Consider the following 72,089-nt stretch of genomic DNA (forward strand, 5'->3'; position numbering starts at 1 on the left):
CCCTGGCAGTCCAGTGGTTAAGACTTCATCTTCCAATGCAGGGAGTGCGGATTCGATCCCTGGTCGGGGAGCTAAGATCCCATGTGCTTTTTGGCCAAAATACCAACACATGAAACAGAAACAATACTGTAACAAATTCAATAAAGACTTTAAAAATGGTCCACATCCAAAAAAAAAAATAAAATATCTTTAAAAAAAAAAAAAAGCAGTTTAAGTTCTACTGTTTAGTGAAACTTTTCTGAATCATGCTGGGTTCTCATGTGAAAGTATAAAAAGTACTTTCTTACAACTCCTATGCCAGTCAATAGATTGTCTTGTGACCTCAACTCTGCGTGGTTATTTGCTCCTATATGGTTATTTAACCCCACACCTAGATTTTTTTTTTTTTTTTTTTTTTTTGCGGTACGCGGGCCTCTCACTGTTGTGGCCTCTCCCGTTGCGGAGCACAGGCTCCGGACGCGCAGGCTCAGTGGCCATGGCTCACGGGCCCAGCCACACTGCGCCACCAGGGAAGCCCCACACCTAGATTTTTAAGCTCCTTGAGGTCAGGGACCAGGAATACTTTTCAATTTGCTGGACTCTGGTCCAGTGATTTACACAAATATGCTTAACAAATTTTGGCTGATTGTGTGTAATAGGAACCAAAAGGAGATATGCAGAAGGTGAAAAGCTTTTCACACTTTATATAAAAAATATGATTTACTTATATTAAACATGAAAAATATGGACTCAAAGGAAAATTTGAGAACCTTTAAATATATGTCAGCCCTGACATGTTTTAATCACAGTAGACACAAAATTTCTCCGGCACACAGTTATCCATTATGAAGTTATTGGATGAAAGTGAAAAACCAGAAGATTTTCTGAAACATGTAAAAAAACCAACAAACAAAAAAAACTGGTGTCTCTGAGGACACCAGTTTCACTAGCCAAAATTTCTCTATTCAGTTTCTCCAAAACAGGAGTAACTTTATTTTCTTCCTAATTAAAGCAGAAGTAAATCTAATTTAAGTTTTTGCTTTCAATCATCACCAATAAAAAGACATAATTAGCTTTTCGCTATCTTGGCCTTGACTGAGAGATGAAAACTAACTGGAAAAGAATTATCTCAGAAAGAGTAATATAGAAATTATTTATTTCGGGGTGGGGGCAAGGGGAGGTACATAACTATAACACGTGGAAATGTATGAAAGATAAAATAACAGTTCAATGTTTCTACCTTCTGAGACAAATATATAAATAAAAGTATATTTTCCATTCAAAAGAGAGAGAGATCTGAAAATAATGAATAGGTATATCTACACTTATAATACATTATGCATCTGTTATAGAAATGTATTTGTTAACATGGAAAAATATTCATCATATATTGCTAATGTTTTTAAAAGCAATTAAAATAATGCATACTATGTAATTTTACTATGTAGGTAAAATAATACATATTCGTTTAAGTCTAGAAGGAGAGGGTAGTGGATGCTGTAGGTGCCTCTTCTATATCTGTCACTTTTACTGGGTCAATGCATCCACACCGAGCTGCTATGAGCATAGCCTGCTGACAGCTCACCACTGCCTCCTTCCTCTGAAGAGGTGTCCTTCACCAAATAGGAACTGCCTTGCTTGAGCCTCTGGGGGCATCCCACTATCAATGACTGAATTATACAGAATACAACTTCCCGGGCCCGTTGTCTCAAGTGGTAACCAACAGTGGGGTGCAGTCCATGCTCTGAGTTCCACCTGAGATTGCAACCTGAGGCTTGAGCTGACTCCACAGACTTCCTTGGCTCCTCCCCCCACCTTATCCCACTCCTTCCCTTGCCCTGCGAGCCCTCTCTCTATTAAACCTGTGCACATGACTCCCTTGTGCACATGATTGCAGGCTTGGCTTCTAGGGAAACTCAGAAGGACATGAAATGTTAAAAATAATTCTACAGGTGCTGAGATTAAATATCATTTTTAGTTCATTTGTCCTGCTTTTCTCTAATTAAAATATATTGTTTGTATATATAGTTTAAAAAAGTATAGAGAGTTTCAAAATACTAAGGTTTCTAAATTGTTATTTATATGCTCTTGTTTGGTAGAACCAGGGAAGTTAATTTTTTAAATATAGACAAAAGAAAATTTAAAGGAAACATTTAACATATTTTGTTTTAATAAAATGTGTTTATTTAAATAACACTAAAGTTATTTTGAATCCTTCAGGAAAAGAATTTTGAATACTTGTGAATTTCTAAATTATTAATAATAAATTATTTTCTGACACTAATTTAGGTCTTTTATTAGAACCAATCTTAGGATTTTATACTAGATGAAATATAAATATTAACTAGATTATTATTGACCCTTTTCACCTTCCTTTCTATAATTGCTTAAATAAGTATATATTAACGTCTAGATAGACTTGAAAGGCATACTATAACATAAAGCAGGAAGGACTTCATTTTCTTTGGCATTTTTCTGTTTAGTCATATCTAAATCACACAAGTTTCAGTAAAGATAGGTTTGAAAATTTGTGGAAGGTTTTGGCATTATCTATGTCCTACTTGAAATCATTCATATTTAACATGATACGTTTTCAATTATATGTCTATCTCTGTATAGATCTAGACATAGATCTTAGTTGTATAGTATTTATCCCAGACACTGTGCTAGGCATGTTACACTAGTTTTTCACTTAATCGTTGTAGTACCCCTTCAGCATTACTATTATTATTCATAATTGAGCTCAGAGATATTAACTACCTTATGGAAGGTCTCATACTACAGAGTTCTAACTTTGTACCATCCCTTTCTTACTTTATAGTGTTTAGGGATCAGATTTGCTACTTTCTCCTGCAGTATATTTTATACCTTTCTCCACTATGGCTAATAAATGACCACAAAGTTTCCCTAAATAAAATGGCAAGTTATTATCTAAAATAACCAAAATTCAAATAATTTGTAGGGGAAAGCTTAATAAAGGATAACTTATTATTTTAAGGGCATCCCTCAGAGCTATAATGATAAATGAAATTATATTACATTTCTCAATAAAGAGGAAACTATGTTCTCCAAAGCACATAAAATTAGTTGCAAAATTAAAAATTCAGAAGTTAGACTTAAATGAATGCTATCAATTAATTTTTATGAAAGAACTAGAACCATTTTGAAAAAGTTCAATTGTCTTCTAAATGAAAATTAGATAAATAACTTCATTTTATTGAGAAAAATTATTATGATCTGAGAGATAGAACTAGCAGGCTTTTTCACCTTCAATTAAAAATATCAATCCTCCAGTGGAGTCCCCCGAATCATTCATCTACAGATGAGCAGAACTCAAAGAGGATTTCATCTAGAGAGCAAAGGAGCAGTAGTTGACAGAAATGCTTCTTTTTATTTGTGATTCCATTGTCTTCAGTGAAAATGAGATTTTTTTAAAAATGACATTTTTTAAAAATACCCTAACAATGTTTGAATAAATATATAAGTTGTTAAAAGTTCCAGGTACTGTCTTGTACCCTACAAGCTGAGGGGACCCTAAAACAATGAACATATTCTCCATGTACTTTAGGTTTTCCTAATTTCAGTGCAATCTTACAGCTGCTTGAAAAGTCACTGCCTGCTCAGTTCTTCATAAAGCAAATAAAGAATAAAAAGAAATCTCCCTTTATTATTGTGTTGTTGGAAAGAAATCTATAAAGATACAGTGCAGGTTCTTAATTACTCAGTATGTGAGAATCTGACCAGTAATATAGAAAGACACAAAATGGTGACCAATTTACAGTGTTCCACATTTTTTTTTTAACATCTTTATTGGAGCATAATTGCTTTACAGTGGTGGGTTAGTTTTTGCTTTATAACTGTTCCACATTTTTATTGTTACTATTTTTCTTTGAAGCAACTGTAAGGAAGGAAACAATATGGTATTTCTGTGTCCCTGGTCATCCTTTTCATTGACCCTGTTTTTTCACTACTAGAGAAGTATTTGTCCTTGTGTGTTGAACTAATTTAAGGAACTAGAAACATCTATGAATTCTATAGAAAATTTTATGATAGAGCAAAAAGTGACTAACCCATTTGTTACCATCTTCTCAATGGCACAAATGGCCCAAATCATAAATATCGTAATCTAACTGAGACAAGATGAAATGGACCATTTTCTGTGCAGTATCACTTTTCCTTTTTTTTTTTTAAGCATGGAAGCATTTGCTGAAATGTGATATCTGTAATGACAAGCCACAGGGGAAAAAAAAGCAAAGCATCCTTGCACAGTGATGGTAGACTATTACATTTAGCCTACCCACACAAATTGGTCCCAGCAGTTTTCTCTTTAATTCAGGATTTATGGAAACATCTGAGATTATAAAATTAACCAAACAAAAACAGATGCTATAATTGTGAGGGGCCCAATTCTTGGATGAATACCAGATCTAAACATTAGTATATGGAGTGGAAACATTTTAACTTAAATTCTCATATATCCGTTTACAAGCCGATGTGAATATTCCACATGAAATAACTATTTTAAACAGCTTGGAGAAATGAAATTATGTTCACATAAGTGGCCCATTTTTCTCCCTTTCAAAAGGAAGACAAGAGCTATTAAAATGATCATTTCCTCAAGTTTCTTAATTAATAATATAAAGTCTCCCACCTATTATCAATTCCTAGGAAAGATAGGGGGAGAGGTATATCTTAGATATAGCTTCCAAATTGTGCTTTTATAGTACCCTGGGGTGATACATAATAACGCCACTGTCATTTAGTTTGCATATTTATTGTGGAAGATCAATTTTGAGCAGTATTTAGCATTTTGGTCAGTGGTAGCATCAGCTAAAAAGAAAAAAGAACACCTTTATATTTAAATAAGAGTAACTATTTAAAGGTAGTAGAAAATACTCTTCTAGTCTAGGCTACACTTAGATATTGTAAAGGACGTGGAAATTACTCTTTGGAAAAGAGATATAAAAAATGATGTTTGATAGTCTTATTTCCACTAAGGGCTGGGTGTAGTTGTAGCAACTGACTCCTTGTGGCTATGCCTTTGCTGAGACTGGTTTGAAGGTAAAAATACAAAGGAAATTAGAGACTTGAAATCAATCAAAAATGTGTCCTTTTTAGGAATGAAGGAACTTTAAGTGATCTAAGATGTTTTTTCTGTAAAGTAGTAGGTTTCTCTGAATCAAAGAACACATGGCAGAGGCTATGGTTCTAAGACTGGGTAAAAAAAGCTTTGTAAACACACTCAGATAAATGTCAGGATAATACCTCCAAGGGACCCTGGCCAAGATTTGTTTATTGAATTTACACAATTGAACCAATCATGATTAGACTGCCTCAGGGCCAAAGTTCAAAGGGATAACAATCAGAATGCATAAAAAGTAGAGCAACGACTGGCATATATTAAAATAAATGTCAATGTAAAGAGATGTGTCTTTCAGTTCTTTACAGTTCTGCTTGTAGAAGGTAACTAGACAAGGATTGGACCAAACCATGATGAACAAAGAATCCCACACACAAGGTCCTTCCACAGAAATCTAATTTCTTCTTGAGTTCTTTATGGATGAAATGGGATGACTGTTAGCTGGAGCTCTCCAGCTGATTCATATTTCTATGAAGTTGAGTAAGCAGTGTTTTCCACAGTGCATTCCAGAGAACACAAAACCCATGGAATGTTACTAAACATTAGCCAACCGCTCTCCTTTCCTACCAAGGTGAATCATTGAGTAAACATGGATTTAAATCTGGTTTAACAAATTGTCCGTTTTTCTAGAATCCATGTTTCCCAAACTTATTTCCCTTCATAGTCCCTTTTTCTGAGGCAAATCTTGCAGGAACAGTATTCTTTTGGAATACACTTTGGGGAACCCAAATCTAAGTTAATTAATGTACAAGATCTGTGCATAGTCTTAGGCCCAAAGGTGAAGAAAATTGGTTGCTTGGTCCATACTAACTTCTTAATTCCAGTCAGCCCCATTTTTCTTCCATAATAGACAGTCTTCCTTCCCACTTAAGAGCTTAGTCCCTTCACGCTCCTCTCTATCAAATGTTAATCTGACTCTCCTTAAAATAAGGTAAAAATGCTTGATAATTGCTGGAGTGTGTTTTCTCACAAACATATTTGCATGCAACAGAATAGACCTTTGATACGAAAGAATGTAATTCTTACTCAGATATTTTAGGCAAGCAAGTAAGAACAATATTTGAAGGAATAATAAAGCTATTTATAGGCATCTTGTGCCCATATGCCATAAATTGATAGTCATACCTGAAAGTAACCCAGACCAAGATACTGAGGGCTCAGGAACTCAAAATTAGGACTTTGAACTGGACCTGGAGGTCTCTGAAGCACTTGTTTCTCAATTTCCCTGCATCTGAGCGATTCCATGAGTCATCTGATAACAGAGTCACCATGAGGTAATGGCATCAATGTCATTTAATTGCTAACCCTGGACTAGTTGTTCCCTACTAGAAAGGCACCCAGAACAAGAGCTGCTCAGTTAGCTGAGGCTAAGCTGACTTGTCTTGGCATTTATGGGTACTAAACTCTCCAGGCAATGTTCACACAAGCTGTTAGCACCACAAGTCCATGAAGTCCAGTTCCCCAAGGTACCCAGAAAGTCAAAACTCAAAAGTCCAGGCAGAAGGACAGGGAGCATCTTGACTATTTTCCTATTACATGGTTTATTCAGTCACTAAACAGTTCCTGAGCCATGTTGTTCTAGGAACTGGTGACAGGAGAAAAAGCAAGACAAATAAGGCCCAAAGATTCATGATACTTACATGTTAGTTGGGGGGAAGACAGGCAAGAAACAAATAAACAAGGAATTATCAAGAAATGCATGAGTACAAGAAAGAAACTATAAACAAGTGACATAAAGTATAGTGATGGGGCTCTGGAGTCAATGTACAAAGAGAGGACTCCAGCATCCAGAGATAAGAATGACAAATGCTAGGCCAGGTCCTAGAAGGAAGCTAAGACATCTGGTAAGAGATTGGGACAAAGATAAGAATATGGATAGGATCTTAGATATATGACACCAAGTGGGTGAGTAACTCGGGAAGCCAGGTACAAGAAGAACGTTTAACAGAATGAGGGTGAGGAGGGGTACAACATGGCTGCTACTCTTTGATCACCACTGAGCATGTTATGAGTCTAATTGCAGTTGAAAAATATAAAAGGCAACACTGGGGCAGCAAATGCTACTTAGAGAGCAGGCAAAGTAAGCCAACAAAAGTTCCTACTCCAAAGAGCTGCCATTTGATTTTCTGCTCCAGTTAACATAGATCTGGGATCTGGGGTAAACACATCTCTACCACTTAAGGAGATGAGTAAAGAGCAGGAGCCTGGCATTTTATAACTATTGGATCAAGAGATTATATCCTGAGGATTCAGATATGAAAGAGGCATGCCTCATTTGCTTATGGTGATGGCAGCTAGCACTCGGCTGGAATTTCTAACTGCAAGTTCAACCCTAGCTCCACACATTTGATTCATTTCTTGGGCTGGTGTGATAGCTAATTTTGTGTGTCAACTCAACTGAGCTAAGGGAGCTCAGATAGCTTATAAAACAATATTTCTGGGTGTGTTTGGGAGGGTGTTTCTGAAAGATTAACATTTGAATAAGTAGACTGAGCAAAGATCCCCTCTCACCAACTTGGGTTGGCATCATCCAATCTATTTAGGGCCCAAATAGAACAAAAAGGTGGAGGGAGGGTGAAGTTGCTCTCTCTGCTTAAGCTGGGACTGCCACTTTCTACCCTCAGATATCATCACTCCTGGTTTCCAGGCCTTTGAACTCAGACTGGGACTTACACCATTGGCTCCCCTGGTTCTCAGACTTTTGGCCTTGAACTAGAACCACACCACCCACCAGCTTTCCTGGGCCTCCAGCCTGCAGATGGCAGATTGTAGGACTTCTCCACCCCCATAGTCATGTGAGCCAATCCCTCATTATAAGTCTCTTTTTATGTATCTCTATATGTCTTACTGGTTCTCTTTCTCTGGAGAATCTTAATATAGCTGGTGTAATAAGTGGCAATTCCCTGCATCAGCAGCAGAGAGACTACCATGTATGACAAATAGACTGGGCAGGTATTTGATAGGATATGCATTTTCTTTTCATGTAAAAACCCATATCTTCTAACCTGGTTAAGTCAGCAGTTGTTCATAATATTTGTATATAGGCTCTAGACTTTATATCTCCTATGCAAACAGATGGTCAAAGATTAATTTTCTACATATAAAGCTTTCAGAAAATTGTAAATTTCCTAACTGGTGAGAGTTCATCTCTACAGACATTGTATTTTAATGAATAGTTAAATGAAAATATATAATATTAAATATTGACTTGAGGGTATTATTGGAATCCCCAAACTCAGACTAGAGATTAAGGCAGAAAGATAAATTAACTTTGGAGGGATTCAACATTACAACTGCTTGGGCTCATCTGTAAAGAGCTCAAGAAAACAATAGCAAAATTAAATGAAACAAATGATTAAACATGATTTAAAATATGTTTGTATGTCTCTACCTATCTTTAATTTGGCATGAATTACAATGGAAAAAAATTTTACAATCCATTTGTTTCTTTTTCTGTCCATGTAATCAAATATGGTCCTAAACATTTAGGGAGTTATGCTTAATTGTTTTAGGGGTCAGTTTTTATCAAAGTGCTAAAATGAAAGGGGGGGAAGCTATTTTCGCTTAAATTACAGGATAAAATAGAAAACAGATCTAAAATTCACTTGACCAAAAACTTAATTGAACTTAATGCCTTACACTCAGCATTAATATTTCAGAACATCAGTGCTTTCAGTATTTGCTCAAATTTTATTTTCTATTTTCAACAAACACTTCCTAAAATAAAAGATATTACATACATTCTGTTACATGCTCTGAAGGCTAAAAAGATAAAACTCATCCTAATTCTGAAAAGGCCCTTTATATATGTTTTATAGGTACAAACCCTAGAGTATAAAAACATAATTGGTTTTGTCAAAGGGCGCCATGGGGAAGCTTTAACCTCTACATAATCTCTACCAATCCCAAAACCTGTCTTGAAAACTCACAATGTCACTAAGAGAAAAATGCTTGCCATGTCAATACAGTTTTAATACATTCCCTTGCCCTCTCTTCCAGTTTCCTAAGTTTAAGCCCCTCCCTGTAGAAAGGCTAGACCCTCCAGTGGATCCTTTGCTGTGTAACAGAGGAAGGAAGGTCAGTCCAATTTTAGAAGAAAGGGCGTGGATAGGATGTGAGAAAACCTCAGAGAGGAGATACGACTTGAGTGAAACTTTGTGGCTCCATTAGATTTTCACGAGCAGGAATGAGGGCAGGCTGAAGAGCCTGCAAGAGCAAAGATCTAGACGAACTTTGACAAGTACCAAGAATAATCAAGAAGGATTAGGAAAACCAGCCTGACTCCAAGTTTAGCGTAACCCCAGGGGCACCACTCACATCCCACCTGGTATGGAGCTACGCTCCAGGGGACCCCCCTGAAGGTTAGGGCACCTGCTTGGATAATAATATTGACTGCTCACTCTTTGGTTTACACTTGAGAAAAATAAAAAGCTTTCTGAGTAGAAAGTACTCCGTAAAGGCTAAATAATGATAATGTCCTCTCCAGTGTGTATAGATTGGTGAATACGTTTTGACTTTGCTATCTTTCTTGGGGGACTGTGCACAGAGACTTGGATATATGTGTCCTTTTCTGTTGCTTCATTTGTCTTTCTCTTTCTACTGTAATAGGTCTGTCTCCAGTTCTCACTTTCCACTGAGATCAGAAAATTGTCTCCCTGTCACTGGGGCTGCAGCTTCCTTTCGGCAGATCTTTCCATCTCCGTTAGTCCATCTTATCGAATTTCATGCTCTCCACAGACCTTCCCTTATTCTGTCATAGATCTTACTTTGAAAAATCTATTGTGCTTTTTAGGTTCTCTCCGCAGCCCTGACTTGTCCACCTCTCTGACATCTCATTTTCTTTCACGGCTCTCCCATGTACCTCACTAGGCCTTTATTGAACACTCCAGAAAGGGTAAAATGGGAAAGGGTGAGCTTGTAAATTATAGAGAGAACCAATCTCTTGACTACTAAAATGGCGTTCTACTGATGTAATTTGTCAATATGTTGTTTAGTACCTCACAAAATCAGACACGCACGGTTGGTAGTAAAAATTGACCAAATCGGGAGACGTAAATTCCCTCTGATTGCAGGTCCGAGAAGCGGAAATCCATACGCAGGAGTAGAGAAATATTGATGGAGCTGCATTGGCTTAAGGGCTTAAAATCACATTCCTGACCCTCCATGAAAGTGTTGGGTCCTAACACCCAAGGTACGTTTTGGAGGACCTAGCAGTGTGACTGGAAGAAGAAATGAAACCTTTAAATACACCTCCATATGTGCTTGGCCTCCTGAGTGTCTCCTCTCTATTAGGTGAGTGTGGGAGAGGCACACAGATATTCACAAGGACAATATAACCCAAATTTATCACAATTTAACATGTTACAGTACTTCCTACTGAAAATGAGTATTTCTCAAAAAGACAGGTGTTTACCACAAGAGTTACTGAGAATCGCATTGCTATGGGTATGCTGGGTTTCCCTTATTTATGCCACGTTCTCCTCAAGATGCAAATATGGGTCACTCACAAGGAACATATTTTAGCTAGCTTTTTGAGGCAGTGAAAGCCTTTACCATAAAAAAGATATCAAGGAGGAGTTCTGAAATGTTATGATCACGAAAATTACCACAGCTGTAACTTTAAAATAGCTTGAATGCTCTATTTTTAGGCTTTGATCCCTCACATAAAACAGTTTCTCCTTTTAAATGACTTTGTCAGCTACAGATTATTCCAAATATACACAATGACAACAAGTAAACTATTTTACAATGGCTTCTGAGTACAGATCTAACCTGTATCTTTTTTCCAGTGTTTACTTTTCTCCTTATGGCTTCTTTCTTCTTTCCTTTCCTCTTTCCACTATCTTACACCGGGTTTCTTGATAAACTTTAACTACATTGTCTCAATGTATTTGTGATCTAACTTTATAATTCTTAAAAACCTTTCCTGGAAGATATTTCAGGGAATTGTGTAAAACAACTGCTTGTTTCTCCTATAAAACATGTCAATAGTGTCTTCTAACTCTGTATTTATACTAGTTTCCCTTCCATCCATTACAACTAATCAATGACTTAGATGCAGCATGCTTGTAGCATGAGCTTGCCTATTTCCACTAAATACTAAAATACGCTCTTTAGAATGATGTCATTTGGTCAGTCTGGAGACAATCAAATTGCTGAAAACCAGAGAAGAACTCACTGTTTAAAAAAAAAAAAAAAAACATAGATAAGGAAAATAAAGGAGCACTTCTTAGGAAAATGAAGAGAGGCAAAAATATGATATAATACATTATTCTTCCAAGTGCTCGTCTTATTTTGCGTAACTTCCCTGAGCTTCTATGTTCTTGAAGACTGAGAATTTAATAGAAGAAAAAAACAGACTGCGGTAAAGAAAAGATTAAGTGAGGGTACTGTATATAATAAAAGCATTTTCTGGGCAAAATGAGGACCATTATCAGATAGAGATGCACATGTACAGATATGGGATATATATATATATATATATATATATATATATATAATATATATATATTTCTCACGGGGTGATTTTTAGGCACCATGACTTTTCTATTACTTGATTAAAAGACTAGACATTTCCCCTTGAGATTTGTCCCTCTGCCTAATGTGCTGTAATTGCAACAGAGTGCTTGGTACAGCAGCAATGAGCAATCTTCTGTAATAAATTTGGGTCACTGCAAGAGTTCATCGTGCAGTCCTCGGCAACGGGAGATAAAGTACTGGTTACTTCATCTCTAGCTTTCAGCTGCAGTGTCACTGGTTCTCCTGCCTAATGATATTAATAGAGCTAAATGTACGCAAATTATCCATGTCCTGGCTCTTTCCCCTCCCCGTTTCTATGTATATTTCATCTCTAGAAAACATTTCTCACAACGGAAATGTGAATCAGAAATGCGGAAGTGTCAGGTGCCGACAAAAAGACGACTCCCCTTTCCTTTGGCTCATTCTTTTTCTTATCCTATATTTCTTCAGATCAACATTTTAAAAATCTTTTAGTTCGTATAAATTCTCTCATCTATTTCTCTGGTGGAAAAACAAACAGAGCTTGGTGTAGGGCTCTCCAAAGTGCTGACTGCAACGGCTAAGCGGTCGAATGAGCTTAGTGAGTGCTTTTCTTTAGAGAAATGATTTTTCACTTGCTTCATTACCCTTACTCTTCAGAGTTTCTTATTTACAGATTGTCGGTCACAGGAATTCATTTCTGCCACCTGTAAACACATTTTACAGGGCTACCGGCGAGATTTAACCCTCTACTTGAAAGTCTGGACAACTTTCCAGCCATCCCTTTCCAGATTCTTCTATGACCGCACCCACATCACACACTCTCCTTCTGCCCCACCCCTTGCCGTGCACCGAAAAATCCAGCAGCCGTTCATTCTCAAATTGTGCTCTGTAAAACTTTTAAAACTCTTTTTTAACAGAACTGGGGGGATTCAATAAAAGGAATTAAAACAATAGAGCAGAAATCAGAACTAGAAAAATTAGAGAGAGCGAATGGTTTCCTTTTAACTCCAACACACATACTTAAATCAGTGAACTCTGTGCAGCTGGCTTCAGGCAGAGGGCTGAGACATGCGTTTTGCTTTTGAAGATCTTTGCCTGAAAATGCTTTTGAAGCATTTAATAAGTGAGTTAGGACTGTGTAAATCTTGTTAAAGCAAGTGAACATGAAGTGCATCGCCGAAAAGGCAGCCTGTTAACGCTTGGAGGGAAATCACTGTCCTTGTTCTGCTCTTACATCAATATCAGGGGTGAAGCTAGAATGTGCACTTGACCTCGCTTCATATTGATGAAAATTCTCAACCTTTTAAAAAGAGAAAAGATTTCATCATAAATAGACACCCCTGCTTGCTATTTATTTTTTATTTTTATAAGAACTTTTTTTCTTCTTCTAGGGCATTACAAGACTTCTTCTGTCCTACATAAATGTAGAGTACTAGAACCTGCCTCAGTCGTGTCAGCTACTCAGACTCCTCCCATAACAGTAAACCCCTCAAAATGAAGGGAGAGGCTCAAAACAGCAAAGGCCCACCCCCAGTGCTTTGTCACCAGGAGTAAGCACAGGAATATCCCAACAATGTGGCTAGCCCTGGAAACTAAGGGCTAAATGCCTGAGGCAAACGGAAGTCTTTCATGGTACCAGAGAACCAAGTTCCCCAAATCACATGTCATATATGTCATACGTGTCATATGTGTCACATATGTGTCTCCAGATCTAAAACAGTCACTGGGTCTTAATTCCAGTTGGCACCAAATATTCTGAAAGGAGCACAAATAAGTAAAATTTTCTATAAGCATACAACCACAACTTTTGCTAACTAACCACAGGTTTTTGCATACAACAACCTTCTTACTTTCTCGTGACCTTGAACAGGTCATTAAACCTCTGGATCACACTTTCTTCCTCTGGATTATGAGACAATATTTATTCTTGCATGTTGCTAAGAGAATTGAATGAGCTGATATAACCACAGCACACAGCACACGGTACCCACTTAAAAAATTTCAAGTCCCTGCTATCCGCACTCTGAAATGCAACAACCGTGTCTCATGATACAGGGAAAATGTATTTTAATAATATCAGCGATGGACTTAGAATTTTATCAAAACATAGTCCACATTCAACCCATTGTAGACTCTTAGAGAGCTTACTGCAAGTGAGTGTTTTCTTTCTTTTTTTCTACCAAAAAGAATGCTGGAGTCATTTATTTCCTTGCAAGAACACTGTGGAGGTCTTTGTAAGTCTGATAGCATTATCTGACAAATAATCAATGTTTGGCTGTAACCTGAGGGCCTCCAAAGCTGGAGGACATTACTCAGCATGGTATCATGGGGAAGGAGGCAAAGCCAGCATCAATTGTTTTCTACATAGAAATTATCATGTGATTTTTGCCCAGGACTCTCCATCATAACACTTCCTATAGGATTAGATTTGAAGCTCAGAATTATTTTGATTATTCATCATGTCATCCTTTGTATCGAGACAGATTTTCTTTCACAAACTACCAAGAGCACAAGCCCAGCTGCATGTTTACTGACGTGTATCGGTAAAGTGACAGAAAAGCTATACATCTTTAGGCTCTTCATTTCTCAGAGAGGTTAAAGTGACCTTTTAACAGACCCACAATAAAATTGGAATCTGAAAAGAGTGTAGGGCCCAAGTATAAAACACTTTCCAACCTAGCTGACATAAATACTAATAGGATGGAATAATTTGAGTGGACACAGGAAAAATAAATCAAATTCACTCACACTTAAAGATATAAAACTATTGTAGAGACACAGACCATGACTAAAGGTGTGATTTATTTCTGACAAAGCGCAGTAAAATTGTAATACCTAATACCATATTCCAAACCACCTTCAGAAAAGCACACGTTTATAAATTTTTTCTTGCGTCCAAAATATGTTCTTTCTCTGTTACCTGCTAATGGGGAAGCATAAAGCCTGTGGACTGATATAAAAAATTCCCTAGTATATTCTTTTGAACTATAAAAACAGTGAGCATATAATTTACGTATAATATAAGGTCTTATATTATAAATACATGATCCTCTCTTGTCTTAACTACCTGACTCTACCTAATATACTGCAAATAGAGATCTGGAGTTAGGCAGAAAAGTCTAAACTTGAGTGGGAAGCGGGTATCAAGAAACACTGCATTATGAATTTTTTTTTTACCTTATATACATAAACAGATAATTGTGGAAACCTGGGCTATTTTGGTGACTGCAGCTAGTTTTGTTATTATTTTGAGGTATCTGTAAAATCAGAGCCATTGTCGACGTAGAATTGAAAAATGCAGTAGGATATCCTTGCTGAGATACAATAGTTAGGGAACAGCAGAAGAGTCGGGAAAGAAAAGTTCAGGGCAGTACTGAGGTAACTAGAGACCCCTGAGAGGTTGGTAATCATTAAGAATAACCACTACAGGGGCTTTCCTGGTGGTGCAGTGGTTAAGAATCCACCTGCCAATGCAGGGGACACGGGTTCGAGCCCTGGTCTGGGAAGACCCCACATGCTGCGGAGCAACTAAGCCTGTGCGCCACAACTACTGAGCCTGTGCTCTAGAGTCTGTGAGCCACAACTACTGAGACCACGTGCCACAACTACTAAAGTCGGTGTGCCTAGAGCCCGTGCTCCGCAACAAGAGAAGCCACTGCAAAGAGAAGCCCACGCACTGCAACGAAGAGTAACCCCCGCTCACCGCAACTAGAGAAAACCCGTGTGCAGCAACAAAAGACCCAATGCAGCCTAAATAAATAATAAAATAAATAAATCTATTAAAAAAAAAAAAGAATAACCACATGAGGAATGATGTTTGCACTTACAAGGGTCTCTTAGACAACAGGCTTAAGAATTTAAGACCTTGACCTACGAGACAGAGGTCTTTAAAGTGAGCTACTCTTGGAATGTTAACTTGATAAATTCGGTTCTGAATTCCTACTCTCCTTGGACTAAGTCCAAAGGACCCTGGATGCAAACTCCAAACTACAGACTCTCACGATGGGGCCTACATTCACAATTCGAAACAAAGAGTGTTCTCAGCACAGTCAGCTTTCAGCAAATAATCTTGGCATTTTTTACATGATGTTGAAAATGTTTCATACCATTAAAACTCTTTTACAGTTTGAACCTAAACGAGCGTTCTTAAGAGTATGGCAAGGATGAACCCAGGCTGTGCAGCAAATTCAAGGTACTAAAAGAGGTTCTTTGAAATGCCTTAAATTCAAAAATTCCAACATGGGGTATCTGGAAGAAACTGCAGAAGGGGAAAATTTTAATTTTTCATTTCCATTTTGAAAATGATGAATGTGAAGTTTGTAAAAGAAGTTTTATAATCTCTCTTAACTTTGGGAGCAAATTTAAAAAGGTCATTATTTAACAAAGATGTAACTGTAGATGACTTACCTCAAGGAGCCCATCTACGATGATTCAAGCAAAAAGCATTTATTAAGCACCTACTATAAACGTTTATTGAGCATCTAACATCACACCTGAAACAAAGTTGTATAACATTGCTCTTTTGAGAAACGGCTCAATCACAAATCAATGACTGCATTAAAGAGTTTCTCCCACCTGGCTTTTGATTTCAGGCTCATCTGTGAATTCAGTTTCGATCTTCTCTGTCCACAGCATCTTAATACGTATTCCATGTCCTACCTAAGGCAGTCACACAGGTCTCTCATTATGCACCTTGGTTCAGCCCCTCTGAAAATGTGCTGATCTATTTGAGGTGCTCCCAGAGGCTCCCAAAATTGTGCCCAGCCACATAGCCACCACATAGCCTATACTTTCATCAACCATCCCAAATATAGCTTTTAAATTCAGTAAAAATCCACGCCATGGCCCCAAGTGTTACCTAACATGCAGCAAAGAGACAGAAGATATTTTACTATATGGATATCTCCCATAAGGGTGATCATATTTGACATCTATTCAATACAATGTTTTTCATCCAAATGCAGAACAAAGAAAGGTCAGGAATGCTATAAAATTGATTCCTGCATCAGTTGACCAGTTGGAAGAGTGTGTAGGTTATCAATCCAAATATTATTAGCATTACCTGGGTGAGGTTACAGTGTGTGCTATGATTGCCACAAACTGAATCACCTCTGAGGAAATATGATTCTGATTTGAACTTTTCGAACACTTTAGGTTCTTATGGAAAAGACTGAGGGCTCTGGAAGCTTCTCTGAGCTGAACATCCTCTTTATTTAGTTGTTAGCTGCAGCCTGGGCCACGTGTCTTCTGTATCATATAACACATATGCTCAGAGCAAATGAGTCCATCTTTCTGTGACAAAACTGAGGTCCAGAAGCATTTGTTCCCCACCAGCACACATCAACTTGATGGCAAGGTTGGCAACGGGCCACTGACATCCCGTCTACATGCACCATGACCCAGGGCCAACCTCTCCACTAAGCACAGGGGGCACAGTTCTGGGCCTGCAGAAGTTTTAGGACCCATGGAAATGTTTTCATTTCTTTCAAAATAAGAAAAGAAAAAGAAATTTTAGGTCAAAGAAAATGCTAATAATTCATCTTTATAGCAATGCAGTTGTGAAATATGATTTTTATGAGGGAAGGGACCCATACAGGCAAAAGAGCCTAGGACCTGTGAAGTCACAGGTGGACTTGGTTATCCTGGACTGTGGGTGGCCAGCTATATAATTCCCAGGGCCCTTAAGAAAATGAAAAATGCAGGGTCTCTTGTACAAAATATTAAGGATTTCAAGGTGGTACCATCAGAACATTAAACCAAGCATAGGGCCCTCAGAGCATGGGGTCCCATGCCATGACCCTCGTTAGCTGATGGAGGGCACTGTTAGGAACTAGTATTGCATAAGTGAAGACTGGGGTCTTCATCTCGGTTTTTACCTTGTCTAATCCTTTTTCTTCCTCCATGCAACTCCTTCAACCAGAGCTAGCCAATGAGAGGACAAGAGCACTAAAGAAGGATGTGGCTCTTCGGGGCATCTGGTTGAGAAATTTCATTCCCTTCATGACTATCATTACTTTGACAACGCTTTAAGTTCCACCCTGTCATTGGGCAGAGGATCTTTTATTTCCTGTTCACCGCCCACAAATACAATGTTAAGTGACCTTGAAATTTGAGCACTGAAAACACATACCTTATCTTAGCACATGTCACTGTCACCAGGTAAGGCCCCCAACCCCCCTTACTATTGCTTTGAAACATACTATGGCTGGTACAGAAACTTCTGCTGTTAAACCTGCCTCAACACAAAGTCGGTGTTATTTATTTATGATGTTACATGAATCATCTGTACTTTCCCTGATAAGCCCTGGGCTGAGTGTCTTTCATTGCAGCTGACATCTTGCTGCCATTTGCCAAGCTAAGTAACTACTGTGCAATCACTCCAAGCTGATGCATGGTCATTGTTTTGCACAAAATGGATTTTTAAGTCCATTGAAAGGCTTTCTGAAGAATATAATTTGACAAAGTAAATTTTTGCCCATGTAACAGAAATCAGCCAGGGCTGCACCAAATGTATTTTTTAAGATAGCTGAAAGGATTTCTGCAGAGAGTTTGACAAAGTATTTTACTTTTGTGCACAAAGCAAAAATTGATTAGTTTTGAACAAAAAGGATTTCTCAGGGCGCTGAAAGGCTTTTCTCTGGAATTATATTCTTCAGCTTGTGGGATAAGATATTTGAAAGGAGTGTCTTTGAGAAGACAAATAGTTGTCAGTGACATTTTTTTTTTTTTCAGGAACAAGTTAGAAGAATCTACTTACATGACATTTTCAACCACCTAAACCTGGTTTGGTTCCAGATGTCTTACTACTCACAGAAAGATGACCCATTTTCCAGTGAATGAGACTTACTGCATGAATCAGTCACTTGTTTGATCCTGCTTCTAAATTGATAGAATCACTGAGTAGACATTTCACTGAACACTTTTCCCCTTCAGTTTAACTACAGAAGACAAGAAATCTGAACAAATTGGGAGGCACAGAGTTTTAGCTTAAATTGTTTAGCTTCGGGGAAATTTTGCTGACAATTTTCCTGGTATCCACAATGCTTCTATTTGAGGAGGGGAGGTGATATGGAAACATGCAACTTATACAAAAACTGCTTCAGTTTTTTCCAAAAGCATCAGTCTGCTGCCTGGAAAGTTTTGAAGTTGGAAGATAAATGCTATGACCTACTTATTCAATGTGCTGTAAGAGCTTTGTGCTCAGGTGTGTGTGTGCGTGTGTGTGTGTGTGTGTTAGTGCAGGTGGCATGTAAGCAAGTATGTGTGGCTATAACACCAATCAAATTTTTGAGTAGTGATCATTTCTTAAATACAAAGAATGTGTTTTAGAGTATATATAAAAGTAATAATTTACAACATCCATATTTTTCTGTATATATCTTTGGGGGTTTTTGTGCTTTTATAATTCACCAGTATAAATTTGGAATTTCTTTTCCCAGCTCAGTTTGTATTCTCTGCATAAAATCATGACAGGACAGAGAAAAACCATCCCTGTCCCTCATTCTTTGGTTATACCATTAAATTAAATACAAACTCAAATCTAAATTTTCTTCATAAGTTGCTGAAGCTTTAGAAGTTATGTATATTTTTACCTATTGTATATCTAGAAACTAGGGTAGCTAGTTTCCCTAGGGTAACTAGGGTAGCTAGTTTTGAACAGTTCATTATTTAACAAGGCTGTATTCATACTTATGAAACAAATCTTTGATTTGTTTACATTAACTGTCACAGAAGATTGTAATATGTAATCTTATTTCTGTCCTCTCTTCTTGTCTGAAATCAAATAAAATCCTCTTCTCTACAAGATGTTCCTTATCATTCTTGTTTTTTAAGCAACAGTATTTAAATAAAGGAAATGAGAATCAGTGGGTCAGCTTCTCTTCATCTTATCATTCACCAGCAGGAGGAACACACACACACACCCGCATGTTCTCATACATATCATTACTATAGCACTACCTCCCTAAAGCTTGACAATGGACAGCAAAAACAGTTTATTGACCAAATTCTCTGGCTTTTATCAAAACAAAACAAGCAAAATAAGTATTACAGACCTACAGGACTTTGATTACTAACCTATTTTTAGGAAGGGACTAACACAACACACCATTTCACCTCATGTCTTGACTAAGACCATGCCATGTTGTAGCACAAGCAAGTTTAGAAGTTCATGGCTTACAAAGTAAGGCCATTCACTGTGGACGTCAAATCCAGGGGGACCATAGGCGGATGAATCACCCTGGAGGTTAACTCTTGGCATGTGGTTTCTTTGGACACTTTACCCTGGAGACAATAATAAAATGATGATGGTACATAGCAGGTATAACCGGTTCATATGAATATTTGATGCTGTACTAATTGCGAGAGTGAGTCAATAAGACCAACCCTTCAAATCGAAAAGGCAGAAAAATACACATATAACTTTAAATGCTTCAGAAACAGAACAACGTAATAGCAGCAGGAAAGCAAGATGACCTCCTAAGAACCCAGAAGGAGCCAAACACTGATAGAAAGATAGGAAGATGTAACTGCCCATTAGGGACTATTTCATGATGACAAATGATGACATTTTCTTGGGAAATGGGAGAATATAAAGCGTCTCAAGTTGCTGAGGAATAAATAGTCATGGAAATGCTAGATCATAACCATTGCTCACTCAAAAGCTACAACTGATGTTGAGAAAATCACAGTGTGGAAGTCAGGACTTTTTCCCTCAGATTCACAACTGTAAACTCCTTTAAATGCTGCAACTACTTTTAGAGGTGCTATAGTGAGTTGGTTTCTTTATACATTGGTTGTGTAATTTTTTCAGTGATGGTATACTCCATCTTTCTACAGGTGACATTAACTCATGTTTGCTCAAACAGAATAGCCTTAATACTTCTATAAACCTGGGGCAAAAGAGAAGGAAATCCCACCCATGACCAGTACTGAATTTTCTGCCCAGTCATCAAAATATGGGCTAGCAACAGATTTAGCTTGATTTTAGGGAAAAATGAATAATTGGATATTTCCTGCACCTGAGCATGGGATTTGCATATTTGTACCCATTATACTCCCATAACGATGTGCTGGGCACTTACTAGGCCCCGTGAAGAAAACACTGAGCCTCAGAGAAGGTAACTCAGCAGAGCCAGCTTCCAAACCCAGTCCTATCTGAAGACAAAGCCTCTGCTTCTAATTTCAACACTATAATATGACAGTCCCATTGCTGGCACACGTGAGCCATGTGCCCTTAGATGAGTTGTTTATTCCTTCTCTATTATATGTACACCCCTATTTACTCACCTAGAAGGTGGTAATGGTATTGGCTGTTCCATGAGATTTTTATTCTGAGGATTAAATGAGAAAATACATGTAAAATATGTCGCGTGGTGCCTGGCACATCAGAACAGTGCTCACCTCCCATTTGCTTAATTATGGATTCATGCTGGAGCAGGGGGTCCTGACCTGAATTCATGGATGAGCTTCAGGGTGACAGAAAAATCACAGAGGTTGAAAGGGTTAAATAGCGGAGATGCACAAATACACATGTGTACAGCATGGTATAGATTAAATAGCTGGGGGCATGGGGACTGAGAAAATAAGAATCCTCCGCCTGGGAAGTATGTACGAAGATTTCATTCATTGAGAGGAGAAGGTATCTACCCTACAGGGGGCCCGCAACAGTTGAAGAGACACTTAGATCACTTTAAAACTCTTATAACACCAAGAACCATCTTAACAAAGCAACCATTAGTCAGTCTTGCCAACTGAGAATCAGACTGCCTCTGTTAAAATTTGAAGAATAATTACCTTCAGAAATGCTTCTTCAAATTTCTGGATATGATATTGAGGCTCAACTAAAACAATTCTAATTTCCCATTAAGCTTCATTTTCTCACTCCTTTTCAAATGGTCATCTATAAAATTTCAATTTTGAAAAAGGGAAAAGATCTTTCAGGAAAAGTTGCAAATCAGGTTTGAAAACCCTCCCATGCTTTTTCAAAGTTCTAAGCACTACTAAATAAGATCAAGGGAAGTTATTGGCAGTTTACCACACTGGTTTTTATTTGGAAGTTGCAAAATAGCCGTCTATTTTTATTTTCCTTCCACATTGTGTTTTGAAAATCTGGAAATGGCACAGATAAATCCAGATTTTTATCTTCCCTTGAAACACTTGAACATTTGCCAACATGCCAATACTAGGCCCACATTCTCAAGTGGCAAAAACCAGCTGGAGCTGCAGGGCAGCCACCCCTATTGGTGCATTTGCTCCCGAATATACCACAGTCCCCACCATTCCCTTATGTCTCATACCAGCCCACTTGTCTCATTTATGCTACCCGGCTTTGAATTTGTGATCCCTGATACAGAAACTGAGAAGGGTTACAAAAGCAACCACATTCTCCAAGTGTTAGACTTTGGTTCATCCATCTACCTAATACCGCCTTATGAACTGGACTGTCATCAACTGCGGTTTAGGTGGTGCTCTGTGGAGGTGTTTTAGCATTGTCCCCTCCAAATCTTCCTAGACTGACAGCCCAGGAAATAAGGAGCAGTATCTCTACAGCAGTAGCAAGAGAGATCAGGAAGATATTGACAAGTGAATTGGTTTTTCCTAAAGTCCCTCACATGTTTGCCTAATGCCAGTGTGGATGATCATTAGATGAAACATTTCACCATTGACGGTAGAAGATGAATCTTGGACTAAGGTTTTATGTGCTTCCTTCCATAAAACCAGACTCTGATAGGAATGAACACTGAATGAGCATTTTCTTTCCAGTTCGTTTATTTACCGAGTACCCTTGGGTAACAGACATTGCAGAGAGAGTAGAATAGAAAGATAAGTAACACATGGTTTTTACCCTTGTGGAGCTTTCATATTAGTGGTGGAAACTGACATGAAAACAAATGTAATTTGGGGCAGATGGACATAATACGACTGACTTGAAGGAAAGATGATAAAGTAGAGAGAGAGACTGGGAACTGGAGGCTGAAGGTAGGAAGTAGGGGCAAGTGGGGTAAACCTGTAAGAATATTCCAGAGAAGAAATGAAAAGAGGCTGAACTAGACTAGAACAAAGCATTAGGCAGGGAAGTCAACGTATTTAGCAGAAGGCACTTAAGAGCTCACTGTTCAAAAGAAAGTCCAGTTCACCCAAGTTCCTAGAGGGGAACTCTGGTCAAATTTAAATGGAGGGGGTGAAATGGTGGTCCTTTGGGTCCCTTTAGACCTGATCGTATCCCTGGTCACTACACTTTCTCTCCAGTTCTCCACAGTCCCCACCATTCTCTAATATCCAACACCAAACCACTTCACTCACCACCAACATTTAAAATAACTATATTTATTTTCAAATACGGTTATTTAACCATTTTTTTAAAAAAATGTCTTTCATCAAGGCCCAGAACGAATCATTCTATTTCAGCCTGAAATGTCATCCTTTATGGGGCTTCCTGGGCCTCCACATCCCCTCATCCCAATTTTCCACTCCTCTGTGTTCAAAAAGCAATTCACAGGCCTGTTTTCTAGCATTTACTATACTGTGTTATAGTTTCTTACCTGAGTACCTCTCATACCAGCTCATGTTCGAAGTATCTGGAATACAGGAGTGTAGTGGATCGATACTTCCCCCACCCCTGCTCCAAAAAAAAGGTATGTCCACCCAGAACCCATGAATGTGATCCTCCTTGGAGAAGGGGTCTTTGAAGAATTACTTAAGTTAAGGGTCTCTAGATGAGATCATCCTGGATTATTCGAGTGGGCCCTAAATCCAATGATGTGTCCCTCTAAGAGACAGAAGAAGAGAAGCACAGAGAGGAGAAGGCCGTGTGAAGACAAAGACAGATATTGGAGTGTCCACAGCCACTAGAAGCTGGAAGAGGCAACGAAGGATTCTGCCACACAGCCTTCAGAGGGACTGCGGCTCTGCCAGCATCTACTTTTCTGAACTCTGGCCTCCAGAGATGTGAGAGAATAAATTTCTGTTGCTGTAAACCACCCAGTTTGTGGTCATTTGTTATGGCAGCCCTAGGAAAATAACATAAGCTGTATTATCAATGTATATCAGTTAAATAGTTATTCATTTGATTAATTAACTAATTCAGTGCTAGGTTGCAAGCCTAGTGATTAGTCTAGTGATTGTAAGCCAAGAAGAAATTGTAAGCACCTCCAGGCAAGGGTGGTAAAATCTTATGTCATAGTCAGATAAATATGAGCCCTCTCTGTAGTAATGAAAGATTGAAGTATCCCTACCTTCTTCCAAGACCTTACAGAGGTAGGAAGCGGAGAACTGAGCATCAGTGAAGGAGAAATTCCTGAACTGGCTCTTCCAGTTCCTAAGGTCACAGTGCAACGGCTGGTACCCCAGGGTCGCTGTCCAAGCTGGCAGCTACTGCCAATCCCTACCAGGGCCAGGGAAGCCTCTCTCCATCTGCTTGGCCTAAGGAAAGCCACACCTGCAGAAACCTCAATTATATATTTTGTAGCATCTTTTTTGTCCTCTGGGAAGGACCCTCATTCTTCCACCCCCCCCCCCACTCTGATAATATGAGTTTGCTATTGGACTTAACATCTGGTCTTCAAATGCATTTTTCAGAACATAGAAAAGTATGGAACTGCTTGTATATTGTAAGTGAAAGGGAAAAAAAATAAGCTAAAACTAGTGTATTCAATTCAGTACCACTTTAAAAAAAAGTTTAAAATAAAGAATAGTTAGACAGTAGTGAGGATTGGAGGATAAAGGAAATAAAATAGTAACAGTAAATATTTCTGGGTAGTGAGATTGCTGGTTATATATTTTATGAACTGTTCTGTTTTTCATGTTTCTTAACTAACCGTATTTTCTCTATTAGATAAAATAACCACGAATATTCTAAAATCAGTAAAAATATAATGAAAACACAAAATAAAGGATGTAACACCTTGAATATTCAGAAGCTGGGATGAGCATTGACCCAAGAGATTTAACAGTCACATACAGGTTGCCCAGATTATGAATAAATAGATGTATTATAGTATATAATACAGCATCGAGCCCATGACGGAACGGAGAAAAAAAGTAAGGCTGTGGTTAGAAATTCAAGTTGTGGAATAAAGCAGACCTGAGTTGGAATCCCAGTCCTTTAATAACCATGTAATCTTGAGCAAATTCCCTAAGCATTTAAATTAAATAAGATAGTATACAAAAGTCACTTGGCATAATAGCTGATAGACAATAAGATTCAAATAAATATCAATAATCTATCAATCATCACCACATAGGGTACCAATAATTTAGATTGTCGTAGGAGTTAATTTCCAATTATATTCCTTCTTAGAATTATTAATTCATTTTACATTAAGTTAAGCAGAACAAAATTGAGAATGTAAACAATCTAAAGTTAAATAATACCCTATCATTTTAGGGTAATCATACTGTGACTAATTTATATCCTTACTCTGGTCCATGAGAGTAGATATTTTCCAGCTGACCACTAAATTACATACTATTATAATCAAATAATCAACTTTCTTATTTATGAGAAGAGGGTCTCTGGTTAGGCCTTTTATAATATTTGGCAAGAATTGGATTCTTTTAAGATGTGATAGCTACAGAATTGTTCAGTAGGGAGGAATTTTTGAGGCTTTTTAATGTAACCCATTACCTAATTTTACAAAGGAGGAAATGAGGCATGGTGTGGTTAATTGATGTCCCTACAGCCACCCAGCTAGAGTGGTAAGGATGTCAGGTCTTTCATTTCCTCAACCAGGAAAGGTCTTTCCACTGGTCTATTTTTGTTCATTTCTGGCATAGAGGTAAGCACTCCAACCATTCTGCTGCCATAATACTGATGGGGGTGGGGAGCAGTCAAAGCAGCCTCCAGGGGACATTTCATGCTCAGACAAGGAAGTTAGTTACATGAAGAAAACAGAGACTCAGATGATTAATTTGTGAGCAAGTGAATGGTGAATCCATGAGAGGATTAGTTGAGTTTTTGATGCTTGGTTTAGTATTACTTGAGAGAATTAAGAGAGATTAAATTATTAAAAGCTTTATGATACCGCTTGTTTTATTTTCATAGCATTGATAGATATCTCTTCCTTAATCACTCATGATGTCTCTCTTAAGCCTATTCAGGATATGTTTGCCTGTGGGATTTTAAAGATACGTGAAATATGAATTACCAGGCAGCAATGGTGGGAAGGATAGTAACACTATGACAATATACTCATCCTCCCTCTTCCTATCAAAATTATTTTTCACACAATCAAGTACCAAATGTGGAAAAAAAATGGGACTTCATCAAAAGAATCATGCCTTTCTAACTCTAAATATAGGTAAAAGGATATTGGGAGGAACTTTTCCTGTTGCCTCAGCATCAGTGACCTGAGACCAGAACTGAGGACCAAAAAAAAGCATTCAGAACACCCCCCCAAAATTTCAGCAGGACAATTTGTCTGAGGCTTATATAGAAGGCAATAAAACTAGTGTTCGTCCTAACAGCTGTTACCCCAATCTTTCACCTCACTCTTCCTCATAGGCTGAGGTATGGGATAAGAAGAGAATGACTGGAGTCTTCAGAGCCAGAGGCTGTTGTTAAGATCTTACTTTCCTCTTTCCTGACAACATGAAGGTGTGTGTGTGTTGGGGCTGGGGGTGGGGGGGGGAGCTTCAAGAAACTTACTCAAAGAGATCATGCATGCCAGTGAGAAAGGGAAACCAGCATCTTACTCCCCGGTGGACCCTTGAAAAAATAAAAAGCACGCAGATTCATCTATGCCCTGAGCAACATGTAGTGAAACGGCAATATCTAAAGACATAGAGACAGGTGCCTGCTTCTCACCTGAAATTTTCTCAAAGACAGGAGGCTTTCCAGAGCAGTCTGAGCCAGGCTTGAGCAGAGACCACACTACCATGTGCCTAGGAAGAAACTGATGGAAGACACCAACACTTTAGGGTCTCACAACTCTTACAGGGTTCCATAAATGACCTCAGAGATTCTGGAAAGCCCATGGATGTTCCAGGTAAAGTAAGCTGCCATAAAGTTGTCAGGTGGTTTTCAAGTGAAGAGAAAGTCCTGCTTGGAGAAGAGTATTGGGGTATTGACTACTTAGCAGGGCTAAAGTGATATAGGGCTGCCTCTCTCTTTGTGAGTCCTTGATAATGGAGGAGATTGGATATAAAGATGTCCCTCCAAAGTAAGCAAACACATCATGTATGCTAAGTCAATCTCAACAGCAGAGGACAGCTGCAGATTTGACAGTGAACCGAACCAAACCACGACCAGTCAAACAGGATGCTAGAGGGACTTCTGCTGCTGCCCTGGAATTGACTCCCTTCAGATTAGGCTAATGTGTTTTCCAAACAGGCACATTCTAAGGATAACACTTTCTCAAGACAGACACCTACATAGGACGTTAGATACTTGCCTTAATACTTATTAATATGTGAACCTTGGGCCTGGCTCTCCCAGCCTCTACTCCAATTTCCCACCTGCACTCCCTCCCCAGTTCAAATAAAACTGAAGAGAAGAGAGAAGGGAAATCAGTCAAGAATCCTAGGCCATATGGGGAGTATTGTGTTCATTGTGATATGCCAGTTTTGCCACACTTCGAAGACAAGAAAGTAAGGGGGAGACTCCAAAAGGATTACTCATAGAGATTAGAGTGATGATAGGATTTGGGAAATGGCATGCTACTCTTGGTTGGACATCTGCTTTTAGTCAATGGACTTGCTAATCTAGCCCTGGGTTTGTGTGATCAGAGAAGATAAGCACTGGAAAGAAATGGCAAAGAATTGTCCTACACACATGCCTTTTGCTAAAATGGCAAGATTCGTGTGTTTCTGGAGCTTAAACTGGACTCTGCAGAAGGTGCCTCCTAATTTGCCTTCCTGCCACTACCCCGTATGAGACCTGCCCACTGAGCAAGGGGATCCCAACAGCAATAGACTCCAGGGTGGAGCTGAGAGACTAAGGAAGAGGTTGCCTGAAGCTGGATTTCTAAGGTCAGGCAACAGTGCAATGGGAAGATGCTACAGGGCCCTCCGTAGAATTCATACATGCTCCCTATGAGAGAGCCCACACTTGAAAGTCTAACATGATGAGAAGACCCGGCAAGTGGAGAGCTGCAATGTCAGTTGTTGAGTGCAGAGACAACTGTCTCTTATCTCTCCCTTCTCTTTGCCCCAATCCAAGGAGGAACTAGGCCTTGAAGAGGCAGAAAGATGTCTCTAGGCAAGATCATCTCCAATCCCCACCCCATCCCACCTACTCAAGCTATCAGGGTTCCAGGCTCTACCTGTTCTAAAGGGAAGAGAGAAGAGATTTAAGTCAAGTTTCAGGCTGATCCAGACTTAGTATGTTAATATATGGGTTTGACAAGGGAGATTTGACAAAGTAGTTGAAAACAGGGAATGAAGAAAAATATTTTCATATCGTATGGCTCAGAGAGTTAGCCTCTTTAATAGGTCTTTTAAAAAATACATAATCTTTATTTTTTTAGAGTAGTTTTAGATTTACAGCACAACTGAGTGGACAGTACAGAGAGTTCCTATGTACCCCTCCCCTTACACAGGCACAACCTCCCTCCCTGTCAACATCCCATACCAGAGTGTTTGTTACAGTCGATGAACTTACACTGATACATCATTATCATCAAAGTTCATTACAATCCAAAGTTCATTATCAATCCTACTTTACATTAGGATTCAAACTTGTTGTTATATGTTTCATGGGTTTTAAGAAATGTATAATGACATGTACATACCCTTATAGTATCATACAGAATAGTTTCACTGCCCTTAAAACTCCCTGATCTCCACCTAGAATGTACCTTTTATATATTTATTTCTTCTCTGGAATAGTAATGGGCTCATTCAAGTTCTTCCATACTCTAACCTCTCCACACTGGTAAATAATAACCCTCTGTAATAATATCTTGCCATTTGAGACTTGATGAATAAGTGGTGTTTTGCTATTATTTTCATGACTGTTTATTCTACTTTCTTGCTATAATGTTCCTCCTCCCAGGGTCTTTCAATCTGCATGAATGGAGGCTACCAGTATAACACATCCAATGAAATCCTTGCAGAACATTTGGTTGGTCCTGTCCAAAATGTTCATACGACATTTGGTCCATGCCAAAAGATTCTTGAAATTTAGTCCTGTCCAAACATCCACAGGCATATTTGGTCCGTGCCAAATGGTTTTGGACAGGACCAAATATCAAGGACCTTTTGGCATGGACCAAATGACTTATGGACGTTTCGCATAGGACCAAATGTCTGCTAACTGATGAAATAAAACCAGAAGGCGTCTCTACACCTTTTTACTAAGGAATTTATTTATAATTCTGATGTGCTCTATCCTTCAAAGAGGTTGATATTATCATCATTTTGCAAGTGAAATAAAGAAAATAAGCATGCCCTGAATGTTAAATGCCGTACTTTCAGCTGGTAGAAAACCAACATTAAGTAAATATAAGTGCCTCTTGCTTAACACAAGTCGGTCTAGAAAAACAAAAGACATTTTTCCTAAAAATGCTGATCAGGAGCATATTTTTTAAATGGAAAAAAATTTTTATTTTTAAATGGAAAAAAAGTTATAATCCATCATACCTTGATACAAAGCCCCCTACTAATGACCTAAAAGGTAATTAAAATACAGCGGGGCTTCCCTGGTGGCGCAGTGGTTGAGAGTCCGCCTGCCGTTGCAGGGGACACGGGTTCGTGCCCCGGTCCGGGAAGATCCCACATGCCGCGGAGCGGCTGGGCCCGTGAGCCATGGCCACTGAGCCTGCATCCAGAGCCTGTGCTCCGCAACGGGAGAGGCCACAACAGTGAGAGGGCCGCGTACAGCAAAAAAAAAAAAAAAAAAAAAATACAGCAAATTGCCTGTATACATAAGCAACAAATTATCATGTTAGGATATAGCATTCTAAAAAACTGCTTTCTGATCACCAAAAAGTTAATGTTGTCAATCAGAAGTTGTTGGTGTGCAGTAATTTAGCACACTTTCTAAATACTCTACACAAGATTGTGATGTCCTAACAATTGAATTTGGAATAGAATTTGAGACCATTCCAGCACATCATTTAATTCAATATGTTTTGCTAAGTTTTAGGTTTATAAATATAACTTTTTTAAACAAACATGGGTAAAGAAGTATTTTATTAAGAAATACATAAGTTGGGCTTCCCTGGTGGCGCAGTGGTTGAGAGTCCACCTGCCGATGCAGGGGAGACGGGTTTCTGCTCCGGTCCGGGAAGATCCCACATGCCGCGGAGCGGCTGGGCCCGTGAGCCATGGCCGCTGAGCCTGTGCTCCACAACGGGAGAGGCCACAACAGTGAGAGGCCCGTGCACCACAAAAAAAAAAAAAAAAAAAGAAAGAAATACATAAGTTTTGTGAAGAAGTTTGGGTATTGAAAACAATGAGGCATTGTACCAGGCAACAAGCCAGAGACATTCTGCAAAGTATGCCTGAATATTCATATAATATATTGAATATATGAATATTCAATAAGTCAAACCCAAAACAGCTATGGGAAAGTTTAGCAAACTAAAAGACGAACTATTAGGAGCCATTACTAATGGAAATGCTATATAAAAATCACATTCATGCTAGATTTCTAAGTAAAATGGAATTCCAAGGGAACATATCATTCTGTGTGCATACAATTTTTTAGTAACACATCTACCAAGTATAGAATAAAGATTTATTTTGAAAGCCTTAAGGAAAGTAAGATTATCAGCTTCCCTGTCTCCAGGTACTGTTACCACAGAGAAATAAAGGATTAGAAACTGTTGAAACTGTTGTTTCTGAACTGGGATGAGGAGTTTCAGGGACTTCCTTGGGTCTGGGACTTTTTTCTTAAAAGTACTTGAATAATTAATTACTAGTAAATTTTGTCATATTGCTTCTCACAAAGTTTGTACTTTAATTAATAACAATTGCCAACAAAGTATGGGAGTTCACTTTTTCCATTCTTTTTTCATCTTTGCAATGGAAAGGTATAAAATGCAAACATTTTTGACTTTGCATTCCTTAATTATCAGGGACGCTGATCATTTTTTCATAAACCAGCTAAGTATCTTTTCTAGAAATCTGCCTTAAAATTATTTTTAGCCCATTTTTCCTTTAGGGCATTCATCTTTTTCTTATTAATTTGTAGAAACTTGTTATATGTTAAGAACATCAACACTTTTTCTATGATATATGTTGCAAATATTCTCCCAAGTTGGTTTTTTTTTTTTAATGAGTTGATAGTTTTCAGTACTTCTGAAGACAAAATTTTTAAATTCATACTTGGTTAACTCCAGTAGAATTTTCCCTTTGTGGCTTTTGTCCTTGGGTTCAGATTAAACAGCCCTTTCCTCTCAAGATTACATAAATATTTACCTGTATTTTTCTATAATTCTTTTTTCTTAACATTTAAAATTTTAATGTAATAGGAAATTATTTTGGTGTAAGTTATGAAATAAAGATATTGATTGATTGATTTCCAAATGATGACAATTATCCAGCAAACTTCATTGAATAATCCTCTTTTCCCTCAACTTATTTGAGCTACCTCCTTGCCCCCCCACTTATTATTTAATTATATATTTTGGTCTATTCCTGATTTATAAAATTTTTTCCATTGATCTATCTTATTATTTCCTATGCTACTGCCATTCTCTTCTAATTACTGTGTCCTCATAATTTATCTGTTCAGGTTTTCAACTTCCCTTAGGTCAATTTTGGTCGTTCATATTTTCTCAGGAAATCATTTAATTCAGAATTTTAAGCTTGTCAAAGCACAATCATGATGCTTCCACTATGTCTATGGCTTTCTCATATCACATATTTCTCTCTTCTTCTCCTTTTAATTAGCCTGGACAACAGTTTGGTTCCATTATTAGGCTTTTCAAAGTTCTTAGATTTACTCTTCAAATCTGTATTTTTCTGCTTTTCTAATTAATTATTTTAATCTTTTTAAAAAGTATATCTGTTTACTATTCATTATCACCCTTTCCTTTATTTCTCTCTCTTATTGCTCTTGGCTTCAACTTGGTGGTGTTGTTTTTCTTATTTCTTGAATCAATGCCTAGTTTATTTATTTTCATCTTGTTTAATAAAAAAAGCCCTAATGCTATGAGTTTTTGCTGAGTAGAGATTTGGTTATACCCCAGAATTTTAGAAGTAGTGTTTCATATTTGTTTGTCTGGAAATAGTCTTCAGTTTCAATTCCGATCAGCTCTTTCACCCAAAAGTTGCTTAAGAAAGTAATTGAATTATCATGAAGGAGGAAGGTTAACCTCTTGGAGAATATAATGGGAGTTTCCTTGTGGCCAACTGTATGGTCAGTTTTTATAACTATCAATACTTCATGGGGACTGGAAGAAAAAAGTTATATTCCTTATTTTTTGGACATAAAGTTTTAAGTATTGCTGAAAAATCAATAATGTCATTACTGACACCATTTAAACCCTCTGTATCTTTATTCTTTTGTGATCTCTCAAAGACTAAGAATAGTACACTGAAGTTTCCTCATACTATTATGCTTCCGTCACTTTAATAAGAGGGACTAAAGATCTAGAAGTAAAAATAACAACAGAGGGAAATATAAAGTACTGAAAACATTACTGGAAGATATTTTTATAATTTTGGTGAAGGAAATATTTTATAATCAAGACACAAAGTCCAGAGACCATTAAAAAGAGATTTAAATACAGAATTTAAAAAAATTTTATGGTGAAAGATGCCATAAGCAAAATTTTAAAAAATAGCAAACATTTGCAACAAATGAAGCAATATTCCCAAGCTGACATATTCTCTCTTCTTTTCTGAAAAAATTCAGAAAAAATGGCATATAAAGAACCTAAAATGTTTATAGAAATAAATATCAGGACCCTAAGTTTTATCCCTCACTTCTTTCATTATCATTTGTGAGTAGACAATCTATGTAGCATTGAGACCGCCATGCCCTCAAGTCCCTTCTGTGCTGGGGGGGTCAAAGCCTATTTCTTTCCATTGGCTTCCATTCCTTATGTAATGTTCCCTGCAACTCTGTTCACAACTCACTGTAATAACAATTAGTGTCTAATGCAAAAAGAACTCCCCCTCCCCAAAATAATGAGCATGAGTAGGCCTGCAAAGCAAGCTAGCACGAGAATTTTCCCCAGTAGACACTTCTTATACCCATTAGGGACTAATCAGTCTGACTAGACTGCTTGTATCCTCCCTCTCAGGGTGTTAAAATCCAAGACATGAGAGAGGGCCACCAACGAAAGAGAAAAGCAAAAGACACATAGAGAGAGTCAGTAAGCAAAAATTATGAGGCTGTAGAAGCCATAAATCAAAAGAAACCATGAAGTAAAAAGGTGAGTAAAAAGAGACAGAAATGATAAAAGGAATAAAAACGTAATGCTGTTACTGTTACATTTGAAAGAGGGAGAGAGATACTCAGTAATGCACAGAGCAGAACAGATAAAGTAGAAGGACACAGCTGTCCTCCCAGATGTCAAGAGCTCTTTTTTTCCCGGCAGGATGAGTGAGGTTCTACTTTTTTGGGGTCTGACTTTTCAGCTGTAGAATATCATCTCATGTTCCCTGCTCTTCAGGCATCTTTTACAATAAATCACTAATCTGGAGATACCCTAAGCTATTTTCCCAATCTTGTAACCTGAAAGATCCTAACTAAAACCACTTCTTGGTATCACTGCAATTGATGCCATTCCAGTTTCATAGTACATTTTCAAAGAATTCTATAAGCCTGTCAAGAATCTCTGTTCCATAGCCATACTTTCCCTCCCACTGAATGTGCCAAATAATTGATGACTTTTTTACTCCAGAACTCTTAACACTCCCTGCAATCATCAGTATAAATAGTTTGTTAATAATTCGTATTTATAGAACATCTGCCTCCCAAAGAGCTCAAAGCTGTTTACAAATATCATCTCATTAATCCTGATAGCACCCTTTTTCTAATAAGCAGAAATGTGTAACGGCTAATGGGTACTGTCATCTCCATTTGACTCATGGGAAAGCTGAAACCCAGGGAAGTGTTATTCTTTTCAGGGTCAAGCAATATTATCTGAGAAATAGCACAGAAATACAATCCAGAACTTCTACCTTCTTGTACTTTATGCTCTTCCCTAGAAACCTCTCTCATTTCAAATCACACACATACTCATTGGAATGCTCCAGCATAAATTTTTTAATACAGCTTACTCTACTGAGGATAAAAGGAGAATCCCATAAACTCAAGTATGAAAACTTACTGGACTTCGACTTAACTTTTCAAGAGGCTATCCCTATAGTCAGAGCCATGAAGAATGATTAAATTTGAGAATTAGAGAGCATTTTTCCTGCCATTTTTAAGCCAGTAAAGGGGTTTCTGCTTAGCATCTGAACGTGTTCCTTCTCCATATTGGAAATAGAAGAATCAACTTCAAGATGACAAAGGTCAAAGTAATAAGCATTTTCAAGAAGGATGCAAGCAATGGCACCTCAATAATATTATATATTGAATAATTGCTATATGCTAGGCATATACATGCATTATGTCATTGCAACCCTATGAAGCTGACATTGTTATCTTTGTTTTACTAGTGAGGAAATTGAGACTCAATGCAGTTCAACAAACGGAGGAAGCATAGTTTTTAATGCCTTTGTCTCTGCTTCCTTTACCTGTGCTTTTAGCTAACACCACACAACCACTCCAAATAATAGTAACAGTTGCTGCTGCTGCTTTTGCTGTTTTGAATGGTGTAACCCTATAATCAGAGAGCCAGATGACTATAGCGTGGTGCAGCCACCATGGTTTATGTCAGTTACAGAACATCTAAGGAATGTTATTAAACATTAGTCTTTGATGCTGAAAATCTTTCAACACAATTTGTAAACCTAGACCCTGAAATATAATTTAGCTGCCTGGAAGCCCATCATCATTCAACTCTACACCAAGATGGCAGGGTTAGCAACATCAGGAAAAATGGAAACTTTTCAAACTGATTACTTGTCACTAATGAAATAAGATGGGGTCCAGAGTTTACTGTGACCACACAGATCCATATGAAAATTCCACAAGATACCTAGAACATATTAAGGGAGTGCATGTGTAAATATCTATAAAAAATTTCCCAACTCAACAAGCTACACACATAATGAAAACCGTCAGGAAAGTCTTCAAAACATTTCTTAAAGCAGGAGACCTTCATTTGAATCATAGTTCGCTATGGGCAGAGTAAGCCTAAAGGACTAAAATAACATAGCTAACATTTACCAAGTACTTAACAATTTGACAGTCATGGTGTTTTACATACATAATCTTCACTGTGAAATAGGTGCAAGTATTATTCCCATTTTACAGATAAAGAAACTGAGGATTAAAGAGGTTAAGTATCCTCTCAATCCTGGGATACTAAACCCAGCAATTTCACTTAAGAGCCTGACACTTGTGTATTAGCTTTCACTTGTCTTTGGGAAGCCCACAGCATGTTTATGAAGACTTTTTACTTAATAAAAAGTTTGCTTTTTACTTAATAGGCATTCATACAATATGAATGAATGCATGAATAGTGAATAAAACTTAATATTATTATTGAAAATGCAGAAATAACTGTTGATATTGTCTAGTCCTTTAGAGGAAGCACAATATTCAATGATACACTAATCAACATGAATTAACCAAGTCAAATGGCCCTTGAGAGGCACGTACCTATGGTGAGTGTGAGAAAAACTGTCTATAATCATCCCCTTTCATATGACATCTGTAGCACCAGCTACTTACTCCTTGAAATCAAAGAAACAGGTTGCATTTCCCAGCACCAAAGATAGGAGAAAACCAGCTCTTTTGAATTTCCTGGGGTTCTTGACCCATCTAAAACCCATGTGGTGGCCTGTATCCATCTGACCTAAAGGAGGTCCCGTTTTCTCACTCACGTGTGAGATGATGGGATAGCCAAGGATGAAACACCGTTGTTGACTCTAAGTATTTTCTTTTTGCTTTAAATAATGAAATATTTCAAATATATAGTATAGTATAATAAATTAAAGAACCACATCCAGGCCATGTCACCACCATTCTGATTTAACAAGTGTATTCCTTTCATCGTTATTTTTTTTATGAATTTTTGAATTTTATTTTATTTTTTATACAGCAGGTTCTTATTAGTTATCCATATACATATTAGTGTATACATGTCGATTATTATTACTTTACCTTTTTTCTTAGAAAGAGAATGTTACTAATAAGGTGGAAGTTTTGTCCTCCCATCATCCCTATTCCCTCCCCTCTTTGCCAAATGGACCACTCTCCTGAAAGTGGCATGTGTTCTTCACAGTGACGTTTTTGTATTTTTGCTACACCTGTAGGTATCCAGTATGTAGTATTGTTTTGTGTACTCATAAAGTTTATACAAATTGTCTCCAATTTATCCTCCTTCTATAACCTGAAGTTTTTACTCAGCTTTTCTTTTATTGCAGCAAAATAAACCTAAGAAAAAAGTTACCATTTTAACTACTTCTAAGTGTACAGTTCAGAGGCATGAAGTACATTCACATCATTATACATATATCACCACCATCCATCTCCAAAACTTTTTCATCTTTCCAAACTGATTCTCTGTACCCATTAAACAATAACTCTCTATTCCAATCTTCCTCACAAACCTGCAACCATATTCTACTCTCCGTCTCTATGAATTTGATTACCCTAGGAACAGCATATAAGTGAAATCATACAGTATTTGTCCTTTTGTGACTAGCTTATTTCATTTAGGATAACATCTTCAAGGTTCATCCACACTGTTGCATGTGTCAGAATCCCTTCCTTTATAAGATTGAACAATACTCCATTATATGTATATACCACATTTCATTTATCCATTAATCTGTGGATGGACACTTGGGCTGCTTCCACTTTTGACTACTGTGAATAATGCTGCCAATATATGTACAAATATCTGTTCAAGTCTCTGGTTTCATTTCTTTTGGGTATATAACCAAAAGTAGAATTACTGGATCTGGATCATAAGGTAATTCTATGTATAATGTATCAGTCAGAGTTCTCCAGATAAACAGAACCGAAAGGATATGACCATAGGCAAATATATAAGAGGAGCTTTATTATAGGAACTGGCTCACATGACTGTAGAAGCCAAGAAGTCCCATGGTCTTCCATCTGCAACCTGGAGAACCAGGAAAGCCAATGGTGTAGTTTACTCTGAGACTCAAAACCCCAAAATCAGGGGCCAATGATGTGAGTCCCAGTCTGAGTCCAAAGGTCCAAGAACTAGGAGCGCTAATGTTTGAGGAAAAGAAAAGAATAATGTGCCAGCTCAAATAAAGCAAATTCTCCCTTCCTCCAACTATTTCTTCTACTCAGCCTTCAACAGACTGGATGATGCCCACCCACGTTGGTGAGAGGCATCTTCTTTCCTCACTCTACCAATTCAAATGCTAATCTCTTCCAGAAATAACCTTACAAACACACACAGAAATAATGTTTTACAGCTATCTGGGCATCTTTTGGCTTAGTCAAGTGGATACATCAGATTAACCATCACATTTAATTTTTGGAGGAATCACCATAGTGTCTTCCACAGCAGCTGTACCATTTTACATTCCTGCCAGCATGGCACAATGGTTCCAATTTCTGCACATCTTCACCAATATTTTCAGCTTTGTTCTTGAGATTTATCTTTATCCATACAGTTATATTTAATTCATTCACTTTTACCTACTGTACATTTTCCTTCTATGACTATACCATAATTTATTATCTATCTCCCAAGGGTAGCATTTGGGTTCTTTCTTATCTTGTTGCTATTACAGTAAATGCTATAGTGAACATTTCTATATATCTCTCTGTTCACAAGTGCAAGAATTACTTTGGGCTTCGTACATAGGAGTAGAATTTCTGAATCACAGGTCATGCGTAATTCAAACCTTAATATATGTTGCCAAAATTCTCATCAAAGAGGTGTTTCCCTATTTATACTCCCACCTGCAGAATATGAGGGTTCCTGTTACTCCACACCCTTGACAACAATTGCTATTCCCGTAACTTACATAGCATTTCTCAACATTTAGAACAGGAAGGAATTCTGTGTCTGCTTAGTTCTCAACTTTACAGTGATTTTCTCTGTTAGTGCTTTTTCATTTTCATTTTACCTCTTCCCTGCCCCACCCACCCCCTATCCCTGGAGAGTCTCCTTTTCCCTTTTGATGCCAACTTTATCATAACGCTAATCTTGGCCTTTTCCCACTTATGAAACTGTCAAAAGTTCAGCCAATAATCTCCTTCTTTACAAGAACTACAAATGAAATGACTTAAAGATCTCTTGGAACATTGTAGGTGGTAAAATAACACCCACATGTTTCCTAGCTCTTAGAGTTAATCTTTAAACCATGCTTTGGCTAAATTCTGGGGGAAAGTCCAGGGAAATGAACGCATGGGCTGTGGAAATAGAAAAGAAGTGGCTAGATATGACTGAAACATCCTTGTGTCTACACATTCAGGAGTAGGGCTGGGATGAGGCAAGTGAGGCACTCAGGAGCAAAATTTAAGAGACACAAAAAACTCAGTAATCAAAAAAAAATAAAGTTAATGAAATATTCTTAAGAGCAGAATTAATGCAAAAAATCCATGATAAACAAAATTATAAATTAAAATAGGATCAGTATTATTATTACATCTCTAGTGATTATAGCCTTTTCAGTTTAATGGAGTAAATTCCATCTGTATATTAAGAGTGTTTTTGACATTTTTTTCACATCTTTATTGGAGTATAATTGCTTTACAATGTTGTATTAGTTTGTGCTGTACAACAAAGTGAATCAGCTATATGTATACATATATCCCCATATCCCCTCCCTCTTGGGCCTCCCTCCAACCCTCCCTATCCCACCCTTCTAGGTGGTCACAAAGCACCGAGCTGATCTCCCTGTGCTATGTGGCTGCTTCCCACTAGCTATCTATTTTACATTTGGTAGTGTATATATGTCAATGATACTCTCTCACTTCACCCCAGCTTCCCCTTCTCCCCTTGTGTCCTCAAGTCCGTTCTCTATGTCTGCATCTTTATTCCTGCCCTGCCACTAGGTTCATCAGTGCCACTTTTTTAGATTCCACATATATGTGTTAGCATACGGTATTTGTTTTTCTCTTTCTGACTTACTTCACTCTGTATAACAGACTCTAGATCCATCCACCTCACTATGAATAACTCAATTTCGTTCCTTTTTATGGCTGAGTAATATTCCATTGCATGTATGTGCCACATCTTCCTTATCCATTCGTCTGTTGATGGACATTTAGGTTGCTTCCATGTCCTGGCTATTGTAAATAGTGCTGCAATGAATATTGTGGTACATGTCTCTTTTTGAATTATGGTTTTCTCAGGGTATATGCCCAGTAGTGGGATTGCTGGGTCATATGGTAGTTCTATTTGTAGCTTTTTAAGGAACCTCCATACTGTTCTCCATAGTGGCTGTATCAATTTACATTCCCACCAACAGTGCAGGAGGGTTCCCTTTTCTCTATACCTGCTCCAGCATTTATTGTTTGTAGATTTTTTTGATGATGGCCATTCTGACTGGTGTGAGATTATACCTCACTGTGGTTTTGATTTGCATTTCTCTAATGATTAGTGATGTTGAGCATCTTTTCATGTATTTGTTGGCCATCTGTATGTCTTCTTTGGAGAAATATCTATTTATGTCTTCTGCCCATTTTTGGATTGGGTTGTTTGTTTTTTTTTGATATTGAGCTGCATGAGCTGCTTGTATATTAATCCTTTGTCAGTTGCTTTGTTTGCAAATATTTTCTCCCATTCTGAGGGTTGTCTTTCCATCTTGGTTAAGGTTTCCTTTGCTTTGCAAAAGCTTTTAAGTTTCATTAGGTCGTATTTGTTTATTTTTGTTTTTATTTCCATTTCTCTAGGAGGTGGGTCAAAAAGGATCTTGCTGTGATTTAGGTCATAGAGTGTTCTGCCTATGTTTTCCTCTAAGAGTTTGATAGTGTCTGGCCTTACATTTAGGTCTTTAATGCATTTTGAGTTTATTTTTGTATATGGTATTATGGAGTATTCTAATTTCATTCTTTTACATGTAGCTATCTAGATTTCCCAGCACCACCTATTGAAGAGGTTGTCTTTTCTCCATTGTATATTCTTGCCTCCTTTGTCAAAGATAAGGTGACCATATTTGTGTGGGTTTATCAAGAGTCAATTAAGGAAAAATAAAATTTATACACATGCCTCATTTTTAAAATTCAAAATAGCTTTATAAATCCTCTTGAATATAAGACTGCCAAGAAGAAAATTAGAAGGGTTTTGTAGCCAATAAAATAAAGGTACATTTGAAGATTAGCATCACAGAAGCAGTTTTCTCATTTCTCAAACTAAAATTAACATTGATGGCCATTTGTGAGGTGTGGCGAACTGTATGGATTACTCATCAGTATCCAATTAAGATTTTAATTTTAACGGAGATTTTGTACAATCAAACAAAATGTAGCCCATACCGTCCAAGAAAGATGCATCAATTTGCTAGGGCTGCCATCATAAAATACCACAGACTGGGTGGCTTAAACAATAGAAATTTTTTTTTTATAGCACAAGAGGTTGGAAGCCCAAGATCCAGGTGCTGGCAGGGTAGGTTTCCTCTGAGGCCATTCTCCTTGGCTTACAGATGGCCAAACTCTTGCTGCCTCTTCACATGGACTTTCCTCTGCGTGGACAGATCTTTAGTATGTCTCTGTGTGTCCATATTTTCTCTTTTTATAAGGACACCAATCTTATTAGATTAAGGTCAATCCTAACAGCCTTATTTTAACTGAATCGCCTCTTTAAAGAAAGGCTCTATCTCCATACAGTCACATTTTGATGCAACAGGGGTTAGGACTTCAATATATGAATTATTGGGGTGGGGGGGGGAGTATGCTTCAGCCCTTAACAAGGGGAAATAAGATATTCGGTAGAATGAAGATTTTATCCCTCGGCAACTAATCAAGAGCTGAGAGAAGAAACAAGCACTTGCTTTAAAATAGAGATTTCCTCAATTGTTCAACCTATCAGGATGTTATTAACACAGCAGCATACTCTGGTTCCAAATAAATAGATAAAAGCTGTGAAACCTCCAAAGCCCTTTGGAGCTATAACTACCACCTTATCCAGTTCCTTGTGTAACCCATGTATCCTACTGAATAACATCAAGGAGTAGGACAAAATCGCTAAAAGAAAATTCATGCAATCCAGCCAGTCTACCAAACATACCGTACCACAACTTTGTTGTAAAAAGTAGGGGTCAGCCGGACACCCCAGCAGCTGGAATGAAGTCATCCCAGCAGGGACATAGAACCATAGCCTCAAGTAATGCAGCCCATTTGTGAATGGCTGGGGAATTCCAATGCCTAACAGCTCAGCTTTATCTTTCTATATAAAAATACCCTTTTTGAGTCAAAGTTGGATACTTTTTGTGAGTCTAGACGGTAACCTCATAACTACCAGTGGATCTTTCATCCAGCAAACTGAATTACCATCCAAAAGATCTTGTATATTTTATTTAAGCATCCTTGCCTGAAAAAAATACAATATTGAAATGGCTTCCCAAGTCCCCAAAATCTAATGGCACAAGTAGTTATCTGAGGATTCTTATTCCTCTGTTCTTCTTGAAGAAGCCGTGTAACCTTTATAATCTTGAGCCACCACACTTGGAAAATAAGAATCCCAACACCAGGGACAGTGATGAAGTGTGTGGGTGGACTGATCATTTATAAGCTTCTTAGATGCCTTAGAAGAAAAGGATTATATAAATCTGAAAACTGAACAACTTCCTTATGGTGATATGTTTCAGAAAGGCAACTAGAGAAGGGTAGTGTTTGTTAACAAAAGCCATTGCCCATTATGCTATGTTTGCCTCCTGTAAGGTACTGGAATCCTGAAGTCCAAGTTTATGGGGTTTGAATTTAGATTTTGTTTGGGGGAGGGAGTGTTGAATGATGTGTTGCTTCTAAAATAATGATATTTCTCCTTCATGTAGTGGCTGGCATCTTAATAAATGTGAACATGACTTAACAATCAGGCAACAAATGCTTTCCAATGTCAGCATTTGGGTATCTGGGTTACAGAAAACTGCTTTTCTTATTACCTTTCCTTCTTAATGCTTAAAAACAGAAAATGAAAAAAACCCTGGAATAATACTCCTTACTCATCTCACCTACTTGTTAATCTGGAGCCGGTTAAAGGAAGCATATCATAGAAAGCATATTGTAATGGGTGAATAGCTGTTTTAAAAAAAAGGGGGTGGGAAGGCATGACATTAAACAGTACAAATGATCCAGGCTTTTGCTCTACCAAACCTTGCGGCAATGTCTTTTCAATGTCATTCTTTAGAAAAAGTCTTTGAGACCATGTATGTCTTTTTAAACAAGCGGTGTGGGGAGAAAAGAAACAAAAGAGAAAAGGAAAGAAAAAAAAGAAAGGAAAGGAAAAATGGGGTGGAAAAAAAAAGCTTTTATTTTAAAAGCAAACAGCTAAGTGATTTGCTGCACACTTGCCATGAATAATAACGAGCAGATTTGTGGTGTGTTCCTCTTTTTAATTAGCACGTTGCCTTCTGCAGCAGTGCCCTGTCTTATTCCACAGCACCTAGAGAGCCCCACTGGAAGCACTGCACAAAACAAGATGGGCAAAGAAGCCCCCGTGAGGAGTCTAGCAGTCGATTTAGAAAACTTCCGTTTTGTTCCCTCCCCACCTCCACCCTCCTTTTTTTTTTTTTTTTTTGGTTCAGAGAGTTATGACTAGTTTTTTTTGTTGTTGTTTTATTTGGCACAGAACATACAGATATCTCTGAAGCTGTACCTGAATCATTTTCTTGCTGTTCAAACTATAGAACTAAGAGCTCGAAAACAGTTTAAAAGGCAAGGAGAGTGCAGGACCAGAGATGGAGCTCCCACTCTCAAGATGTGAGGTGGGACAGAAACTGCCACAGAATTTGCACTCAATAAAAGTGTTAAAATGCTCACCCAAGCTCTTCAGACACCAGAACAACAAAGGAGCTCGTTAAACACCTCTGTTCTGGAGTCCTTACATTTGGAAGAGTTACAGTGGTCTAAAGTAAGTGTCAAGGTAGCAGAGGCTAACTCTGGGCAACTTGCAAGGGGAACTTCAAGTGCAATGTGTCAGAAAATAAAGAAATAAAAAGCAGCAGTTGGAAAAAAACGAAAACCAATCTCACGAATCACATTCCTATCTGTAATTAGAAAGCATTAGCAACATCTCTGTCAGCCAAGCCTGAAACGCAACTTAAATACCAAATGGCTCCTGTATTGCACTAGGATTCTGTTTGCTCTCACACGTATCTCGTGCAGAATGTGAATTCGTCTTCTATCACCAGGAACGTTGAGCATGCTGACACAGCTAGTTGAGGCAATCTCAAATTGTTCCAGGATTCGATTTTCATATGCGGGCAGCCTACAGCTGCATTTGATAGTGCACCACATTGATATGACACCTTTCCTAGAAGGTCTTTGATGGAATACATCTGCTGAACAGAACAGAAACAAAATATGTGCCTTGACTCAAACTTGTGGCAGAGAGCTATCAAAGTGGCAACGTGCTCCAAGCCATTTGCATAATATGCAGATGAAAATCTAACCAGAGAGAAAGGTATATTGACAGACTTTGCCTTGTTATCTGGCAGTACTGTGCATAACAGTATGTGGTACCCAGACATAATCTCCTGTAATGTTATTTTGCAATTTAAATGTCTTTTCCTCCTCCAAAAGGAGACACGTCAGTAAGTGCCAGGCATCAATAACTGACATTTGAGATAAGATAAACCACAGCAGCCTATTCAGACAGAACTAGCCCAGTTTATTTCAGGACACAGATCTCCAAGTTGTGTGCTATTTACTGGCTGAAGGAGAGGGAAGGGTGCTGGCCCCAAACGCTCACTGATGCCTCATCTTTACCGTGTTCCGATGGCTGCTCTTTCGGCCCTGGTGCCGGTCCTGAGTATATTTCAAGGAACGTTACTGAGAACAAAATCGAAGGCCATCAATATTAATGATCTGAACCAGGAAGATAGCTTTTAGTGTGCAAATTAATTACCCTAATCACAGGGTTTTTTGTATCCATTTTAATGAAATAACTATTTATTTCATTGAATCCTGTGCTTTTCTTTTGCAAATAAGGCACATTTACATGATAAATACATGAAATTTAAAAGGATGACTAAATTAAATTGAGAAAAAAAGACCTTTCTAAATACAATTTTCTTAGGAAAAACAGCTAGATTAATGGGTTAGTTAGCTGAGTGGCATCTGTGATTAAATCTTTTTTAATGTACGTCAAATAGAATTTAATGGACCTTGAGAAATGTCTACACAGTTAGTAATATTCAGGGCCTAGGGAAGATTCCAGTTGTCTCCTATCATTTGTTGGTGAACTCCTGAAGCCTCGGCCTTGTGACTCAGCTTGACACATGGGATTGACACTTCTGATCCCTGTGTTATCACCCGTTTTCTCTTCCTTGCCGTCTTATTCTCTTCTTAGACCAGGGGGCCTTCTTTAACAATGGAACCAACACATTCACTTTTTAGCAGTGTGGGCCAAAAAATAACTCTACGATTAACGAAAGCATTAAAGTAGTTTAAATATGCCCTGTATTTCATCATCTCATTCACATTTGTTTCAAACTGTGCTGGCCTTGGTAAAGAGAGAGGGAGAGAGACAGGGAGGGAAGAAAGGAGAGAGAGGCTGCTTAATTCAGAGGAATTTTCAATGAATCTTTTAGAGTCTGTGGGTGTTGAAAACTTTATTTACTGTGGGTGTGCTTTGAAGGGCTGCAAATTCAACAGAAGAGAGATTTGAAACGCATTCGGGCTCATTTTTTTGATAACAGACCCAAAGAACAGAGCATCTTTCTCTGTTAGCTTCCCGCCCCGGGTTGTGCCACCAGAGATGTCTCCCTCTCCCTTTGATTCGGAATGATCAATTGCAGCTGTGGCAGCCGGGCAGGCAGCCCCAGGCACCAGGAACACGAGCCCTCTCCCCAGCGTTAGGATTTACATTTCAATGGCTGCCACCATTTTAAAGATAATTATAACCTTTTTAGATTAAGAATATTCTGTGGCTTCTCTAATATTTTAACAACATAAATATTAATTTAGCTGGTTTCAGAGGAAACCTCTCTCTTTCTCTCCCCTTACAGTCACTCCCACCCCTACGGAACCTTGGAAAATGCAGAACAAAGGCTTCACCCCAAACCTGTTTGGGGCAGGATGGAGTGGGAAGGTAGGATGTTGAACCAACAGGTATGATTAAAATAACTTGACCCTAACCTGGCCCAGATCTTATCATTTGAAAGTAAATGAAATATAGCAGATGGCGGCGGGGGGTGGCAGTTTTCAGGGGCAAAAGACCAGGAAGCTACTTTCTGCATGGGTAATGTTTCCAAAGGCAAAATCTTTTAAAAGTAAATTGTATGTAGTTTTATCTAACTCAGCAAGTCGACTTGCAAAAAGCTGGCAGATGAGATTCACGTTTCTTCGATCACATTCCAAGTGTGGTGGGAGATGGGAAAAAGATGAAGCTGTCTTGATGAACTCAGTAGTCTTGAAAAGAGAAAAAGGAAAATTGCCCACAAAAGATACTGAGACTATAAAGAGGCTTATATTTCACTGTTACTGCAAACTTCCTTTCTGCTTATTATCATTCCAACCCTTTATTTCCCACCAGCTGATGCAGCTGGGGAAAACATCACATTGTACAAACAGATGTAGACCACTCAGATTGCCTGACCACGCTCCGTGGACCGTGATCTATTTTTTGCTGCTCCGCAAGTATTGAGCATGTTGTAGGCATGAGGACAAGGCTTTTTTTTTTTTTCTATTTACATTCATTAGCTTGCTACAAGTATTCTCTTTAGGGCCGATCGCCTTATATCACTCAGTATCATGCAAACAATTTACATTGCACAAATAGAATCAGAAGAACACGTTTCCCAGATCCACTGATAAATAAGAGGAATCATGTATATTAAGAAGAAAATTGATAATGTGCTGGTCAGATGTTGCAGGCAGGTCATTCGGATGCACTCCTTGATAGAGTACAGAGCTACAATAATTGCTCTGAGATCTCTTTACGCACAAGACCTTTATTTCCTAGGCACCAAAGCCATGGGATTGAGCATTGCTTGAAAGTGACTTGGGGAATAAAACCGCTCATGAAATATGCATGACTAACACATAGGCTGCCAGGGGAACTTAGTGTATTATGTATGACCCTTCGGTAATTGTAAGGAAATGATATTCATTTAAGTGGATGTTTATCACAGTTAAAGGTGCATCTAATGAAACAAAGGTCATAAGCCTAGAAACATAAGGTTAGAGCCCTTTTATTGTACCATTTCTCTCTCCGAAAAAGCCTGGTCTTTCTTCACAGCTGTTTTTCTAACACCTGTGTGCACTGTTTACACAGCCTTAAAGAGTTCCTGTCACCCCTACTTGAATGCCAAAGGGATTATTACATTAAATGCTCTTCTAATATTATACCCACACATCTGGGAAATATCAGACAGCATGCTGCAATATATCAATTCGGGCTAGAGTTTTTAGCTACTGACATTTGGTTAACTAAAGAGTATTTTTTTTCTCCCTGAGTATTTCTCTATGGGAAATGCCTACCTATACATTCGGATTGAGAGTATGGCTTTTATTGTGAGATCAGTGGTGATGGGATCCTCTGCAACAGACCCATCTCTCAGGCAAATTATGGGGAAACATTGCAGAGTGGATGCACACAGGTATTCGGGAGTCAAATTCCCCAGATGAGAATCCCAGCCCCAGTGCTCATGAGTCCTATGACCTTGGGCAAGTAACTTAACTGCTCTGGGCTTTTGAATAAATTTCCATCTATAAAATAACACCCATAAATAGCCGTGACTTCACGAGGCTGTCATGATGATAATTAAGTCAATATTTGAAAAGCATTTAAAATAGTTCCTGGCACATAGTAAGTGCTATGTATTTGTTCAATAAAATACACAGTTTGCATGGTTGGTCTGTTCTGCCAGTTCTCCCCTGAAACTGTGATTTTCTTTTGTACCTAATTAACTCCCTCATGCCCATGTTCATCTTTAGGTTTTGGGTGGTTCTACCACACCTCCTCAGCCATCGCAGCTTCCAGCCACAGCCAATTGTGTACAATAACATGCCTTGGTGAGGGAGGCTGTGAGCCCTTGGATGGGGGCCCACTCACTAATAAACATTAAGTACCTTCGGGCTTTCTTGGTCTCACTGACATTTACCTGGTAAGTTCATAGGACCCTGGGAAGCAGGTGAAAAAAAAAATTACTCTAGAAAAACATGCAGTAGAGAAAACCCCAGGAGTCTTCATGAGCTGAATCCAAATTGATAGTGACTCTCCAAATTACCCTAATGTCATTCTGTTTTGGTTCAGGTTGCGAGGCAGAAACATAGAAAAGAAAATAAAGATGCCATCTTATACAGTTAGCGTATATTAACTCTAGAGAGTGTTACAGATTTCATAATTCTTTCATTCATTGTTTCCTAATGCTCACAAAACTATCATTTGTGATGGACAGGGCAGTCTTCCCCATTCCCAAAAGGTTTTGGATAACTTGCAAACTCTAGATTATTCCTTTCAAAATGTAATTTCTTACTATGACCAAAGTTGTCTGACATAAAATAAAACAGAAGCTGTATGGAGGATAGAATTTTTATAAATACCACTAGACTAACAGCCATAAAATAATCTAATAAAACAAAATCACAAACCTTGTTTTCTTATATTTTAAAGAAAAGTCACTGTAAGGTGATCACATATAGCAAAGGGGTTCTGAAGCTGGCTTGTTGTGTGTTTGAATCCCAGCTCTAGCCCTTACTGTGTGGCCTAAGGGAAATTACTTAACCTCTCTGTGGCCTCAGTTTCATCAGCAAACAGAGATAATCAGAGTACCAGCTCATGAGTTTGCTGTGCATTTTAAACAAGAGAATGCAGGTGAGGTGTTTACAGCAATGTCTGGAATACAAGTACGCCATTATTGTAAAATACTGTATTATTATTACTTTTAAACTGGAAGCCAGCATTTCAGGAAGTTTTTTGGCATCCTCACACCACCACCAATGTTTCATGCTCAAGGTAATTTGTTCACTACAAATTACTGGTGGTGTTAAAATTTGTCCATAAATTTGACACTTCTCCCTTCATAAAGTAGCGCTGACTTCTCCCCTTAAATGTGGGCTGCACCTAGCGACTCACTTCTAATGATTAGAATGCAGTGAAAGTGATGGCGTGTGGACTCCAAAGCTAAGTCATAAAATGCACTTTCTTTTGTACCGTGTTTGCTCAGGTCACTAGCTATAGGGGGAAGCAAGCTGCCATGTTGTGAGGACACTCAAGCAGCCCTATGGAGAGGCCACAGGACTGAGCCAGCTTAGGAGATCTTTCAGCCTCTGCCAAGCTTTCATATGACTTCAGTCCTCCGGACTGTGAGTCTTCCCAATGAGACCCCAGACATGTGAAACAGATATAAGCCTTCCCTGCTGTGCACTGTCTGAATTCCCAGACCAACTGAAACCATGGGGTAATCAATAATTATTACTCTTTTAAGCCACTAAATTTTGGAGTAATCTGTTATGCAACAATAGATAACTAACACAACACCCTTCAACACAGAAGTGGAAGTTTTACTTGCTAAGCTGAGGACTTGTTTGTATAGGGATGGGAAGTGGGGCAAGGTTTTAGAGGAGATCTGAATGAACATAGGCTACAGTGGAAATTAGCAAACATTTTATATACCCTAGAGTACATTTCACCTTTATGTATCTATTAACATGGGGATCTTTTTTTTTTTTTCATAGCTAAGTGAAATAATTCTCTCCGGTATGTAGTTCTTATTTCTAGGATAACCAACCACCCCAAGGGCCCCAGGACTATCTCTGTTTTAGCAATGAACTTCACATGTTCCAGGAAATCTCTCAGTCCTGGGCCAACCAAAATGGTTGGTCCCCTACTTATATCTTAGATTAGATGATTACCAATATCTCACCTGAGCTAGTCCTATAGCCAAAGAAGGGGATTCCTAAAAAATGTTTTTGTGAGACTATACATGTTTTTGCAGGAAAGGATAGGCACCCCAAACAATCCCCATCTCACTGTAAAACTCCAAATTTCTCCCTATTTTACCATGTGCCTGGTGAGTCCTTCACTTGGGGAAGAAGGGGGTGGGAGAGGAGGAAGATATCACTGCTCCTGGGCCTTCAGCACCTTAAGGTTTCATGGAATCCAGAGGTTCAGGGTGCAGTGATGATGGTTGTTGGGAGGTGAGGAGGTGCTATGAGAGTGGAGAGCAGGGTTCTAGGAGAATCTCTGTAGCTCTTAGTGAAAACTCACTGAACTGAATAGGGAAGGAGAACGCGCACAATCAACTCTCCTCCCCTCTGCCCTTTGGTTAGTGTTTCCTTTTTGTGGTTAGGGAGTTTGTAACAGGTGTTATTTTTTCATGTAACAAAATACTATTAAGTCTGGAAAAGGTGATGGGATATACTCTTACCTAAACATAGACCAAAGAACCAATGATTCAGCTGCAACCCCACCTGTCTTTTTCCTGCTTGTCAATAGCCAAAATAGCCCAAAACCATGTGCATTTCTTGCAGGACTGTCCTGTAGACAGGAGAGGACTAGACAGAGCATCTATTGTTCAGAATTATATGGTGCACGGACTAGTCACACCCAGATTAACAAATTTCAGCTGCTTCGTTTCATGGTGGACACACGAGAATAGCTATACTCTAAAAAACTGTTCAAATGGAAACTCATCTGGGTTATGAACACAAGAATTTATCAGCAAATTAGTAGTGTTAGCAAGGGAAAGTTTGGCTTACACAATAGAATAGCAATGGCATCCAACAGGTGTGTAAATTATAAATTGTTCTCATCTGTTTGTGAATGCAATCTTTTTCCTTCCTATCAGGAGGGTTACTCTCAAACCTTACAAGGGGCACTAATACTCATATCTAACGTTTAATGAGCACTTACTGCGTGCTAAGTACAGGAGAATGAAACACACATTAACTTGATCGATACAACAAGCCTCATGAGGCAGACGCTACCAGATCCCTGTTTTACTGATGGGGAAACTGAGGCACAGAGTGGCTGAACAATCTCTCCAAGGCCACATCACAAGTAGGTGGCCAACCCCGTGTACAGTCCATACATGGCCTCTTTCTGTGATTAAATCAGAGTTTAATTCATTCAAATCTGCCCTCCTCTCCCAATTAGAGTAAATTAGCAAGTTAAACTGCCTGCTTGAAGCCTCACTGAGAACAGCATCTTGGACCAAGAAATGTAGATGAAGGTAAGGTGGGAAGATGATAGTAGCAAAACAGATGAGGAAAGGAATTTATGGAAGGGTGTAAAAGCAGACAGGTGACCCAAGAGAGAGGACAGAACAATGGAGAAGAGAAGGATGAGAGGAAGAAAGAGACGTGAAAGAAGAGACTACAGGGAAAGGGAGAAAGAGGAAAGGAGAAAGGGCTGGCAGGGCAGGAGCAGAGGAAATACGGACACAGCAAGGGTTCTGAGTGCAGATGTTATGAGCATTTGATATCTAGTAACTGACTGAAATGTTAAAATAAGGTCATAACTGAAGATTTCTATGAGAATTTTTCCTTTAAATTGATAAAAATTTTATAAAATTTTTCCTTTAAAAATTGTTGTGAAAGGTAAAAGGGGAGAATGTGGACTCCACATCATAAGAAAAAAATTTTCCTGCTCCAAGATTTTGTCTGAGGCAGGCCAGGCATCTCACTGCAGAGTGATGGCCACAGGAAATAAGGAAAATCTGGAAACTGCGTAGCGATGCAGATATAGACAGAAGGCACACCTCCTGAGAACATTCTGCCAAAGCCATGCCTTTCCAAACAAATTTTAAGAAATGTATTGGCATTACCGTTGTTAAAATAATGATGAAAACAAGTGCAATGATTTTCAACCCTGGTGATATCTTAGAATCCCTATGGTAATCTTTAAACAGTACTGGTGAGCCCACCCATCCCAGCCTAATTACAACAGAATCCTTTAGGGGGAGAGCTGGACATTAGAATTCATTAAAAAAAATTCTCTAAGCTATGTCATTGTGAGACATTCCAGGTTAAAGAAGTAGCAAGAATATTCCTGACAAGTTATTTTGTGAATATCGACAAACTGATTCCAAAGTTGATATGGAAGGTAAAAGACCCTGAAAAGCCAACACAATATTGAGGAAGAACAAAGTTGGAAGTCTGACACTATCTGATGACAAGACTTACTACAAAGCTACAATAATCAAGACAGGGTGGTATTGGCAAAAGAATATATCAGTAGATCAACGGAACAGAATACAGCACCCAGAAATAGACCCACATAAGTACAGTCTACTGATCTTTAACAAAGGCAATACAATGGAGAAAAGATAGTCTTTTTAACAAACGATGTGGGGATAACTGGACATCTACATTAAAAAAAAAAAAAAAAATGGATCTAGGGTTTCCCTGATGGCGCAGTGGTTGAGAGTCCGCCTGCCGATGCAGGGGACACGGGTTCGTGCCCTGGTCCGGGAAGATCCCACATGCCGCAGAGCGGCTAGGCCCGTGAGCCATGGTCGCTGAGCCTGCGCGTCCGGAGCCTGTGCTCCGCAACGGGAGAGGCCACAACAGCAAGAGGCCCACGTACCGCAAAAAAAAAAAAAAAAAAAAAAAAAAAAAAAAAGGATCTAGATACAGACCTTACAACTACCACAAAAATTAACTCAAAATGGATGTCAATGTAAAATGCAAAATTATAAAACTCCTAGAAGATACCACAGAAAACCTAGATGACTTTGGGTGTGGTGATGACTTTTTAGATACAACATCAAGGGCACTCTCCATGGAAGAAAGAATTGATAAGCTGGATTTGATCAAAATTAAAAACTTCTGCTCTGTGAAAGACAGTGTCAAGAGAATAAGAAGACAAGCCACAGAACGGAAGAAAATATCTCAAAAGAAGTAGCAGGAATGTAAGATCATGAGAAGGATGGGAATATTTTATAGTGAATTTCATTACAAACAAAAGGTACCTTGCCTACTCCTGCCCCCAAAGTTGCCTCCCTGGCCGTGGAATCTGGGTGGAACGGGATGGGGAGGAGGATGGAGATGTATCAGGTGACTTCTGTTCTTGTTCAGACAGTTATCACTAGCGATTTTGGATTTCTGTTCTAACACCGAGTCCACAAAGCCTATGGATTTCTAGCAAAACAAAACACTGCACCCAGCAAACGTGGGCATTTGAGTCGTGGTTGCCAACATGGTTTTTCCTTCCTTGCCCTTCAAGTCTGCTTGGGTACTTCAGAGCTCGCTTTCATTTTTCTCCAGGAAAGCTGGTTGTGTAGGATTACTAAAACTCCAGCACATTCTCCTCCACACGGTCTCCCTCAAAAACTCTTTGGGGGAAGCTCAGTTCCTATAAAAAGAAACCCAACCACCCTTGTCATTTCCATTTTTCATACATCTGCTTTTGGTGTGTGCAGTATGCATGCTATGTCTCTGTGCAGTTTCATCTCATTTGCTCGCTGCCATAGGCTACGGGGTGGAACAAAGTTCACTTTCAGATTCAATCTCAAACAAAATGAAAAAGCAAGAAAATCATGAAAGGGAAAGCTGCCCACTGCCATTAATATGGATCTCACTGCCAGATTCTTCTGGTTTATCCATCAAATGGGAGGCAGAGGAATCTGCTCCCATGCACAGCTGCTGAAGCACTGACCCGGGGTACAGGGTACTGTCAATCAGAAGAATGGGTCCTATGAACTGCCCGGAGTGAGTGCCAGCTGCCAGCTGCAGACAGCCTGACACACTATTGAATAACACCCTGAATGGCACTGGACCCCTTTCTCTGATAACAGTAGCAGTCCCAGGGGCCTTTCAACAACATAGTGGAAACTACCCTAAATTTATTTCAGACACGAAATTGAGGATTAAGGGAACTAGCAGAAATGACAGGGTTTGAGAGAAAGTGTGCATTTTCTTTAAAAACAAACAAAAAAGTCTTAAAGCCCACACAGTGGTTTATATCTCTGTTTGAAAGAAAGTGGCCAGTTCAGTATTCTTTCAATATATCAGTGGGTCCTGCTGAATTATACATGTGGTTGGAATTAGAGAGGCCTGTGTCTTACGTCTGGTTTACTCTGACTTGCTGGGTTAGCTTGGAAAAGTCAGTAATTCCCCAGCTGAAACAAAATTGGGGTCGGTCACATACACATACACACACACACCCCATGTGCAAGGTTTAAACTTCCCTGTAGGGATCCGGAGTATAGGGAACATAGGAACTGTCCTACACTTTTATCCAGGATGTTCCTAGAATAAAGATGGCAGAAGCCCTTCACAATGGACCCAGAAATGACACGGTGCCACTTCTATAAAGTCAGGCAACACTGTACCTTATTAGATCAAAAACTTCTGTGCTTTCTACTTTTTTTCCTCCTCCGTTTGAAATGATATGTGTTGGATATACTCAGAGACTGAGTGCTCTAGACGAGGGGTCCCCAACCCACCCCGGCCTCAGACTGGTACTGGTCCGCAGCCTGTTAGGAACTGGACTGCACAGCAGGAGGTGAGCGGCCGGTGGGCGAGGGAAGCTTCATCTGCCGCTCCCCAATGCTCCCCATCGCTCGCATTACCGCCTGAACCATCCCGCCCCCCAAACCCCCCATCCGTGGAAAAAACTGCCTTCCATGCAACTGGTCCCTGGTACCAAAAAGTCTGGGGACCACTGCCCTAGACACTTAAGTTCTAGCCTCCTCTGAGTTTCCTAGAGAAATGTTCTGTCCTACCTGGCTTGGTAAGAATTTTAATTGCAAGAGAGCAGGAGAGGAAACACCGAGCGGCTGCAGTTCAAGCTCTGAGTTGTTGGGATGCACAATGGGTGCCAATGGCTGTTTCTCTTCCAGGAATTAGATGCGATTGATCCTCTTTAAATAAATCTGGCTAGCTAACAAATAGCTTTCTCTTGCCAGCATTTTCTCAATATGGTCTCCAGACTCTTTATGGTTTGAAAAAATTACCAAATAAAATTCATGAAAAGGCAACAAGAAACATATCTTACAAAATTTCTGTACAGAATTCAAACATTATTCTTGTGCCAGAAACACACAGCTGTGGGCCTGACGTGGCAGAGCCATCTGCTAGAAGCTCCACAATGTAGCTGCGTGAGAGACACAGAGTTGGGTAGGTGCGTCCTTTGTTGGAAACACACAAACACCAGAGCTCTGGAGCTTTCCTATTTTTTCACCCTCATTGCCGTCTGTCCATTTGGACGGAATAGTCACGAGAGCGTTGCATGTACAAGATGGCGCAGACGATGTAGGAAAGTACAATTGCTTTAAGCAAATGGATGTTTGTATCTTCATGCTTAAGCTTTCCTGATTCCAACTGGGTTTGGGACCAATACACCTACTGAAAAGATGGGTACACTGAGGACATGAGCGTTGAAATGAGTGTTTGTCAACTCGGTGAACAGTTTAAGTCACCCCTGACCCAGGGCAGGTGTCCTAAGTGTCATTTCTATACATCTGTTTCCTTTATGAATATAATTATAAACATAATAATATGTTATTTGAATATGTTTTAATTTTTCAGAGGAATCTCATCAATTTGTGTTACCTCTAAAATTTATAAATAAAACTAGGGAAGCAAGCCCCTTTGACAGGAAGAGTGGAATCCCTCCTTTCTTGCACACCTGTATTGCTTGCAGGATTCGGGCCCCGGGTTGCCTGTAGGTTGCTTACCTTAGTCACATCAAAGAAGAAATACAAGAAGCTTTAAGCATTTCCTTGGACAGGGGTGGGCTCACGTGCCCTCGGAGCAAGTGGGTTGTCTTAGATAGAATGCCCTTTCTGCGTCTAAGGGGGGAATCTCACCTGCTGAAGTCTGTGGAACACTACTCAGATAATGTGTTTACGTGCATAAAATAAAATACGGAACAACACAAAGGAAATCAGTTACACTGAAATATACTTATCAAAATGTTTAAACAAATGCATTTGTAATATAGTCATGTATGTGCTTATTTATTAACCCACTAAATAACAGAATTGGGCAGATACCTATCATAATTTTGAGGTAAGTGATGAGCAAAAACAACATTTCTGCAGAAACTCTAATGTGATACAAAAGTATCTGTTTCATTGATGACAAAGTCACAGATGCTCCTAACACTATGCTGAGGTTTCTGTCAACATTCATAATTGAAGGAAACATCAACTTGAGCTAGAGAATAGTAAAAATGAAGGGTTTCTCCCCATCCGAGTTCATGGACATCTGAATTCTATCCATAGACGCTTCAGGAGTCCCAGGTTAAGGTCCTTATTTTGGTTCTGTTTTTCCTTTCAGACAATTACATCTCTGGACAAAATGAAAAAGATCTTTCTGACCAAGTAGTAAGTGAACATGTTATATGAATATGGAAGATAATGTGTTTCTGGATCTGTGACTCCTGAAATTTCTCGGTCAAAGAAAATCAGTGTGTTGCTGTTTAAACGTCACAGTGTTGGCCTTTTAAAAGTCAGTGAGTTTCCCTTCTCTATCTAATGTTACCTTTACTCCATCTTCTCCTCTTTCCCGTCATTCCAACTTCTAGATGCAATGCTTACCTCTGTGTGTTCTTCTTTGTTCCATAAATATTTCTGTTCCTCTCCTGTCTGGCTTCCCCTTTTTCCCTAATTCTAACATCATTTACGCATAATCAATCACTGGAAAATGCACTAAATCCCATAGTCACATCATACTTCTCACTCCAATGATGCTCTAAGAAATTTTGAAGACCCCCTTCTCCCTGCTTCCCACCATCCCTCCACTGTCCCTGACGGTACAGCTGTGAGAATTCACCCAAGAACAACTGGCAATGCCATTAACTGCTTTCCAAGCATATTCTCAGGGAGATTAAGAAGCCTGTTCTTTTCTCTTGAGAGCTCTGGCAGACTATAAATGATCAGAAACTTGCTGGCTTCTCATTCGATATGAGAGCTACATGCAGGAAAGGAATCATATACTAGGGGGACAGTTGAATTAAATGACCTTACAGATCTTGCCTACCTTTGGAATTCCCAGATCCCTGTGGCAACTGTATCTGAGCAATTCAAAATTTCATATCCATATCCTGTACATGTAAATTAGTTCTGACTGGTGTCTTCATAGACTTGAAAATGAAACAGGCAATAGAGATTAGGGAAACATTGACTATTCATCTCTGTTGAATACACGAGTTTATTTTTACTTGGTTGTCGGTACATCTTTTATGTTCCTGCTTGATTTTGCTGTGGAAGGGCAGGCTTAAGGTTCATCTAAATGACTCTTTTCCTAGTGTCAAAAAATGCCTCAATCACAAATAAACACTTTGTAAATGTTTTCTGATACTGCTCAAGAGGATGAAATTGCAAAGCGGCTCAAAAAAACCCAGAGGACATCTTTTCTCAAAACGAAGTTAGCTTTATTTTCTCCTGCTACAAAAAATAAGACTTTCTCACTCCAAAAAAATTTTTAAATTACACCCCCCCACACACACACACACACACAACTATTAGGAAAAAAAATATTTTTCTGGCATTTTTGAGGTATAATTGACAGATAACGTTGTGTAAGTTTAATGCATACAACGTAATGATTTGATATATGTATATATTGCAAAATGAATACCATGATGAAGTACGCCAACACATCCAACACCTCACATAGTTACAATAGGAAAAAAAAATTGTGTAAGTCATATCAAAATCTACCACCCAGAGATGACCAGAGTTAAATTATAAACAACCCTCTAGACACCTGTCTACACATATAAATGTATAGAAATATAAATATCTGCAATTTTACATAAGGGGAATAATTTTGCACCTGTTATTGTGTCATGAGAATCTTTCCAGGTCAATAAACTTAGCGCTACACCATCCTTTCTAATGGGCTCTTGATATTCCATCAGATACAAGTACCATAATCGGTTCATCCAGTCCATCTGTTAATATTAAAAATACACCTTCAGAAAAACCCAAGCTCGTAGATCCAGAAAACAGGCTGGTGGTTGCCAGAGGAGGGGGGTGGGAGTGGGCAAAATGAGTGAAGGGGGTCAAAAGGTACAAACTTCTAGTTATAGAATAAATAAGTCATGAGGATGTAACGTACAGCATGGTGACTATAGTTAATAATATTGTACTGCAAATTTGAAAGTTATTAAGGGATTAGATCTTAAAAATCCTCATCACAAGGAAACAAATTGTAACTATGTATGGTGAGAGATACTAAAGACTTATGGTGGTGGTCATTTTTCAATATATACGAATATTGAATCATGTTGTACACTTGAAATTGATATAATGTTATATGTCAATTATACCTCAATTAAAAACATATAAACTTTCAGAAGCTGAATAAATCTGGTGGAATAGTGCATCACTGCCTCAGCAGTCTCTTGAGGAAAGCCTGGCATGCTTCACATCAGACAATGTCAACATTAGCCCTGCAGTCACTTAATAAAAGGCCAGACTCTGAGACACCAGAGTCCACATACTAAAGACCAAACCAAATCAGCAGAGAGTTTAAAAGAATCACGAAGGTATTCATCAAGGAATAAGCTCCCCCTGTAGACTTACTGCCATCAGGATTCCTGTCCCCTTCTGCTCCCCCTGGTGGGAACAGGACCTCTGGCTGAACAACCAGGCTGTGGCCTGGACACTCTGCTAGGTGCCACAAAAGAGAGAGGAGCTTGTCCTCAAGCACACATGGTCAGCGGCTTCCTGGCAAGTCTGGCACATGGAGAAGGGCAGTTACTCTTCCCAGATGGCACGTTCTATCCCTACTCAGAGCCAAAGTAGGACACGACTATGCCAGCACTGGCTAGAATGTCACGTGGTTGGCATGGAGAGTTAGAACTGTCTCAGAGTTGGAAGGTTTATCATATCTATGCAATCAGTATCCCTTATGGGGAAAAAAGAATCTGGGACCAGGGTCCCAGTTATACAGATGAAGAACTAGGACACACAGCTACGCAGAATATGCCTTAGAAGTAAGATTAGATAAGAGCACTAAAACTCCATGAAGAAAAGATCTAAAACTTGGGTAGAGTCTGACTGGGTATACAGGTAGACTGATACAAAAGAGTAAAAACTGAAATGATGACAACTATCGTCACACTTTCTGGATAATTTTGATGAGACACATGGCTGTGGCACCCCCAGTCACATGCAATTTTACTTATCGTCTCCCTATGAAATTTTATTTCTACTAAAAATTAGTTAGTGCTAGGCTGAAGGGAAAGCCCAGCTTAACGGGGAGGCTTCTGGTACCATGGACTAGTGTGTGTCTTTTGAGCCATTAGTACTTTCGTATATAGAATTGTAACTGAGTAGGACCCTATGGAGCCTTCCTGGCACAGACCCCCTCCCTCCATGTCCTTTGTTTGCCTCTTGTTTGTAGAAAAGCTGCAGTCTCTCAGGCCTCCTCTGAGTCACAGAAGCCTGGCTCAAGAATTAATGATTGAAAGGATGTGAAAATGTAGTGACAAAAATAGCAGTTGGACCAGGGGAACCAGTAAGAATTGAAACAGTAAATCAGCCATCCAGCAGTCACAGAATCTTCAGCTCCTCCCTGAAGTACATAAGATAACAGTACCTGATGCACATTTCCTGAGCTGCTTTAAAGATGCTAAAACCCCCACCAAATGGAAGAAGTTAACTACTTGATGACCTTGAGCACGTAGCCCCCAGATGTACTGGAGCCTGAGGATTGACAACGTTAACCCCTGTGACACTGCCCTTTTCCCTCACCATCAGCCAATCAGAGAATTGCACACAAGCTGATCACACACCCTGTGACTCCCCTCCTTCACCTTGCCTTTCAAAATGCTTCCCTGAAACCCATCAGGGAGTTTGGGTCTTTTGACCATGAGCCACCCCTTTCTCTTTACACAGCCCTTGCCATAAACCTTCCTCTGCTCCAAACTCCGATGTTTTGGTTTGTTTGGCCTTGGGCATACAAACCTGGGTTCAACAGACTGACATAGAATAACTGTTCCATGTCATAAGACTATTGTAAAAATTATCCAAACTTTGAAAGGGTTAAACATATAAAAAATGCACACTTTTCCTATTCCTATATAACAAATATCAAGATGTACGTTCATATTACCCAGGTGAGACATGGACCAAACATGGAGGCCATTACTGACTACAAGAAGTAACGTGCTCAACATCACACAGGTATGCACTTCAGAAAAGGTCCAAGAGTCAGATACTCTCTTGAACATGCCTGCCTGAGCACGGGTAAACATGGAATCTTCTCTGAATTGTTTTACATGTCCCGGGAAATGAAAGGTGTTGATTTATAGTGGTCAAGAAATCCTGAATCCTAAGGGCCAGAGATACCATCTTTCCCTGACTATGAGCTCAACCGGACAGCAAAATAATGTTGAGTGTATGTATATGTATGTGTTAGGATTGCGGGGGTGGGGGTGGGGGAATCAGGTCAGTCCTGTACGCAGATAATGTTAGTTTAAAAAAATGCACATGCTTGGGCAGAAGTGTCCCTTTAAATATCCCCACTGAGTAGAGAGAAGTCTGATTTGTTTATTCCACTCTAAGCAGACCCTGGCATCCTGTTGCCAAAAATATCCTCGCCTCCCCCTCCTCCCTTCCCAGCATTGTCTGCAGGTGCCTTCGCCCTGAAAATGAAGTCCTCTGCGTGAGGCTCTGGGCTCTGCCGATGGTCTGGCAGCAGAAGCTGCTTGGCCCATTTCACATGTGCCTTTGGGAGATTTCCAAACAGATGCATACGCATCTTCACTTTGTTGGCAGGAGGGCTGAGAATGTAAGGATTCTTGGGGGGAATTTATGCTGCTCTGAAAACTTAACCCATCGTGGAAGCAATATAAAAGAGTTCGTATAAAAGACATGACCTTTTGCCTCTGTTTGGAGCCTGTTGCTTGGCCTCCAGGGTCTTTGCTGCCTTTCATTAAAGCTTTGGTGACTTTCTTTGTGAAAGGGTGATTTTCACTGTCCCGGGCTCTCTCGGGTCTATTTTATTTTCAACAATGATTTCTATTTCATCTGAATTTATTACCATGGCCAAAGATGTGTTTCTTTATTCAGAAAGTACCATCAGTAGGCATAAAAATATATATATTGTTCGAAAGCCATTTGGGGGCATTTTGACAAAACGGGAGGAGATAAATGAGAGTAATCTATAATTTTATTACCTAGAGCTACATGCTAAAAAAGACAAAACAGGAAGTCCCAACAATAACTTGGGTGAGCTAGAGATGGATCAGTGGCCTGATTGGCACATTCTAAACAATACTTCTTATTCTTCTGAGTCATTTAATTCCCAAATGATTAGAGAGGACAAAGAGAGCCATGCAAATCAGGAAGATTTTATAATTTTGTATCTGCCTATATTTGTCTGGGCTAAATACAGACAAGAGCTTTTTTAATATTCTCCCCCAAAGGATACTTTGAAAACTCACCAAACAGGAATTACCCTGTAAAAAGGCAGAAATACAATGCTCTGCAAACAATGTTTTCTTAGACTAGGCAAACTGCAAATGAAACAAGCACACAAAGAAAACAAAACAATATTTGAAAAGAATAAGAAAGGATCCCAGCCTCCTTTATTTGACATGTGACTGATTTAATAATGTCTCTCCAGATCCTTCTTTGATAAATACACCGAGGGAATACATTTTTGTTTTTGTGTGTCTGGCTAGATGTTCCAGGTCTTGTTTTAAATTAGTTTCCTCGGTTGTGCTTTTACCCACCCTGCAATTCCTTCCCCTCTTTCCTCCCTCTTACCTGTGTTAACCTGATTATACCCTGACACGGATTCCTCCCAGCACAGCTTCCCCACTGCTCGGAGACTTGGCGTACAGGCATTTATACATCTGCACTGACTCACTGAATCTATTCTTCTGCTCAGTAGGATGCCCTGAAGAAAGGTTCTCAAGCAGGGTCTAACAGGATCTTTATGAGTTGGGAGTTTATTTTTCCCTCTTTAGGGGAACCACTTTGCTAGGAGATGACAGAGATGCTGAGATTCCCTGCATCAGCTTTCCACCTGGTACCCAGCACCAGGAATTTATCCTCAGCCGCGACCAGGGAGCATCCCCCATAGAGGATGGCTCACAAGACCTCGTAAGACAAAGAAGTTTCTTCAAGCAGCTTATCTGCATTAGCAGCACTTGATTCTAGATAGGGTAGTGCACCAACAATTCCTCCGCAAAGAATAACAGTGGCTGAGGAGAACATATTTCCAACTGTGAAGCAATTAGAGTGCTGTTGAATGGCTGACTGCTTGCGTGTGGTCCCCTTAGTTCTCTGGTAGAGCGTGCTGATGCTTCTGCAGTTGGATAAAATGGATTGGGATGAGCGCTGTCATAGAGAAATGCCAGCTGTTCTACTGTTAATAAAGACGCTTTTTAGCTATTAATACATCCCATTCTTCCATGTTGTACCCATTCAAACAAAATATCTTTGTCTGTGGAGCGGGTGTGCCTGCACCTGTTCTTGATTCTGGAATCTGTGGCCTATGGAGGACCCCTGGTTATGACCCCGCAGCAATTGTAGCTTCCAGGCGGTGTCTGCTTGTAAAAGAAACAGGGCCACCAGACAGTGGGATGAAAACAAGAAAAAGCCAAGCTCTGGTTTCAATTGAGCTGCGGTTTCTTCAAATGGTTTTTAGGTAATAAACAACCTGGTTTATTGGGCAAGTTAAATTTACTTGTAAACAAATTCCATGTGACTAATGAGTCCTTCCCTTTTGCCTAGAGTCACTGGGTTTTACATATTCCTGGGTGTGAAGGCAGGATTCTCCATGGTGATCTCAGCAGGTGACAAAGGCAGCCTAAGGCTGAGGAACTAACAGGAGATACCACTCCCCAAATAAGCAAAACAGCAGAGCATTTTCTTTCTTCCCACCAGCAAGCACAATACCAGACTCTTCGGAGTGCTGTCTTCAGGGAATTTACAATAAGAGTAGAAAGGTAAGACTTACATACACAGGGAAAAATAACCCACGTGAAGTAAGCTACGTTACGTTTCCATTTCTATGTGGACAACTAGGAAATACAACAGAGTGTTGAGTGGGATCTATCCTAAAATTGCAATTAAGGCACAAGTTAGAGTCACCAGTTAACCACTATCAGTTGAAGCAAATTTTCCTAGAGTTTTGAAGACGCTGCCCTAGCACTGATATGATGACACCACCACCACCACCACCACCACCGTGATCTCCTAAGTCCATTATGAGCAGAGGATAAAAGAGAATGGAGAAGAGGGATTTAAAATAGGCACCATCAACCTGTGGGAATTAGGTGTTCCTAGGCGTATTAGTCTGCTTGAGCTGCCATAGCAAAATACCACAGACTGGGTGGCTTAAATAACAGCAATTTGTTTCTCCCAGTCTGGAGGCTGGGAAGTCCAAAATCAAGCTGCCATCAAGGTAGGTTTCATTCTGAAGGGCAGCCACCATCTCACTGTTCCCTCACACAGCTTTTCTCTATGAATAGAGCAGGACCCTGTGGGGCCAACCCGAGTAAAAATCCTTTCTGAGTCCTCTGTTTCTTATTTGTAGGAAAAAGGCTTCATTCAGCCTCCTTGACCTTCCCTGAGTTCCAAAGGGTAGATTCAAAGAGTTGCTTATCAGGGAAAGGAGGGGGATGAAGAAACAAAGGAGGAGCTGTCAAGAAAGAATAGTGCAGCCTTAGGGCAGGGTCCTGGATCCTCCTCAAGGGATATACGTAACAATACCTTTGAGTGCTTCTGCAGAAACTAAGGTCCCCACCCAGGTGGAGGATGGTAGCTTCAGGCCGAGCACAAGATTCCTGGAACACAGGCCTGTTGCCTTACCACCAACCAATCAGAAGACAGTCTGCACACACTGGAAGATAATGAAGACTCTGAGCCCCTCTCCAAATGATTCTCCCTTTAAAAACTTTCATGGTCAAGCAGAATCTTCAGAGTTGGTTTTTGGACACGAGTCCGCCTTCTCCCCAGGTTGCCTGAATAAAGTAATCTCTCAGTTCCTACCAGCACCTGTCTCTCAAGTCTTGGCTTTCGAGGGATGAGCAGCCGAACCTGATTCTGGTAACATCTATGCACAGTGGAAAAGGAAGGAAGGAGAGAGAGCTCTCCGGTATCTCTTCCTACAAGGGTACTAGTTATGTCATACCTGGGCCCCACCGTTATGGCCTCACTTAACCTTAATTACCTCTTCATAGGTCCTATCTCCAAAAACAGTCACATTAGGGGTGGGGGCTTTAGCATAGGAATTTGGGATGGGGGTGGGGGACACAATTTAGTCCATAGCCATAGGTGATGATTTTCCCTTCATTCCTCCTGGAGTCCACCTGGGACACAGAACCTACAAGCCACCCACTCCCCTCAGTGTTGCTTTCTGAGAGGAGATATTGAGGGACTCCGGAAAAAATGGGACACACTCTTCTGAAGTGCTGGAGATGCACTTGGATATAGAGACAGTGTCCTTTCTGGTCTAGAGATTTGGAAGGGCTGGCTGGAAAGGTATATAGGGACCATAGGATGAATGAGTATTCATCTTGTTTTTTATTTTCTGTATTTTATAAAGTTTTGACATCTTAAAAATCTTGCTGGCTGGGGAAACTGCCCCTCCCAGCACTAGCCAATTCCTAGAGAGAGCAAAGGACTGAAAGCACACCTTTCATACGCAAACCAACCAATCCCAAACCCGAACTCCCCAACCATCTGCTCTATCGAGCTCTCACATACAAACCAATATTTCCCCTGCTCTAAATCAATGCAAGGCCAAGTACCAGATGACAAAGACCATCCCTAGAGCCCAGAGTTCACTAACATGATTCAAACTAGCCAATCCTAAACCATTTATTCTGCTCTGCCTTGTCTTTCCCACAGAAACTCCAATAAAAGTTCCAGCCTAGGCTGTCCCCTCACTTCTGTTTCTGCCTCCTGAGCAAAACCTGGTACTTCTCCATGTGACCCTGCGTGGCATGGTGTATCCCCTTCTCTCAGGAAATGTAAGAACGAAATTCTTCTTTCAATGGCATGGACCTCTCTGTGTCATTCTTCAGTCACCAATATAAATTAAACTCCTGCTGTTCCTTTTGAAACAGGGTGCCACAGAAGCACCCTCGGCAAGGGTAGAAGACCTCAAAGGTTCTGTGGCTCCACCTGAGGGGCGTAGGGTTGGAAAAGGGCAGGAGGTTGTCAAGCCGGTAGGCCACAAATGAAGCTGGAGACGTAGCTATGCCTCTCTGAGGTGTCTTTGGTGACAGAGGGGCTGACTGGATCTGATCATTCCCTCAAAGCAACTATATTCATTTACGCAAGACCACTATGTCAGCAGAGGCCACCGGCAGCAACTGGAACTACATAAAACCAGAGTTTTGGAAACCTGGGGCACTTCTAGACATGGACATTTTAGGCGACCAGCAACAGAAGGCCGTCTTTCCCTCCCTGACACATGAGGAGATAGGAACAGAAATGAGAAGGGGAAAGGGATGTATCAAAGTCATTTCAATCTGAATTCTTATAACTTGGTATCTAAACTGTCCAAGAGAACTTCAAACTGGTGACGGGAGAATTAAACCTGAAAATTTGAATTGGAGTTTATAGGTTGGAGTTACAACTAAGCTGGCTTAAATTTTCATAACCAAAATGAGGGGGAAATTGCAAGGTCCATCCAATAGAAAAAGCAGAATTTGACAGGGTTAAAAGCAGTACCAGGAAAGAATTTTTTTTTAACGGCACCATGTTACATTTTACTCATCTTTGTTAGTAGTCTTATTTCTTTCGGAAGGAGAAGGTATATAAACAAATAACTTGGGAAGACTGAAAAACAGGATCTAGTATAGCACTTACCACAAAGTAGGCCTTCAGTTTAAGTCTGTTGGGTGGTCAGTAAAATCCCCCCTTTTCCCTTTAGGAAATTTCTATAAAGGATAAGTAGAATATGGGTCTTTATGGAGTGCTCACACAGAAACCCAAACCACCACAGATACAGAAAATGTGGCCACCAGCAGAAAGTGATAGCATGTCTTTAGAGCAGCTCTAATTCGTCCACTCCTACTTTTGCAGTCTGCTGTCCTGGCTGTGTAGACGTTTTCTTGTACAATTTCATTTTGAAGGACAACTGAGCATGTGATTTTTTTCACAGCTGATGCTCCTTTCAGGTTTAATTCAATTTCTTGCTTCTTCATGCTTCTCAGCGAATATCTCTGGTCTTGATGTCTAGATTCCTCTTTTCTCAAAATTATTTGTCATTCCCAAATCCATTCTTCTGGATATTTCTTTCATACTGATTCAATTAGCCTCTTCACAACAGGGTAACGTGATACATCTTTCAAGACACATGTTAGTTTAGACCAGAACTCAGGAGACCAAATTTGGTTCCAATTCTTCCAGGAGCGTGAGCATGACCACTTCTGGGGCCCTTAGTCTTTGCATTGTCCCCTACACCAAACCTTTCCTGACCCCTGGATAGAGGAATTACTCCCCTTACCTCTATCACTCTGCCTTTACACCTACTCATTTATGTTTCTATTCCCTCTACCAAAGCGTGAACTTCTTCTAAGTCCCCAGTGTGTGCTATATATATAGTAGGAGTTTAACGAATATGTTGAAAAAATGAATGGATAAACAGTACAGGATGCATGCATGACTATTTGACCTAGTCCTTATGCTGCTGGTTCCTACTGTTGCAGCACCAGCACTGTGGTAGTTAGAGTAGAGGGGACTCTGCTCTCCAGGGTCTACAACTTAGCATCATCACTGGATGAACTTGGCCTCTAGCTCCAACTCTTCCCACAACAAGCTTTTTACTCCATCCTTTTCCCCACTTTGCACTGAAACAGTTAGGACTCACCTGATACAAAGAGACAGCACTAACAGAAGAAGGATGATCCAAATCAGACCTCTGTTCTCTGACAAGATAAAACACTGTTGCTCTCTTAGAGATCAGTGAACAAAAACAGGCCTCAGGAGTGGACTTGTATTTGGTCCTAGAGATCTTTTAATTCAAATAGTAAGTAATTCCTCTTCTCAAATACATGGGGTCTAACACAGAAGATTAGGTCAGGCTGATGGTCCAGCACCCAGGACAGGGCCAAAAGTGAAAAAATTGTCCACAGTAAAAGAGGTGTAGAAGTGGCACAAACAGAATTTGTAGACTAAAAAAATGGAGGTATAGCCTCTTTCTGAGAGAGATTTTACTTCTTTGTACTCCCTGATAGTCAGAATACAGAACTTTGAAACACGATAGGCGCTTAATAAATTCCTATTGAGAGGAGGGAGAATGCAATCATTGAGAATATTTTCCATAGCAAGTAGCTGAAAATCCACATTAAGTTGGCTTAGATATTAAGGTGATTTATTGAACCATATAAAGAAAATTGGACAGCTACATGTAAAAAAATGAAATTAGAACACTCCTTAACACCATACACAAAAATAAACTCAAAATGGATCAAAGACCTCAATGTAAGGCCAGACAGTGTAAAACTCTTAGAGGAAAACATAGGCAGAACACACTTTGACAGAAACCACAGCAGTATCTTTTTGGATCCACCTCCTAGAGTAATAAAAATAAAAACAAAAATAAACAAATGGGACCTAATGAAACTTAAAAGCTTTTGCACAGCAAAGGAGACCATAAACAAAATGAAAAGACAACCCTCAGAATGGGAGAAAATATTTGCAAATGAAGCAACCAACAAGGGATTAATCTCCAAAACATGTAAACACCTTATGCAGCTCAATATCAAAAAAACAACCAACCCAATAAAAAAAATGGGTGGAAGATCTAAATAGACAATTCTCCAAAGAAGACATGCAGATGGCTAAAAAGCACATGAAAAGATGCTCAACATCACTAATTATTAGAGAAATGCAAATCAAAACTACAATGAGGGCTTCCCTGGTGGTGCAGTGGTTGAGAGTCCACCTGCCGGTGCAGGGGACACGGGTTCGTGCCCCAGTCCGGGAAGATCCCACATGCATCAGAGTGGCTGGGCCCGTGAGCCATGGCCACTGAGCCTGCGCGTCCGGAGCCTGTGCTCCACAACGGGAGAGGCCACAACAGTGAGAGGCCCGCGTACCGCAAAAAAAAAAAAACTACAATGAGGTATCACCTCACACCGGTCAGAATGGCCATCATTAAAAAATCTACAAACAACAAATGCTGGAGAGGGTGTGGAGAAAAGGGAACTCTCCTACACTGTTGGTGGCCATGTAAGTTGGTACAGTCACTACGGAGAACAGTATGGAGATTCCTTAAAAATCTAAAAATAGAGCTACCATATGATCCAGCAATCCCACTCCTGGGCATATATCGAGAGAAAACCATAATTTGAAAAGATACATGAACCCCAATGTTCATTGCAGCACTATTTACAATAGCCAGGACATGGAAGCAACCTAGATGTCCATCAACAGAGGAATGGATAAAGAAAATGTGTTACATATATACAATGGAAAGTTACCCAGCCAGAAAAAAGAACAAAATAATGCCATCTGCAACAATATGGATGGACCTAAAGACTGTCATACTGAGTGAAGTAAGTCAGCCAGAGAAAGACAAATATCAAATGATATCGCTTATATGTGGAATCTAAAAAAAGGGTACAAATGAACTTACCTATAAAACAGAAACAGAGTTGCAGATATAGAAAATAAACTTATGGTTACCAGGGGGTAAGGGGTGGGGGAAGGGTAAATTGGAAGATTGGGTTTGACATATACACACTACTATATATAAAATAGGTAACTAATAAGGACCTACTGTATAGCGTAGGGAACTCTACTCAAAACTCTGTAATGGCCTATATGGGAAAAGAATCTAAAAAAGAATGGATATATGTATATGTATAACTGATTCACTGTGCTGTACACCTGAAACTAACACAACACTGTAAATCACCTGTACTCTAATAAAAACTTTTTTAAAAACCCAGAAGCTATAAACTGCAGAGGGTTGGTCAGTTCTGCCTCCACGTCTCTGGGATTCTTTGGCTCTGTTCTCTTCTATAGTCTTATCTTGGAGTTGGCTTTCCCGTTGGTAGCAAAATGGCCTCCTCAGTGTCAGACATTGTATTTGCATAACCTCACCATCCAGGTGAAAATAAAAGGCCACTTAAGCTTGGAGGATTATCCCCTATTTTTGAACCAATGGCTGGGAAAAGGGCAGTGAGATTATACTGAGTGGCCCAAGCCAAGCAAGATTCATATCTGGATCAACAGGTGGCATCAACCCCAAGATAAGAGCCATTAGGGAAATACCTAGAAGTTGAAAATAGAAAAGGGGTACTGAGGAGGCATCCAGAGAATTCTACAAAAAGCAGGAAGTAGTAAGGGAAGGAAGAGAGGAAGGGGAAGGAAAGAGAGAGTCATGGAGAGGGAAAGGGAAGAAAAGAGGGAAGGAGGGAAGGAAAATTTTTTTAAAACCCTGCTCTTAATACCAGCATACAAGTCTATATTGAGGATGGGGAAGGAATGCAAAGAATGAAGCACTACTACAACTATCCTGGGTTAGACTCTGATGTTCTATATCATTGTACTCCTCCAGCTTACTCTATATTCAATTAAAATAAAACTAGCTTGAGATCTCCACAAGCAACCTGATTGCTGTTGACCTACATAGAGATGTAAGAGACAGATCTTTCCCCCAGTCTAGGTCTCTATCCCTATGTCCTGATCACACACCAATATGACTCCAGTGAAATGAAAGACAAGAGGAGAGGGAAGCATGGTGTTGGAATGGAATGACTACTGAAAAATATCAAGGGCATGTCTAAAGATTCAAGTTCAAATCTGCTCTTCCACGTACTATATAAATTTAATCAAGTTACATAATTCCTCTGCATTTTAGGATCCTTATCAACAAAATGGAGATAATATCCACCTCACAGTGTTATGGTGAGGATTATATAAAATCACCTACATATAAAGCTACTACAGTGGGTATTTAATAAGCGTTAGTTTGACTGCCCTTAAGAATTTCTTCTGAGAATGGATATATTTTTTTTTTTACCAGCTTTAAGATATTCAGCCCGAATTCTTAGTTTCAAATATAATGTTGTCTGATCAGATCCTAAAGTCTCTCGATCCTTTATTTGGAACTTTCACAGTAGCAGAAAAATGTCTACTAATTCTCAGGACAAACTGTCAGATATGTTCTCCTCTGTACCTTAGTTTCTTGCAACAGATATTTATTCAATATTTCTAAATAGCTATTTCCTGGAAAGAACCAGATGGAAGAGAAAGGAGGGAGGAAGAGTGTGGGAGTTGAATTATTTATAATTCAGTAGGTTCATTATCACTGTTAAACGTGAATATCATTTAACTCTTGTATATGAATCTCTGTTGGTGAAATATACAAAAAACAGTCCTGCCCTTGCTTTTTTCTCTCTCCCAAAATTTAAGGTTTTCATTGTTTAAATGCGAACAAAATGCCCCAACCTGAATGAAGAATGAAGCTGCCAGGCCTAGGAGTCACTGTCTCAACACTTGCTCCGAGAATATTCTACAGCTACTATATTCTATGGCTCCTTTAAGGAAGAGCAGCAGTTACCAATTTGAAATTCTTTCGATTCTGTGAACACAGTCTTAATTTTGCTACATATTACTGCCTGGTATCCTAACTGCATAATATAAATATGTAGTTAATATTTAACTATTTAGCAGCTCTTCATACACCTGAACAAAAATACAGCTACTGATTTTAACTCTTTATTCCTTCTCAGGTCTTTGATTTTTGTGATTTCACTTATCAAGGCTGAATTCAGTTATTTTAAAAATGCGACATCAGTAATTACACAATTAACTATACACACACCTTCCTAAATTTCCAACACATATGCTATTTGTTTAATTCATTACTCATTAATTCATTTACAAGAATATGATAGAGGACTTCGCTGGTGGCACAGTGGCTAAGAATCCACCTGCCAATGCAGGGGACACGGGTTCGAGCCCTGGTCCGGGAAGATCTCACATGCCACAGAGCAACTAAGCCTGTGCACCACAGCTACTAAGCCTGCACTCTAGAGCCCGCGAGCCACAACTACTGAAGCCTGTGTGCCTAGAGTCCGTGCTCCACAACGAGAGAAGCCATTGCAATGAGAAGCCCGTGCACCGCAAAGAAGAGTAACCCCGCTCACCGCAACTGGAGAAAGTCGGCGCGCAGCAACGGAGACCCAACACAGCCAAAAATAAGTAAATAATAAATAAATAAATTTATAAGGAAAAAAAGAATGTGATAGAATGTAATGACTAAAGATGCATCTTGATCTAAATTCAAGGAGAAGAAAATGCAGTAGTCAGCAAAAAAACTCAATGTTCAGTTGTAATTTACTGAGGAAAAGAAAAACTGTAACTTGTCCATCTAACGTAGTGTTAATGAGTAGGATAATATAGAGCTTAAGTTTTAAATTATTTATAAGCTTGTTAACTGAATGAAGGTTATTCCAAGAAAAATACTACTCAAAAGAGAAAAACTGATTTTAAAGCAACAGCAAAAAAAAGGTTTTCTTCTAATTCTTAGCAAAGTAACGTAAATCAAAAATACTTGGGCTTCCCTGGTGGCGCAGTGGTTGAGAGTCCGCCTGCCAATGCAGGGGACACAGGTTCGTGCCCCGGTCCGGGAAGATCCCACATGCCACGGAGCGGCTGGGCCCGTGAGCCATGGCCGCTGAGCCTGAGCCTCCGGAGCTTGTGCTCCGCAACGGGAGAGGCCACAACAGTAAGGGGCCCGCATACCGAAAAAAAAAAAAACACAAACAAAAACTTAAAATGTTTTCCTTGGATCACCTCATTGAGAAGGTAAAGGAGAAAAAAAATCTGTTGTCAAATAAATATGCAAAATGCTACAATTTCTCATCTTTGGGATTCAAGATGACTTAGCAAATTAAGGCTATGAGAAATCCTGCACTTAAAACAAATAAATAAAACTGATATTGTTTTGATTTCCTATACTTGAATACTTTTTCTGATAACAGTAACATTCAACATTTAGGAAACACTTCTTTAAGAACATTACTCTCGGGCTTCCCTGGTGGCGCAGTGGTTGAGAGTCCACCTGCCGATGCAGGGGACGCGGGTTCGTGCCCTGGTCCGGGAAGATCCCACATGCTGCGGAGCGGCTGGGCCCATGAGCCATGGCCGCTGGGCCTGCGCGTCTGGAGCCTGTGCTCCGCAATGGGAGAGGCCACAACAGTGAGAGTCCCGCGTATCGCAAAGAAAAAAAAAAAAAGAACATTAATCTCTTGCATAAGACGTCCTTGGATTTTAGCAAGAAAATGACATGTCTTATAAGGACATGAGAAAAAAAGAACATCATTTTGACCTCAAACAAATAAAAATAAATATTTGTAAAACTTACCCGTAAAGAAAGTTTCTATAATCTTCCAGTGGTACTTGTTTATGATATCAACCATATCACTACCATTACCTCTACAACACTACCTTGCACTAAGCAAACTTTCAGTAAATACTTATTTAGAAGAAAATACTTCTGAAACCCAATCTTTATATCTCACAGAGAAATACTAATTTTTCCAGCTTTTTCCAATTCAGGTCAGTGGATATATTGAAAAAAAGTATCTGGAATGAATCAAAATCAATTAAAAGTTTGGAAAAAGTGTAGTAAATGTTGAGAGATATGTTATTTATCTTGGTGACAACTTAATAGTATTTTTCAATACATGAGAAGTGACTATGTGATAAATATTATAACCAAAGATTAACTAAAACCTTTTCAAATCTCTAGTAAACTTGATTGCTCTCCTTTGCAAATTTGTTCTGTCCTATTCACCTAAGACTAACTACCTATATCACAGTTATTGCAACTGAATACAATGATACCCTCTAGTTCCACAAACACTTTATTCACGCTGCTCTAGGTGGGGCGCTAAGGTAGGAAGTTGAAAGCACAGTAATCTCTGATAAAGGAAAGACAACGTGCCAGAGTAGCTGAAAGAGCAGACTGTGGAATCAGACGGCCTGAATTTGAATTCTGGCTTTGATGCTTCCTAGATTCATGATCTTGCACCATTTACTTAACTCTTCTCACATTAAGTTTCCACATCTGTAGACAGAACTACCAATAAAACCTGCTTCACCCAGGGTTTATGTGAAAGATAGATGAGAGTATACACATACTTAGCACTGTGCTATGCACTTTACATGCCCAACAAATATTTGCAATGTTCATTAGGTGTTGAATGACTAGAAACAATAGCACATGATAGTACTAGAGTAGAGGGGCCAACAAATGTCTGTGTGAGCTTGGATGAAGGACCAATTTATTCTGCCTGGAGGGAACACGCTCAGGGAAGTTTTCGCAGAGTTTTTGCTAGGCCTTGGAGTAAGAGTCAACAGAGAGAGGTGGGTGGTAGGACATTGCAGATCCCGATAATGGCATGAACAAAATCAGATGATGTAAAAC

Source organism: Pseudorca crassidens, chromosome 3 (genome assembly GCF_039906515.1).
Source record: "Pseudorca crassidens isolate mPseCra1 chromosome 3, mPseCra1.hap1, whole genome shotgun sequence".
Taxonomy (NCBI): Eukaryota; Metazoa; Chordata; class Mammalia; order Artiodactyla; family Delphinidae; genus Pseudorca; species Pseudorca crassidens.